This window comes from Mustela erminea, chromosome 2, assembly GCF_009829155.1.
Source record: "Mustela erminea isolate mMusErm1 chromosome 2, mMusErm1.Pri, whole genome shotgun sequence".
In the NCBI taxonomy this organism is placed as follows: Eukaryota; Metazoa; Chordata; class Mammalia; order Carnivora; family Mustelidae; genus Mustela; species Mustela erminea.
The window spans coordinates 25,462,298-25,534,386 of NC_045615.1; the positions used below are offsets into that span (position 1 = coordinate 25,462,298).

At 44.0% G+C, this 72,089-nt stretch overlaps 1 long non-coding RNA gene across 1 annotated transcript; it reads left to right on the top strand.

The window, feature by feature from the left end:
• Nucleotides 1-31,328: 31,328 nt before the first annotated feature.
• Nucleotides 31,329-47,280, top strand: LOC116584338. The gene is made up of 6 exons (XR_004283166.1): nucleotides 31,329-31,347; nucleotides 32,387-32,499; nucleotides 35,868-36,052; nucleotides 39,454-39,508; nucleotides 46,046-46,093; nucleotides 47,041-47,280. It is a non-coding gene; the product is annotated as an uncharacterized LOC116584338 (long non-coding RNA).
• The last annotated feature ends 24,809 nt before the right edge of the window (nucleotides 47,281-72,089 follow it).

The following is a 72,089-nucleotide window of genomic DNA, read 5'->3' on the forward strand; positions in this document are numbered from 1 at the left end:
GTTGTATGTGTTCGCATAATGCCCAGAGCCTATCCCCACTCTTACGGGTTGAATTCTGTGCCCCAAATTGATAGCTGAAGTCCTAAGTCCCCAGGTCCTCAGAATGGGATCTTATTTTTAAATAAGGTCTTTACAGATGTATTTAGTTAAGATGAGGTTATACTAGAGCAGGGGAGGGCCCTAATCCAATATCACTACTGTACCTATAAAAAAGAAATTTGGACAAAGACACACACAGGGAGAATACTATGTGACAATGAACATAGAGATTGGGATGATGCTTCTCAAGCCAAAGATTGGCAGCAAACCATCAGAAACGAAAGGAGAGGCCTGCAACAGATTGTCCCTCACAAGCCTCAGAAGGAACCACCCCCTGCTGACACCCTGATCTCACACTTAAGTCCCCAGAACAGTGAGACAATACATTAAGTTGTTTAAGCCACCCACTCTGTGGTGCTTTGTTACAGCAAGTTACAGCAGCCCCAGGAAACAAACACAGCCACTGTTGCACTATCATATTGTATTGTCATTACTTGCCTGTGTCCCTCACTCCCCACTGTAAACTTCTTAAGGGAAGGAAATGTGTCTTTTCATCCTTATATCCTCAATGCCCCCAAACAGTGTCTTACAACATAAAAAGACTCCAGTATTTGATAAATGAGCTAATGAAAGTACAACATTCCCAAAAGGTCAGATGAGCTGCACACTAAGAAGCTTAACTGATTCGTCTCATTTCAGTTCCTTTATATTTCTTTTATTCCCAGTGGATTCTTGTTGAATGTCCATGTCTTCCTGTTCTTCACGGTTGAATATGCTGGTGATTCTCTGGTTGGCCTTCTGAGGAGTGTTGGGCCCTTTACTGCCCATTGCATGCCTGCCAGGCAGCCCTCTGTCCAGATTCCAGCTCTCAGGGGTTCTGACCATTCTGCTCTGTCCCCTCATCCCTTAAGGCCTAGAGAGAGTTAGGACATCTCACTGTTGCTAGTCCCAGGAACTTCATTTCTTGTTGTCCCCTTAATGCCGACTACTCCCCTGGAAAGAGTTTCTCCATCCAGCTCTGGTGAGCCATCTGCTTCTTGCTGGGACCCTGAGGAATACCATCAGTAGGCAGGCACGTGAGGACTAAGGTGACAAACATGGTACAAAAATAATTGCTTGGTTTTTTAAAAAAGTAACTCTTTTTAATCCCATTGCTTAACTCCCTTCCAGTCTGTTTTCAAAGCACCACATACCTAGCATTTTTACATAAAGCCTGCTATTTGACCTTATCTATGCATTTGACTAAATATAGCAACTGTGTTTAGTTTAATTTGACATTTTATTGAATACCTGCAATTTTCTAGGCACAGTGATGGGTGTTAGAAATCCAAAGTGGAAAAAGTCCTGTTTCTACTCAAGAAGACCCAGAGATTAGTGGGGAAGACAGACGTGTCATTGACAGAGCATGGGGCTATGGGACCACCAAGGAGGACACTGTGCCTGGCATTGGGGCAAGTTCCCACATCTGCATTAACACTGAAATATGGATTATCTCCTTCTAATTGAGGCATCTTAGAGTAAACTGGTCTTTTGACCTCAGTCACAGCTCATAAAATCATATTCAAATATTTTTCATCAGAGAGATGCCTTCACATGGCCAAGTACACACAAGATGGTCATTTAACATTTTGGGGAACCAAACTTCTACCTTAAATTTTCTCTTTTCCTAACATTATAGGTCCCATGTATTGGAAAGAGCTTTAAATGATCACCTGGACCAGCAATTCCCAATTCAGGATGACCATGAGAATGGCTCTTTAAAAACAGAAGCTCCTGAGCGTCATAGACGTGTGCTGAAACAAAACCTCAAGGGAGGGGAGGGAGACAGGGGGAGAGGGACACCTGGAGACCAGGATTTTTTCTCTTTGAAACGCTTGTAATGATTCTGATGTTCAAACTCATTGGGAACCATTGTTTTGGATTAGCTCTTATTTATAGCAACTGTAATTTAGACCAAGGTTTTTCCAAATGTGATTTCTTGCCATCTGAGTGTGTGGCACAGGCATACAAATAGACATAGATATCAAAGAGATATAATTGAGAGCCCAAAAATAAGCTTTTACATTTATCATTGGTTGCTTTTCTACAAGGATGTCAAGACCATCTAATGGGGAAAAGAATAGCCTTTTTAACAAATGATGCTGGGACAACTGGATGTCCACCTATAAAAGAATGAGGTTGGACCCTTACCTCATACCACATATGAAAGTTAACTCAAACTGATTAATTATTTAAATGTAAGAGCTAATAAAACCCTAAGAAGAAAACATAGGCACAAATCTTACTGACCTTGGACAGGCATAGTGTTCTTGGATTAGATATGACATTGAATGCTTAAGAAATACAAGAAAAATAGATAAATTGGACTTCATCAAATTAAAAACTCTTACACATCAAAAGACTATCAAGAGAATGAAAAGATGACACAGAATGAAAGAAAGTATTTGCAAATCATTTATCTGATAGGGATTAATATCCAGAATATATAAAGAACTATCACTCAACAACAAAAAAAATATCCAAACAACTAACTAAAAATGAGCAAAACACTCCAATAAACTTTTTTCCAAAGAAGATATTTACATGTTCAATAAGCACATGAAAATATGTTCAACAACACTAGTCATTAGGGAAATGAAAATCAAAACCACAAAAAGCTATCACTTCACATTCACTAAGATAGCTATAACAAAAAAGATGGAAAATAAAAAGTGTTGGTGCGATTATGGGGAAATTCGAACCCTCATACATTGCTGATGGGGAATGCAAAATGGCTAAACAGCTATGAAGAACAGTTTTGGTATTTACTCATGACCCATGAGAATTAGGAATATGTGTCCATATAACAAATTATACACAACCGTTCATATCAACATTATGCACAATAGCCAAAGAGTGCAAACAATCCAAATGACCATCAGCTGATGAATAGATAAACAAAATGTATATACATACAATGAAATGTTATTCAACCATAAAAAGGAAGGAAGTACAGATACATGCTACAATATAGATGAAACTTGAAAACATTATGCTAAGTGAAAGAAGCCAGTAATGAAAGACCATATATTGTCTGATCCTTTTTATATACAAAATATTCAGAGTAGGCAAATCTTCCATATTTGTAGGCAAAACTACCAGAAAGTAGTTTAGTGATTGCCAAGGGCTGGAGGCAGAGGTAAATGGGGGGTGATAGCTAATAAATATGGTTTTCTTTCTATGGTGATAAAAATGTTTTGGAATTACATAGTGGTGATGGTTGCACAACTTTGTGAATATACTACAGAATAGCTAAACTATACAGTTTTAAGGGATGAGTTTATACATATATATATGTTATTAAAGTCAATTAATTAATTAATTAAAAAAACTACCTGGGCATTTGGGGCCAGGAAATTTGCATTTGAAACAAGTCTTCAAGATGATTTTTAGGCACACTGAGATTTGAAAACCATAGTATCTCATTTGTATTGTTTTGTCCTCTGAATATTTGAAGGATTTAAAATTGTTAAAAACCAAAATAAACAAAAAGCAAAAACCAGACAACTCAGGGCATAGAAAGTAATCGTTTGTTGAACAAATATTTATTTATTTTTTTAAAAGATTTATTTATTTATTTATTTGACAGGCAGAGAGGCAGGCAGAGAGAGAAGTGTGGGGGGGAGCAGGCTCCCTGCGGAGCAGATAGCCCAATGCGGGGCTCCATCCCAGGACCGCTAGATCATGACCTGAGCCGAAGGCAGAGGCTTTAACCCACTGAGCCACCCAGGCATCCCTTGTTGAACAAATAGTTTAGTTGCTGCTTACTGTGCATGTAGCATATTGGGCCCAAGAAGTTAGTCATATAGGTGTTTAGAGTCCAGGAGGGCAGCAGATATGCAAACAGTTACAGTACAACAGGACAACTGGGATATCTGCTTTAATAGAGATTTGTGCAGAATATAGCAAGATTAATAAGGAGTCCCAGAGGTAGCTTGGAGTTGTCAAAAGATAAGACAGAATCTTAGTTTGGGCTCAAGCTCTGGGTGCCCAGAAAGGTGGGAGAGATTATGAAAGAGGGGGAGAAGGGCTTCCCAGGCAGAGGAATAGCATATACAAAGGCATAAAGGTTTGGGAGAGTTCGGTATTATAAAGCAACTGTTAACACAAAATGCCCAATAGAAGAGGCAGGAGAGAAAGCAAAGAGTTTATTGTACAGGGAGGAGCCAATGGATAATTTAGAAAAACAGGATACCAGTCCTAGTTGGGGAAGATCAATCTGATAGCAGGGTAGGAGATAGGACTGAAGGAAACAGGGGAGCTGGGAGGCAGGAGGGAGGAAGGCTTTGTCTAAAATGCTACAAGCCCAAATGAGAGCCGTAGAAGGGAGAGGCAAGAGATTAACTATACTTACTTAGGAAGGGGTACATATAGACCCTTGGGGATTGATGAAATGCCTTGAAGGATGTTTAGCAGCTCACTAGATGGTAGGAGTCCCTCCCCAGTTGTGAAAGACAAAAATATCTCCATAAATTGCCCGGAAGGTAAAATCTGAGGGACAAAATCTACTCCAGTTGAGAACCACTGGTCTAGGTTAACTGAATCCTGCAATAGGGTATAGTTGCATCTGCCTCAAGGTAAACGTTCCATGCAAGTGCCTAGATTATAGGAAACTATTCGAGTGTCCAGAGGGTAGGAAGCTGGTCCTCCACGGAGCTTACACACCTGGTCGCATGACCATTTTTGTGCTTGTTTGCTGATGTCTGTGTGGCAGAATCTGGTCTGAGACATGCTCTGATTGTGGAGTAGGTCGGGGGAAGAGACTTATAGCCCTATCATCCTCTCTCATTTGAGAGATGCCATTAGCTACTCAGTACAGAGTAATTGTAACCAACCAACCGGACTTCACTCCGTTTGCAACAGAGCTGTCAAAGATGGTTTTCTGTCTTTTGGTTGGTTGGGTGAATGCCATTCCCTGAAATAGAGAATCCCCAAGAGAGTGCTCATGGCTCAGGGCAAAAAAAAGGATGCAGCAGAGCTAGCTCCTGGACCAGAAACTTTTAGAATACACAGAATGGATTTCTTCTGGGTTTCTCAAGTGATAGGTTTGTAAGAATGCTAACCGCAAACTCATGGGCCTGTAATCATCACAGTGTGACCCAAGCCTGACCTTAGAGACGTCTCACCTGTCATCATTCACAACAGTTCTACACCCCATATCAGCTAGATCTGCATCTGTCCACACCTGTCTGCCTCTACCACCACCCTGGTGCATGTCATTGTCATCTTCTACCTCATATAAGCCTTGCTCCTCCATTGAACTTCAGTAATAGTGGGCTTTTTTTTTTTTTTTTTTTTTTTTGGTTTCATGGCCTTTTGGCCCTTATAGCTTTCCTATCTGAAGGCTTTAGACTTTGATGATCTTTTTTCCAGGTATGCCTTTCTCCAGGTCTTTCCATGGCTACCTCCTCATCCATCAGGTTCAGCCCAGACGATGCACTCCCAGAGAGGCCTCCTTCGCCTTTTCTATCTAGAGAGGTTCCTGGTATCTCCCTACCTCACTGTGTCACATCGTCTTCTTACTCCTTCATTACCACTTTCACTGTAGTAAATTACCTTGTTAATTGATTTCTTGCTCCTCCTTCTAAAATGCACGATCCTTGCAAGCAGGGGATTGTCCAGATCTTGGTCAGCATTTTATCTCACATGGCCTGACCTGTGCCAGGTGCTCAACAAATATTCAACTCATAGTTGGTGAATAGATGAGTGAACTTGATGGTCTGTGCCAGAGTAAATCCATTTAACTTGTTCGGTGCACATTGATGACCAAAACAAGATTTCTCTGTATCCTTATCTTCACTAGAAATTGAGAACTTTGTCTTTACTGACTGGGTGACGTCCTGCTTGTCAGTGTCTAATCATTTTAGAGCACCCCACCCATTCCCCCCACAGCACAAAAGAATGGAGATGTCCTTGTTTAAGGAAGTTCTTGGGACTTTCAGTTAGACTTCTCAAAATTGTTGCTCCTGTTACTGTGGTTCTTCTTCTTCTCACTCTCTCTCTCTCTCTCTCTCTCTCTCTCTCTGGCTTATTCCTGAAAAGTTCTGTGTTAATTGTATAGCTTAACATAGAATCCTTCTTCCTGTTAACTTCTAAAACAATTTCAGAAGCCTTGTGGTTCAGTTCTAAAGGCTCTGATTGGCCGCATTTGAGCTCTTGGCCTCTTTGTAAAGTGATTAATGATCTGTAAACAAACACTTACATAGGCTGGTTAAAGCACCCGCTATTTAGAGGCCCCTTGTGGTGAATCCTTTTTGTAAATGGAAGAACTATCAGCTTTATCTCCTCTGTAAATATGGATTTTCCTATTTTGGAAGCTGTGTTGGCTACACCTGCCCCATTTATATGAATCCCAAACACACTGCTTCTACCTCTCTCTCCTTTTTCCTGATCATTCCATCCCTTCAACATACTTCTATTGAGTACCTACTATGTGCCACAGAGATTTGCAAAAAGCCTCTGTTCTTCATGATGCACCGTCTGTCAGAGGAAATGGACAAGATAATGATTACAATATAGTCTGATATGAGGAAAGAGCACCAAGTTAAGCCCCAGGGGATCAGGGTGTACTTTCATGATAATCCTTGTTTGGGGGAAGATGAGTGACAGGTAGCTAAGTAGATGGAAGGTTAGGGGCAGGTAGGACAAAGAGACGTCATGGTCAAAAGCACAGAGGTGTGAGAGAGGAATTTTTCAGACTAGCTCAAGCTGACTGTGGGTATGGAACATTAAAGGGCTAAGGCTGGAAGAATAAGCAGTGCTGTGTACCCACTTAGAGGAGTTTGCTCTTAAGGTGATGGAGGACCATTAACAGGTGTACAGTGTACACATAAGACTCCATGGACAACCCGCACTGTTAAAAGATTATTTAAGCAGTTCTTGCAGAGAGTGGATCAAAAGAAGGGTAGAATTGGTGGCACAGAGACCTGTCAGAGGACATTGTTTCAGTCCAGTTGGGCTACTATAACAGAATGTCACAAGTGGGATGGCTTATACATAAACATTTATTTCTTGTAGGTCTGAAGGACAGGATGTCCAAGATCAAGGTGCCAGCAGATTCGGTGTCTGATGGAAGCTTGCTCCCAAGACGACCGTCTTCTCCATGTAACCTCACATGGAGGAAGAGGTGAGCTAGCTTTCCAGAATCTCCCTCATAAGTCTCTAAGCTCATTCATGTAGGCTCTGCTCTTATGACATAATCACCAACCCAAAGCTTACTTTATAACAGTCACATTGGAAGGTAGGATTTCAACATAAGCATTTTCTGTGGGGGGTGGAGCACAAACATTCAGAGCCTAGCAGACATCATAGTTATTCTGGTAAGAAATAAGGAATCTTTGAGCCAGAGATTTTTGTCTTTGGACATAGTGACACCCGGGGAGGGAGTCCACATGGGCTTTGGAAAATCTAGAGACACTTTTATGAAGAATATGGTGTTTCCATTTACATTTTCCTGAGAAGATGACCCATAGCTTTTACCAAATTTACAAAGGGATCCATGACATGACATGGCAGTGGGGATGGAGAAATCAAATGCAATAGGAGACTTAGGAAGTACGCTAGGAAACATGAACGATGGGATGTGGATGGAGAGAAGAGATAGAGGATGAGGCCAAAGACCAAGCTTCTGGCTTGGGCTATGATTGGGAAAATCACGTACTTTTTACCTAGAATCCTGGAGAAAACACAGTTTGGGGGCAGGGGGTAAGAGAAGGGGAGGAGATAAATTAGTCATTCATGCATAAATTATATATTGAGGGTTTTTTTTTTTTTGTCTCAAGTACTGTTCTAGGTGTGGGGGTTCAACTAAATAAACTTATATGTTAGTGAATGTGGTAAACAGACAATAAACATTTTCGTGTATATGGGGATAACTGCTCTGAAACAAAATAGAGCAGGGTAAGGGGATAGAGAGTGATAAGGATGTTATTTTGACAGGCTGGTAGGAGAGGCTTCTGTGAGCAGCTGGTATTTCAATAGAAACCCAAGTGAGGTGAGGAAGAGAGTTTTGTGGTTATCCAATCTGGGACAATAGCATTTCAGTCAGAGGGAGAAACCAGGACACATGCTCTGTGATAAGTGTATCCTTGGGTTATTGGAGGAACTTCAAGTTTGGCTTGAGCAGGGTGAGTTATGAGAAAAGTCTAGATGATGGGGTAGACAAAGGAGCTAGAGGTTATGAGAACATTTAGACCTGGTAATAATTATGGCCATGTTAATAATTAGGCTAATTGTTAGGCCATGGTAATAATTATGGATTTTTTATTCTAAGTACTATGGGAAACCACTGAAGAACACCAACTAGGGAGAAAGCTCCAACTTCGGTTTGGGACCCGTTGAGTTTGAAAGGCTCTATAAGACATCCAGGTGAAGGGATGCAGTAGGAATTGGATATAAAGCTGCAAAGGGCTGAGGATTTAAGATATATTCATGAGAATCATCATCATACAGATGGAAGTGGAAACCATGGGTGTGAAGGACTTTGCCCTGGAATGTTGTAGAATGTGACAAAAGAGGTAGGAACTTGAAGACATCAGCAGTGAAGGGGTAGAGAGAAGAGAAAGAATTTATGAAGAACCTTAAAAAGGAGTGGCAAGAAAGGATGCAAAAAACTAGGGAAGTGGGAGCCATCAAATTAATGGGGAGAGATTTTGAAGGCTGATAGTCTCAGATGCTGCAGAGAAAGTAAAAATAAGTGCCAAAGAGTATGCTTTGCATTTCTCAGTCTTTTTAACAATGCAGAGGGACTAGAAGTGGGAGGATTACAGCAGACTGAAGAATAAATAAGCAGTCATGATTCAGTGTAGACATCAATCCCAGACACTTGGCCCAGACACTTTAATGTTGTCCCATGGCCCAGGCCCATGTCTCTGGGCTGATGACTGAGCTGCAGGGTTGGTTACCAGGAGGACAGAATCAAAATATCTCATGCCAAGTGGTGGACTGGTAGACAGATCAGGAGGTTGTAGTCATGGAATCTGTGCTATCTGGGGAAGATGCAAGACCAGAAAGAGTCTGATAAATAGTCAGTGGAAAGTCAGGGTCTATAACTCCTGATTAAGCTTGAAGTGTGGGTAAAGTGGGGAAAACAAGATAAGGGGCTAGAAGAACAGGGGGGCTAAGGTCCAAGGAGATACAGGAGTTACAGATTTGAAAGGTGACAATGGGAAAAGCTGAGGGTGTGGTTTTAGGAGAATATGGAAAAAGTAGAGCAGAGATGAAGTTCATGTCTACGGAAGACGGTCTGTCTAAACAATTTAGTGGTCCCAAGGAGCATTTTTTGAATGGATTGAAAGAGAATTGAACATAAATTACCATTCTTAATAAAACAAGAATGTTTAAAGAAACTTATGTTTTAAGTGTGTGTGTGTGTGTGTGTGTGTGTGTGTGTGTGTGTGTGTTTACTGGGTCAAAATATAAAATGTATTTATTATTGTGGGTCATGATAAAAAAAAATTTGAAGCTGATATGAGCTCCAAAACAGAGTTTTTGCAGGAAGGTATAAGGGTGTGGAAGATGAGATGGGAAGTCTCAGCCTGAGCTCCCTGTGGCCTGAGCAAGAGCCACATGGAGTCCAGGAGAATGGGCAGCGATCCAGAGGTAGATTTACATGAGTAGTGGGTATTTGTTTTAGACATAACAATAAAGGAAGCCATCTTTCTAAAGTCTGGATGCTCTAAGAACTGAACTCTCCAGAACTAGGTGTGGTCATTACTGATGGTATTATTTGAGTTACAATATCCAGGAATCATAAGCAATCAATCAAATGCTCTCATTTTGTGAAAGACTCAAGTTCTAGCTTAAATTTAACTCTGTCAAAACACAGCAAAATCTGCTGATGCAGCTCTGTGAACACTGCCTTGGTTTCTTAGAAGCTCCCCCTTAGAGTCTTGTATAAGCAGACAGGGTGAATGTTGATTTTTCCCTCTTAGTGTAAATTTTACTTGACTTTTCCCTTTTAGAGTCTTTATTATCTGCCACTCCTCGTTTTATTCTCCAATTTTGTCCCTGTGCTATGTGAAATTTGCCTGTAGTACTATGAACCTGGGACTAAAGGACTGAATACTTGGGTGGAGTTGTAAGAATGAAAACAAGAAAGAATGAGCTTTAGATTTCCCAAACATGGAATCCTGGGTGTTTGCAGGCACTCTGTGTAGCAGGAACTGATTGCTATTCTGAAAACCCATGTCCAGTTCCTGCTGAACAGATTGTTTTCCCATTCTCCTTTTCCATTAGGTATGACCACGTGACTAAATTTTAGCCAATGGAGTGTGGAGGCAGAGCTGAGAGGTGTGCCTTCCTGCTTCCGCCTTCTGTAGGCTGGATGTCAATGCCACGGCCAATTTGGGAGCCTCTTGTTGAAGATGGTAGAGGCTCAGCCAGCATGAGTCCTGGAGGAACCCCTTTCACATCCCTCCCAACCCCAGTTTGTTGGACTTCACAGGAATAAGAAAGACACATCTTTTTCAGGGGGTTATCTGTTATAGCAGCTTGTATTACCAGAACTACTCCACCTGGTTCTGGAACATACTTAGATGATCAACCCTGGTCAATACCGGATATCCTTGTTCATTTATAGTTTGCCTTTGGAGCTAAAACACATTGGTCAGTTCATTTTCTGTCCCCACAGAGGCTTAGCCTAGTGCTTTGAAAATAAGTTTTCTTAGTTCAGTTATCAGTTTAATTTGAGTTTTTATTTTCTGTCATGGAAAAAGAAAGCAATATTCCCTTCTTCCCCAAGCCCACTGAAGTCCAGAGCAGATCCCCAGTAAATGTTGCTCAGCTGATGGTTGAATTTTGCTTTAAGACATGATTTTTCCTCATTTCCGGAAACCCTCAACATAATTTACCACTGAGACAAGCCAAGGGTTAGTGGAAATCTCCAGTGACTATAAATAATAATGGCAGTTACCACACATTGGGCAATGCAAGATGGCAGACGCTGTGCTGGACATTTTGCACCTATTATCGTGAATCTCCGAACACTGCAAGGTTGGTATTAGTACATTGTTTAGTGATTTTAAAACAGAGCCTGAGAATAGCTATAGGACATACCAACATCACACAGCCTGTGATTGTTTGGAGCCAAGATTCTGAATCAGATAGGACTTCAAAGCCCATTCTTGATGCTTTTGCTTTCCAAGTATGTGCTTTTCAGTGGCTCACCTTAAATGTCTGCTCATGCCTTTCTTCACCTTTCTTTGGATACCGATTTTCCCGGCTCTGCTCATTAACTGATTAACACAGTGTACCCTGAATTCAGCCAGGGCTACTTAATTTTAACAGAGGAAATAGAACTCAGGCCATTCATTGAAGGGAGCTTCAGGTCTGCTTTGGTAGCTATTAGGATATATAAATGTTTGTGTGATTCCTCTGGCAAACAGGAGCATCGCCTCTCGGGCTCCTCCTCTTCTGTCTGGTAAAGCAAGACTGCTGGTGTACTTGAAAGTTCTTGAAGTCACATACCACACTGGAGAAGAACTTTGCACCCTCTCCTCACCTCCTGCCTTGCAAAGGCCTGAAACCTGCCATGTGTTTGTTGACTGAATATTGAATGAGTCGTCGAGCTTACATCTGATCATGGTTTCTATTAAAAATGGGGACCATGCTGAAAACCCATGTCCAGGCCGAGGTGACCTGGAGACATACTTCGACCTGGGAGGAAGGAGGGACTCATTGGTTGCTTTTCTCAGGTGGTCATTTCAAGACTTACTGGATTGCTACAAAATGGCTTTGGCCATGTTTCAGGACCATGGACATCTGGCTTACAGGCGAATTCCCCTTCTTACCTCAGGCAAGTGGTCTTAACTCTCCAGGAATAACATTCTGCCTGTGGTTGAGTTGGTGCTGTGAGTCCCCTCCAGTGCTAAGACGCAGGAGGGGAGAGGACTAGCTCTGAAGTCCTACCATCCAGGTTAACGCCCTGGCCCAGTTGTCTTCTGGCTATACATTTGGGGCATGAGACTCAGTCTTCTAAAGCCTCCTCTTCTTCAGCATAGACATAATTGATACTACTACCTGTACCATAGGCTTACTTTAGGAAAGGAATTGCCCTTGTAAAGCCTTTAGCATAGTGCTTGGCACCTAGGAAACACTCAGGGAATTGAGCTGCTGCTCGTGTCCATGTTTATTAAACTGGGCTTTTCATCCTGTGCTCTCACTGAAGCTTTATCTCGTCCACTGAAGGAAGGGTTCCACTCTGGCTGCTGGGATTGGCACAAAAACAAAAGGGCCGTGCTTTGAGGGCTCGGAGTTGATCTTCAGGATTTAAATAGGAAGACCCACAAGACCTTGAGCAAGTGACTTGACCTCTTCATTCCCGAGCTTCCACATGTGTACGGAAAAAGTGGACAGAAAGGAATCTTCTACTCCAGTGTGTCCATGAGCCTTGATGTTGGCTGGAGCTCTGTCACAGACTGAGGAAAGAAGGATTAGTCACCACCCTGGTAAACATAGGAAGGTTATCATCTTGTTTTATTAATAGACTTGGCTATGCAAGCCATAAAAATAGGGTAGCGTCAGATCTGAAGTTATTCGAATTTTAGTTTTTGTTGCATCTGATGAAATGTGAAAAGAGAACTGTTATGTATGGACTTTGTATAATGATCCTCTATCTCACGCTGCAAATCAATTACTTATTAGCTTTTATGGTCAAGGAAAGAAAAATATATGACTATTCATTTTAGCCTTTTCCGTATCGATTCTGAGAGCATACTACTAGTTCTTTAAGAAAAATTGTTATATTCATTCGTCTATTACAAAAGACTTCTCCACATTACATAAAATTAAAATGAGTAAAAAGCAGAAAGAAGCTTATCATACTATTCAGCTACTGTTAGTATTTAAACATTCTACTGCCATTTTTCTTCTGCATATTTTTACACCGAGTATTACAGTTTTCACGAAACACCGTATAATGAGTATTTACCATTTTACTACATAAAGTTCATAATGATTTTTAATTGTGAAATAATATCCCAGGAGCTATGTCTCAGTTTATTTCACTATTTCCCTATTCTTGTAAGAAGACAGTAAAGAAGGAATATGAGATTTAGAGCCAGGGCTGGGTTGAGGTGTGGCTCTGAGACTTCCTGACGATGTGACCTTGGTCAAGACACTTAATCTCTCTGGGCCTCAATGTCCTATGAAAATACAGTCTGGGCTAGTACCAGTCTCAGTGGGTTGTTGCGTGGATGGGATGACGTCAATTTGCAGCAGGTTCACTGGGATCTGGAACGCAGTAGGGCCCACGGATGTCAGTGGTTACTGCGACTTTCCCCTGCATTCCAACCTGGTGAATGGTTTCACTTTGTAAACATCCCACAAGAAAATGCACATCAAGTATCAGGCCATGTTACTTCCTCTCTGGGCCTGGCTCCTCATTTGCAGAGGGAAGTGGTGAGGGTATAAAGCATGACCTCGGGGGCCCCTTCCACAAGGAACACCCCATGGGGCTTCGTCTTTACTAGAGGTGGTTGTAACCATGGCAGAGAAATGACCTGTGGAAATCTTCAGTTTTGCTCAACAAGAAAGAAGCCTGCAAGGGCCTGAGGGCTTGCACACATCAATTTCTCTCTTTGTCCAGATAAACATTTGACATTTGTTCCATGGCCTTCCTTCTAAAGGCTCCTTCTAGTTCAGTTTGTGTGCTCCTTAGATCTCCATTTTTCAAGTGGGTTCAGCAGCCAGAGTGCTCGCCAACATTTTATTTATCCATTTCACATTTCTAATGTCGCTTCGCTGCTGTGATCATTTTCCTATGTGGTCATTTAAGGAAGATAAATTGGACTACAAATCTCAGTAGAGCAGGCATTGCTCTTAGTCCCCAAGGGACAAAGAAGATCCCCCCCTTCACACCACCTGCTGTGCTCTCCCCATAAAATCTCCCAAGAAGAGATTTTAATTAAAAAAAAAAAAAATTCTGACACCAGAGTAGTTGGATGGGCTCCTGCCCTGGTGTATGTACGATGAGCCCTAAAATTCAGATGGCTCTGATTTCCAAAACCAAAGGCCAGAGGGAGTGGAACTCACTTCACATGCATATCAGACCTGCCACTGTAAGGAAAGAGATGTCATTTGCGTAGAGCTGCTCCCTGCCACCTCTGACATCTGGGGCCCCAGTTCTTCTGGCCATCCTGCCCACTTCCCTGCCATGCTCCCTGGGCAGGCATAAAATTGCATCAGAAAGGAATCATGGGATGGAGAAGACACCTGTCCCACATGGACACCTACTGGGAGATAGAGCATGGCACAAGGTCAAGAATGCAGGCTCTGGATCCTGACTGCCTGTGTTTGAATTTCTGTACTGTCCTTACTGTGTGACCTGAGGTAGGTTATTTAACCTCTCTGGGCCTCAATTTCCAAAATAATAATAGAAGAGCTTCTCATAAGGTGTGAGAGAATTAAGAGTTCATGCATGTAAAAAATGTGGAATGTGCCAGCAATTTAAACCATGGGCAACGACAGATTCTGTACCTACATGAACCTGATTATCATTTTAAGAGACAGTCAGCAACAGTGGGAAGTGAAAAGAGTAGGCGAAAGGGTTTTAGAGGCAGACTTGAGATTGAATTCCACTTTCAGCTTGTATTTAACTTGCAGCAGATTGCTGGACTTCTGGTATTCTTAGTGTTTCCATTGGTTAAATGGGAATGCTTTATCTTGCAGGCTGACCATACGGCCTAAATGGAAGAATGTATGTTAAGTGCTTAACCCAGTGCCTGGCATGTAATCATGATACTGTGAGCTCCTGATGTGGCCCAGCCAGATGGAAGCTAGACTCCCACCAAGGTTTTTAGAGGCAAGCACATTGTCAGTTGTTCGTGGAATTGGTTTTGCTCTTGCCAGCCTAGTCTTGGCATTCCTGGAGCGTGGGTCATCAAAGCTGTTTTGAAAGTCTCTGTTTTCCTGCAGCATCTCCCTCCTGTTGGGGGAATGCCTGGCATACACAACAGCGGCCTATGAGATTCTAGGTGGCACTGTAGTTGTCTAGTGCTTGGGCTGCTTTGTCCTTTTACAGACCAACCATGATGAGCCCTTCTGGGTAAGTCCTCATGCCTTCCTTCCTGCAGGTGCAACCTAATATCCCTCTGCCACTGAGAGACACAATGTGTCTTGAAAACCAACAGGGTCCTGGTTTCTAACCTCCCCTGCCTCAACTCTGTAGAGGGCTGGGACTGTGGAACACTCATTCCTTCCTGAGAATATCTTCCAGTAGCTTCTCTGCCTATTGCTATTTTGTTGCCTCCTCTTTTTTCTGTACCTGGCCATCACCCCCACCCTCCGTGCCCTCACTGCAACCTCATAGCCCATTCCCACCTCCTCAGGTGAGACTTCAGGGCCCAGCTAAACCTATCTTTCTCATAGAGACTTCCAGACCTCTCCAGGTGCCAGGGAGTTCTCCTCTCAACTTCCAAAAGAATCACCCTGCTCAGTGAGTCCTTGGGAGAATGGATGTTGCATGCTTCCTTATGAGTGGTGCTTCTCTAGTCCTCTGGTTTGCAAGATCCTTGAGGGCAGACCCAGTACATTCCACAAGAGTGGGGTTCCATCAATATTGGTGTTAGTTGATACACTATGAATTGTACCTATTTGTTAGTGTGACGCATGTAGGTACATGCATATGTATGTATGTATACATGTATGTATGTATGTATCTATTAATCCAGCATCTCTCTATCTCTTTATCTCTATCTATCGTCTATCTTATTTGGTCATCCAGTATCCCCTGGAGTGGCTATGACTATGTTGTTCGTTTTACACTTGAAGAAATTGATGTCAAGAGAGGAAAAAAGAACTTGACCAAGGCCAAACAGCCAGAAAGGAAAGGAGCTAAGGATCAGAACTCAAGCAACTTTCCCAAGTATATACATTAAATAAGTAGTCTCTAAACTTTCTCTATTGGGTATATGTGTTTCTTTGTCATTTATAAATTTTCTCTCTCTACCACAGTATTAATATATTATGTAAATTAGAATTTTAATAAAAGGATAATCTAACCCTAAGTAAAAATTTTTAAAAGATTTTATTTATTTATTTGACAAAGATCAGAAGTAGGCAGAGAGGCAGGCAGAGAGGGGGAAGCAGGCTCCCCACTGATCAGGTAACCTGATGTGGGGCTCAATCCCAGGACCCCCAGATCATGACCTGAGCTGAAGGCAAAGGCTTAACCCACTGAGCCACCCAGGTGCCCCATGATTGTGGTCTTTAAATACCATTTCTCACTAAAAGGAACCAGCTCCTTGGAGAAGTCTGGGAAGTACACTTGGAACAACTTATCATACCAGAAAGCAAGGAAGCTATCAATTATTATTGGGGTCATGTCAGAAGGGCTCAGGAGCCAACTTGAATAGGTTTCCATTGGCCAAAAACAAAGGCACTTTGACCAACCACAGTGGGTTAAACCACATTATATATGTACAAATTCGTATGTTTATGACTACTTTAAAAATATCTGGTAATGACTTTTTTTTTTTTAAAGATTTTATTTATTTATTTGACAGAGAGAGATCATGAGTAGGCAGAGAGGCAGGCAGAGAGAGAGAGAGGAGGAAGCAGGCTCCCTGCTGAGCAGAGAGCCTGATGCGGGACTCGATCCCAGGACCCTGGGATCATGACCTGAGCCGAAGGCAGTGGCTTAACCCACTGAGCCACCCAGGCGCCCCTGGTAATGACTTTTGAAGAATGCTAGGTGATGAACTTATTATTTTGAAAACTGGTAAAGGAAAAAAAACATTTTTCCTGTCTTTCTTATAAGAACTGTGCCTTGAGGTTACCAGAAAGCTAATAAGAAGATTCTCCTTACAGAAGTATTCCAGGTAATAAATGAGAACAGATAGAACACCACATTTTGTAATCTTTAGTGAGTTACGGGATTCAGCAATGATCATCACAGATTGCTGATATCACACACACGAAAAAGAGACAATCAAATATTATGTTCTCCCTATAGATATCCATACCACCATCAACAAAGTGTCAAGATGCCAGCAATATTTAATTTGAACCTAAGGGAGTCTCTTGATTTTTCATTTACAGGAAATACAAGGGATAAAAGCACATGATAAATGACACCATGGGAATATAATCAGTAAAATCCAACCTGTAGAAGATGAATCAGGAAAAATAATCCAAGCTCTTCAACAAAATTTTGCAAAAGTAGGGTAAGAGGTTGAGAGAGGGGCCAATAGATTAAAAGGGATTTGAGGGGCATATTTACCCATCAAAATGTATGGACTTTGTTTGGATATCAATTCAAGCTATAAAAAGAATAGGACAATTGAGGAAATGCAAGCACTAATTAGGCATTCAATTATATAGAAGGATTATTATGGATTCAAAATATAATGATAGTATAGTAACTATGTTTTTAAAGAGGAAGGACTTGTTGTTTAGATTGATATGATGAAATATTTATTGCCATAATCATAGAGTGTACAGCAAAGCACAGAGCACCACTTATCAATTCCAGGGAGCAGAATACTGTGTATTGGTTACCAATCCAGGGTTGGACTGCAAAATCTTCTGCCTTTTTATTGTGGCATTGGAATCACCAAGGAAAATACAAGGTAGGACATTTTATCATAGAGAAGAAACAAAGTAATACCAGCTTCAGTGGTAGGCATTGGTCTCTCATGGCCATTGGTTCTCTCCCAGCAGCCGACAAAGAGCAATAACCTACATTCAGTGGAAGGACCCTAACATCTCTCCCATGAGGTCTGAAATACTGAAGACTGGGGGCCTGAAAGCCATTGATATGCATGTCTAGCAGAGCAAAGCCACGTCTACTGAACCTAAAATAGAATAAAACCCAGCCCGGGGAGTGTGGGCCCTTTATCTCTTGGTAAGAAAGTGTTCTGGGAGATGGTGAGGGTGTCCAGAGGCTGCATGAATACTGCCTTGCCCAACCTATAGAGAGTCATATGTTTCAAATAATGTGGGAGGAGAAAGGGGCAGAGCAAGCATGTGGATGAACAATGGAAAACAGACCTGCCACAAATCCATGATTCTTGAAGTCAGATGACAGTTAGTTACATGGATACATGGGAAATTCATTATTTTATCCTGTTCATTATATATGTTTAAACTTTGAATAGCAAAGAATGATTTGTGTTGATAACATAAAAATAAAGATAAAAAATTCAATACTTTCTTCACTTCGAATGGATTTCTTGGGGAGAGTACCCTCCAGGTGTGACACCCTACCTTGGAGACCACTGTTCTAGTCTGCTCTGTGGTATCATTTCTCAACCCAGAGTCGAACAGGGGCATGATCCTCAAAGGATCTCTTCGCCCCCAGAACCAAAGTCTGAATTCCACATAAATGAAAGGCTCACTGACATCCACCTTGTCAAAAGTGATACTTAAAACTTTGTCATTAGGAATTCCTTCATTCTGCACAACCTGAGACACTTTTATAACAATGGAAGGAATCTGCTCTTCAAGATCCCCTCAGAAGGAAAGATTTGCATTGTTTCAAGGTGGGTAGGGGAAATCTGATGTTTAAGAAAAAAGAAAAGACAAAGCTCTCCTTCAAGGAGTAACAACCTGCCCACTTACTCTGGGTGTGAAATAATGCCATTGACAATGAGATTGGGGTGTTCTGTCACAGTCTCAATAAATTTTCTCTCCCCTGGGTAGTATTTTAGAGATACTGCTTCTATACCCCATTGGCACAGGCATAATTTATTATTTGTTTACGCGCTTCATATGCTCTGCTAAGGTGGAAGCTTAGCAATTCATTTTTACAGAGAGTATCAGTGTGTGCATTTGCGCATGTGCGGATAGATTCAAGATCAAACAAGATTTGAAAGTGGGGAATCATTTACTTTTCATAACACGAGTGGCCTCCCGAGGTTTAGACGGGCCTCCCTGGGCTTTTGGCTTAGATCAGATATATACTATGTCCCCTTGTCCTTTCTTGTTCTCTGAGAAGGAGCAAGAGAATCCCACGAAAATGCAGGCTCACTGTGACTGTCCAAGGTCACTCCTCCCTCTGACTTAACTTTCCTCTATGAAATGAGATTTCCTCCCACTTCTGGGCAGAGTGTGAGTTTTCATGGCACTTTCCTGGAAACAACTGTGTGAACGAAAGAAACCAGGTATTAGGATCTGTCCTGTGTCTCCCTGCAAGACCCAGCAAGGTAAAGGGTGTGTGGGAGTTCAAACAGCCGGAAAGGACTCCAGCCCACGCAAGCTCTGGTGGGACAGGACTGACCATGCTTGTCACTTAACGGCTCTCTGACCTAGGGCAGGTTGCCAGCACTCGGGTTCTTCCATGTTAAAAGATGGAAATGATAGTACCTCTTGCCACAGGATTGTTCTAAAATGCTAGATTATTTTAAATGTTCAGCAGGATGACTGGTATGCCATAAACGTGCAATAGATGTTATCAACACTCGTGATCTTTGCAAAGCATTGTTGACTGTAAAAACTCTGGGATCTGTAATAGTAACAACAACAGTAATAGGTAACTCATGGAATAATAATAATAATTACAAGAAGAAAAAGGGGAAGAGGAGGAGGAGGTGTTTTAGTATATACCAGGCACCCTTTGAAGCCATTTAAATGAATTCACCCATTAATTCATCTCCACAGACCTATCTGATGGGTATTATTATTGCTCCCATGTTACAGAGGAGGAATACACAGGGCTGTTAGGTTTCAGTAACTGGGATAATATCCTTGCCTTTCCAAAGTGTTTCCGTGCTCTGGCAACTTTTTCTGTCATCCTTCAATGTGTGTGGACCTTTGCCTGCCATGGCAGTCTCCGAACTCCTTCTGGGCACCTGCTGAGAACTCTCTCCCCTCTGCGGTGTCCACTTCCCAGCTTCCACACTGTAGTGATAGAAACAGTTTCAGAGGTCAAGGGTTCTTTGGGTGAGAAAACCAAAGCTCAGAGGTGAGCGGTGACTTGCCCAAACCCAATCCATGATCTCAGGGTCAAAGCAGCATTCTTAGCCTCCGTCCATGTTCCTGCCAAGCCATAAGAGAGCAGAGGGTCCAGCTGCCAGCAGCCCCCAGGCCTTCCTTCAGCAGCCCAAGACTGCGGCGCTGAGGGACAGAAACGTTCAGTAGGGGGCGCCTGAGAGCACAGATGGCCCCTGAGCCAGGAGGAAAGCGGCTGGCTCTCCTCCTTCGGGGAGCCCAGCCCACAGGGAAGGGCTTGGAATTTAATCTGCTGCATTCCATCCAGGGTTCCTGTGACATAATAAAACCCAAGGAGTGATCTCGAGTGACTTGTCAGCAGAACCCCCAGAGGGATTTTCTATAGATAGCCTGGGTGTGTCTTGAGCTCCGGTCTCTCTCTGCGGGAGGAAAGTTCTTTTATGCTTGGGCTGGGCAGTGCCCTGTGCGGCAGGTGGGTGGGGCAGGAGACCAGCCAGGCACTGGGCCTGGAGGACTTTGTAAGGCTAAGAGATGCCCATAGCCAGGGGAGTGGGGGTGGGGGTAGGGGCAGCCAAGAGGGCGGGAACCCAGGCCAGGAGAGGGAATTCCAGCTATGGCACTCTGGAGAAAACTATTCAGTTATTTGCCCTCGCTGACCTCACCCTACGTTGGGACCTGGGCTACGATGAGATGTCCCAAATACCAGGCCTCACACAGCCTTTGATGCTGGCTCTGAAAAGATTCCATGGCATGAGCCAGGCTCTCTCTGGGGAGAGAGGCGTGTTTGGAATGTTGGTGTGCCGGTGCTATGATTGGAGGTTTGGGGTTTCAGAGTTCCTTGATTTGCATGGCTATGCTGCAGTGTTATTACTTTCCACAATAGAGGGCTGGAATCTGAAACTCTGTTTACCTTCCAGATTCCAAACAAGCAACATTCCTATCAATAATGGCACATAAATACCAGCATGATAGCATAGAATCCTATCATTGCTAATATTTTTTTCATCTTGTCTGCTGGTGGAGAGGAGTTCTCAGAAGCCATGCATATATTTTACATGAAATAATAGCCAAGCTGCCAAGGACTTTAACGATATAATTTCATCATGGGATTCTGGGCTCTTTGGTTTATGCTGCCATCAGAACCCCAAGACAGAATTAATTCATGTAACTGGGACAAACCCAAGCACTGTTTTTCCATTTCCCTCATAAGTGAACTCAAACTATCTTAATTGCGCAAGCATTTGGTGGGTAGGGTATGAGATGGAGAAGATCCTATCTGATATATCCGTTAATTTCACCATAAATTTATTGGCAGCAATATGTTGTTGTTAAAATTATAAACATTCAGGTCAAACAGCCTGGGTTTGAATCTCAGCTTGGTCTTAAAGCGGTGAAGCTTGAGCAAGTTCTTGGGGGCCCCTGGGTGGCCTCAACAGTTAAGCATCTGCCTTCAACTCCGGTCATGATCCCAGGGTCTGGGGATTGAGCTCCGCATCGGACTCCCTGCTTCTCCCTCTCTCATGCCCCCTGCTTGTGCTCTTTCTCTCTCTGTCAAATAGATAAATAAAATCTTGAAAAAAAAAATACAAAAAAACCTTAATCAAGTTCTTGATGATCTCCAAGCCTCTGTTTTCCATCTGTTATATATGCTGGCTGATATCTACCTCTTGAGCTCGTTGAGGGGATTAAATGTTGTCGTGATGAATGGAATGGGTGCATATAGTACTTATAAAAAGTCCTTCGTATGGTGCATGGAACACAGTAATGGTCAAAACATGACTGCTCTATTATTAGCGCCACAGCAAAAGCAAAACAGCCCTTGAAACTCTTTCCCGACACCACGAAGGTCCAGGAATCTCGCCACTTCCAGCCAGGAGCTTCTCTTTTTAGCCCCTAAATTCCCCAGATGCTCCACATTTGTGAATTGTATTATTCCCAGCCAGAGAGAGCAGGGGGCAGCCCCCGCCTCGTCTGGAATCCCAGAGCACCTCCGAGATTCTGACCAAGCACAGCTGCCTATTGCAAATAATTTAGGAAACATGAAATAGAACATATTGTAGTTTCACAGAGAGGTCTGAAGAGTGAACTTTCTGTGTCTGTCGCAGACTTGCTTTTTTCTGCAGAGGAACCAAAACAGGCCTCTGCCTTCTTGGCCTACAAGGCAGGAAGCAGAAACTCATCAAGGACAAAAGATGGGGTTCATGATGCCCCTGTTTCTCCCTATGTTCTGTTACAATGTGACTGTGCCCACAGTGTCTGGAGGGCTTCTTGGTAGATATAAACACACTTCCGACCTGTAAGCAAACCTTAGCTTGGTGTTAAAAAACGATGGCTTCCAACCTTGCCTCCACTATGTACTAGCTATGTGACCTTGGGCAAGGAATGCAATGTTTCCAAACTTCTTTATTCTTAATGTCTGCAAGAGTAAGAGAATGTTAAGAGAATGTTAAGCCCCTCACTGAGTGGTTCGGTAGAGTAAGTGGCTTATTACTTGGAAAATGCCCAGCACAGCTCCTGTCACATAGCCACTCTCCCATGGACTTTGTTTCCCTTCCAAATAGCCAAGACCAAAAGAGAGAGGCCCACCCGTGTCCTGTTCTTCATCTCAGCTGTGCCAGGCTGTCTTGGCATCTCCTATCTTTGTGGGATGGATATATGTGTATATGTAATTATATTTATTTTTCTGGGGCATCTGGGTGGCTAAGTTGGTTAAGACCTGACTCTTAGTTTCAGCTCATGTTATGATCTCAGGGTCATGAGATCAAGCCCCAAGTTGGGCTCCACACTCAGGGCAGAATCTGCTTGAGATTCTTTCCTCTGCTCTCTCCCTCTGCCCCTGCCCCTACCCTGGCTTGTGGTTTCTCTCTCAAATAAATAAAATCTTTTAAAACATGAATTCATTTTTCTCTTATTAATCTTTTTATTATAGGGAGTCTCAGCCAAGGATAAAGAATGGTAGAGGAAACATTATTTTTGAAATTATTTTTCCTCCCCTAAAATGTCACTTGCCAGTTTTGTTAGGTGGTGGGGACATGAAAGGTAGCTGAGACATGCTATCTTGCAGCCTGAACCCGAGCAAGCTACAGAACCCTTGCCTTCCCAAGTAGCCTAGTCATCTCTGTCCTGAGACCTTCTCTGGTACAGCAACCTAAATGAGCTGAGGAAAAATATTTTAGAAATCTAGATACTGCTATTAATTGTCAAAATGAAAGGATATTTTATCTGAAAAAAAAATTTTTTTTTTAAAGATTTTATGTATTTGACAGATAGAGATCACAAGTAGGGAGAGAGCAGGCAGAGAGAGAGAGGAAGAGAAGCAGGTTTCCTGCTGAGCAGAGAGCCCGATGCGGGGCTCAATCCCAGGATGCTGGGATCATGACCCGAGCTGAAGACAGAGGCTTTAATCCACTGAGCCACCCAGGTGCCCCCAAAATATGTTTTGATCACCCTGTTTCCTAACTGTGACCTCCAGTACTGGGAGTCCCAGTTCATTGGGAGTAGAGTTGAGAGTCTTTAATATTCCCAGCTACTTTCCTTGTCAAGCAATGACAGTAGGTAGCCATAAATGGAGAAGGGGAGTGATGTGCCCCATGGGGGCAGGGTCTCACATAGTACACATGTTGAGATTTTTCTTCATAACTGGAGGGACCCTACCTCCAAAAAGCCAAGAGTCTATGTTGGATTTATGCAATCTCAAGCTTTTTCTACTTGTTTTATGTAACTTTCTCTTATGTACCTCTGTTCTCTGAAAATATTTTCTTCTCACCTCTGTGAGTGAACTGGTCACAGTCATTTTTAGGAACTGTGACTGTAGTTGAATTTATTTGCAGGTCAATTCTGCAGCTGCTGAATACCCAAAATAGATCTTTGGAGGGAAAGAACCCTAGCTACAAAGGAAAATAAATGCAGACTTGCTTGTTTTCCCCTCTAAAGCAGGTACCATGCCTGGTAAGTCCTGTGTGTTTCCCTGAAGCACCTAGAATAGTTCTCACTAGAGGCTGGCATTCCATAAATAACACAGTCAAGTTTCAGGTTCAGGAGGGGACTCAGGGGCAAATGGAGTGGGGAGGGGGGTGACAGAAAACGGAGTCCCCTCCTTTTAGTGGCCCTTTTTTTGTCACTGACATCACTCTACATCCTGAGGGGCTAAGTATATGGTTTATAGTAAACCTTCTGAGAAAGCGTCAGCAGGAAAGATGCTGCATAAAATTTCCACTGGACACTCTTTTAGATTATAATCAGTAAAGAGGCTGAGCCTCTGCTTGGTGTGCTTTGAATCATGCCCAGCATCCCATTACTTACAAATAAGCTCAAAAATAAATGCTATTAGAAATTGGCAGTGATGCTGGACAGCTCACTGGGCTGGGATTGCCTCCTTATTTGCAATGAACCAACATGTCTCTTTGGTAATTCTCTTGGCTCTTCCTGGTCTTGGTTATAGTTGTACAATAACCAGATCATTTCTTCCTAAACTTTTTAATAATCAAACAAATAATTGTTTTGAACAGCCTCCCCCAGCACTGCCACCTCATTCATTTGCGTGACAAATATTTACTGAGCACTTACTATGTGCCAGGCATTCTGAGAAGAGTTAGGAATACAGTTTGTGAGAAAAACAGATGCATTCTTTGCCCTCATGAAGTGTATAATCTAGTGGGAGAGACTGACATAAAATCAATGGCCATGAAAAGAAAAAGACAATTAGAAATTGTGTTCAGTGCTTTAAAAGAAAGCATAGAGATCGGAGGGTGTTATGGAAACATAATTGGGAGCTTGCAGGAGTGCAGAAAAGGCCTGTGATTGTATTTTTAATGTCCTTTGTGAAACTACATAATGTAAAAAGTTACTGTCCATTGAATAATGCTTTAAAATTATTTGTGTTTAAAAATAAAATAAAACTCTTTGTATTTTACTAATCACAACAGCATATATATGCATGTGGGGAAAGGTAGTTTGTATGTCAAAGGTGGTTTGAATCCATGACTACTGTGCATGTGAATGTGTACATGGACACCTGGCCTCCTACAAACTCTGCAACCTCCCAGAGGACTGAGGGCCACTTAACCAGAATACCCCTTATACTTCCTCGACCATTGGATCTAGTGACCATATGCAAAGGTCCTCAAGAGAGATCCTAAAGAAAAATAGATGGTTTCCCCATCAGGATTCACATCAACAATCAATAAAGGCCAGGTCAGCTCCTTCCCACCCAGAGCCCCCAACACCCATCCACTGTTGACCAAAGTGTGACCATGTCCCCACTGCCTGGCAAAGCTTACTTATCTCCAGCCTGGTCTGATCTACATCAAACTCAACACTCAAAACCACACCAAGTCCTTTCAACATTCAACAAAGAGGCTCCCTTCCTCCAAATCCCAATGTTGTCAGTCTATATTTTATTTCTCAGGGCTCAACTAGGTGATTGTATGTTACCTCCTAGGAACTTGTATTTCTTCTCTAACAGCCTCATGGCTATGTAAATACATATTCGATTTATGTTTCTAGATTATAGTCTTTAGGGCTTTCTGTCAAGCTCCCCATTGGAAGTGGAAGGTCTCAATATTCTAATCTTTCTTGCTTAACCAAGAAGCAAGGAATGCAAATGAGAAGCTGGGTCTAGTGTGGGAACGATCCTTTTTTAATAAACACAGCCACCAAAGGAGGGATGAGGAATTCAAATGTGACATGTGACTGACCGTCTATCTTTTCCAGGAGGAGGAAGGAGACAAGAGGTTTGGTGTGTGTAAGGCTCAGGACTGAGCTTGGGGGCTTACCTGGAGAGATGTGTAGAAAAGGAAGGTCTTTGTAGGACTGGTAATACCTCACTTAGATCCTAAATCCCTGGATAGCAGAGGTGGCACCTTGGTCTTATACACCCAGTGGCGGCTAGCCTAGTGGTCACTTTTGGTCAAATTCCAGCTCTCCTGTTTATCAGCCATGGGCCAATGTGAAACAGGCTAAATCACCTAACCTGTCCAAGTTTCTTTGCCTTTCCCCACTTTACTGTGACTATTTCCTTTAGTTTGTAATCCATTTTTATATTTTTATGATGTGGCAGTGAAACGCGTCTCCAGGACTTAAAGTCAAATTTTATCAGAGTGCTTTATGCACATGATTAAAATATCAAATGGTCCAAAAGGTTTTGTAATGTGAAGAAACAGTACCATGACCCACGTCTCCTCACCCACATTCCACTTCTCAGAGACGACAGCCTTTAACCAGTTTCTGTTTTTAGTTCTGCTTGTGGTTTCTTCTGCGTCTTCAAATAATATGTTTACACTGCTCTGTCTTGATCAACAACCTCAGTAGACATTATCTATCCACTTCCTTTTAGGGAAGATAAGGTTCTAATTTGTGTTTCCCCACTCCCTGTTAAGTTTTAAAAGTTTTAGCTATTTTAGTTGCTCTGTTACTATTGTAACTATAGACGAGCCTCTAATTTTTTTCCATCAACAGTCAATGATACCTTTGACTGCTCGCTCAGTAAGATGAAGATAAAAGCCAAATGTCTCTTTCTCCACCCCCCTACCCCCTTCTACCTCCCAAATTCTATCTATTCTATAACCACAATTAAGTTTCTCCTGCTTTGTTTATAGGTTTATTCTAAAAATTGGAAACCAGAAAACAGTGCTTACAACATGGCTATGTAAATATTGTTTCAGAACTAAGTAGAGCGCCATGACTGCATTTTTTTCCTCTGGTTCCAATGTCATGACCCCACTATCACTCAAAGAAAAACGTTTCAAGAACAAACAGAGTCTTCTTCAGTGCACTCATCCAATTCCTCAAAATAATGCTACATTTTAGTTTAGTTCTTATTTGTACAGTTTTTTGTATTTTTCTGGAGTTTCTGATTGTCCTTTTTTTCTTGTTGGTAGAAGAAACAGATGCCTTCTTTATCATAGTCAGCCTTTACTCACTCACCTGCTTTTTCTCTTTCTTGGGAGGTAGGGGGCAATTCTTCCTGTTCTTCTTGAAAACATTTCTCCTAGAGTGCATTGATACTCTTTTAATTTGGACTAATTGTGTGTGAGGTCACTGACAATTGGTACCCAGGAATTTTTTTTAATTAAATTCTATTATTTCTTCTATTTAAAAACTCACCATTTTGTGGGATTTTTGCTTTAGCTTGGCTGGAGTTGTCGCACTCAAGTAACCCCTCAGCAGGCATATATGAGAGTAAACTTCTTTCCTTCTTGGCCTTCCCTGACAGTTCAGGCCCTGAGCGTCTCCCAAATTCTAGGCAGATTGAGTCTATTCTCTACTGTGAACCGCATCAAAGTTTCTTGCATGTATTTTTTGGCTCAAGAAATTTGCTAAAATCACTCATCCACAGATAGTGCCCCCTCTCTATGTTCTTTTCTGTTATGCATTTGTGGGGTTTATTTCCTTTTGTGTGTGTGTGTGAGAGAGAGAGAGAGAGAGAGAGGTGTCAGGTAGAAGATGTGCTCAGTCCAACATCTTGAACAAGTAGATAGTTGTATTTTTTAATCCTTTATAATGAGGATAATAATGCCTTTCCCACTTATTTTTTTGGCAGATTTCAGGTTGAACCCCACAATCCATCCTCCTTTATTTGTAATAGAACCCCCATTTTTAACAGGCACATGGCAACCTGGCGCAATTCTAGCTTCCCTTGCAACTTGATGTGACTAAGTTCTAGTGAAATGGGGTATAGGTGAAGCGGCCTTATAGCAGCTTGCTGGAATTGTCCTTAAGAGATAGGAGGTGTCTTTGGCACTGTCTTGAGCCATGAGTTGATGCTACATAAAGAGCCTAGTTTCTGGCACCAAGAGCTCAGTACTAGTCCTGGGCTATTCATCTAGACTTTTATGGAACAGAGAAATTTTGTTTTGGTGAAGGCATTGCTATTTTTAAGTTTTTTTCCTCCAACTAATACAACCTTAAAAATTATCTGTGAAGTAGAAAAGAAAGAAAGATGATGATGAATGTGAAAGTGATCTGTAAATTGTAGAGGACTACTGCAATGTCAGATACTATTATCACATCTTACACTAGACTATATTTTAAACTCCTCCTCTGGACCAGTGACTTTTCAAGGGAACGCCTCCCCTTTGTCTTACTCATTTTTCTCATCAATAGCTGGCATCGAATAGAATTCATTATCTTTATTTATTAAATAAATTATCTCCATGGTTATTAGTTCTTTAAAATAGTTTCAAAACCATAAAAACACAAAAGTGTTAAAATGACTTCAGCTCATTAATCTTTCGAAAAAATAAAGGGTTTCTAAAAATAGAGAAGACCAAAAAACTCAATAGAAAAATGACAGTGAAGACAAAATGGAAATTGTTCTGCAATATAAGAAAAGATGGTCAACCTCACAGACAAGATAAATACACATGAAAAATTGTATAAAACTATCATTTCTCACCTATCAGATTAGCAAAAGTCTAAGTAAGACCCCATCCATCCTCTGTTGATGAGGCTGGAGGAAGCAGACATGTCACGCACTGTTGGTGGGAAGGCAGCATGGCACTACTCTGCGATGGGACATTTGTCTGTAGCTACCACCATGTAGAATTATTTATGCATTCACTCGGCAATCCTACTCCTAGAAATATCTTCTACAGGCATGACATATATGTAAGGTTATATATTACAACAATGAAATAATAAAATATTAGAAACAACCTGAATATTCATTGCTGGGGAGCTGTTCAAATAAATTATGTTCCATTATACAATGGAATACTGTGCAGCAATAAAAAATGAAGACAATCTCTATGTTTTGATATGGGAAGAATCCTGGCATGTTTTCTGAAGTGAGAAAAGCAAACAAGGAACGAATATATATAAAATGTTACCTTTTATGTAAGAAAAAGGCAATTCAAAATATTAATTGGTAACATAAAGAAACATTTTAAGGATAGGTAAGACACTAATAAAAAGTTACCTAACTGAATAGAGAGAAATAGGGATAGGAGTGAGACTTTTAAAAAATTCTAGTAAAGTTAACATATAGCATTATATTAGTTACAGGTGTACAATATAGTGATTCAGTAATTCTATATGTTACTCAGTGCTCATCATGGTAAGAAGTGAGTCTTCCTGGTTTTGTTTCATTTTGTTTTTTTTTTAAGGTGTATTTATTTGAGAGACAGAGAGAGAGCACGTGTTGGGGAGAGCAGAGAGAGAGCATGGGCTGGGGAGGGCAGAGAGAGAGAGAGAGAGAGAGAATCTCAAGCAGAACACAGAGCCTGATGCTGGGCTTGATCTCACTACCACAAGATCATGACCTGAGCTGAAATCAAGAGCTGGATGCTTATCCCACTGAGCTACCAAGGTGCCCCTTGGTTTTGTTTTTGATTCATGTAACTCAAATGTATATTTGGAAAAAAAACCACACAATTAAAAAATAAGTATGAAATCTTTAAAAAGTTATAATTTCTTAAAATACAGCCAGTGTTGGAAAGGACTATGGGCCCCCCTAGAATTCATAGACATACAAACACATTTATTATACTGCTTGATTGTGAGTTTCAGACTTATACAAAGACTATTAAAATTGGTAAGGACTTAGAAGTCTGCTTTTTCCAATCCTCTCCTTTTGCAGATGAATAAAAAGAGTCCTAGAAAAGCCTAGTGACTTGACCAATGTCACACAATTATTATAGCAGAGCCAGATTTTACTACAATTGACTAACTTCCAGCCAAGTGTTCCTTCCACTACTCTGCGCTCTCTAGAATATGTAAAGGATGAGTTAACTGACACATAATCTCATACCATATTGCTTAAACCTGACCCTCATAAAACTAATCGACTTGTTCCAATATTTATCATAACCCTCTTATGCCCTAGAGCTTATGTGAGGGGCTGGAGCTACAGTCAAGTCGACAAGTCAAGGAGGTCCTGCTTCTTCTGTTATCCACACTCTAGCTTCCACAGAACCTGATCCTCAAATAAGATGAGGCCAGTTAGTTGCTATGTGCTCCTGTCTGAGCTACCTCTTTTAAGTCCTAGGAGATGTTAAGACCTGCCTGGCCTCCAGATCCCTCAGCTTATGGCCTTGGCCATGGTCAGCCATCCAGAGAGCAAATGCCGGAAGTCTCACAATGGGTGTGCTGGGTCAGCCAGAACAGCAAGGCCAAATTCCCCGGTTTTCTAAGCCTTGAGGCAGCAGGGTGAAGAGGAACTAGAATGTGGATTCAAAGTGAGAGGCAATCAAGAAAATGGGAAAAGCAAGAGAGTGGAGAATGGAATGGGAGTTGTTTGGAGCCATTGTGGAGACAGAATTGTATGAGTTAGGACAGGTCATGGTAACAAATGATTCTCCAAATTTCCACTGCTGTTAACAACAAAAGTTTATTTTTTGCTCATGAAAAATCTCTAAGTTCAAGTGACTGTCCAAAGTAGCTCTCCTCTCTTCAGTGACTCAGGGATCTAGGCTTTTCCATTATATCTCTAAGATTGAGGTTTTGGGTTTACGTGGTTACAGGGATTGGGGGAAAGAGAGTTGGAGAAGGGGGTAACTAGCAGCCATGAAATTCTCCAGCTCAGAGTAACAGATAGCACTTCTGCTCCTAGCCCATTGGCTGAAACTAGTCATAAACCTCACCGGCCCTACAAGGTGGGCTGATAAGTGTGGGAGAGCTTACAGGATATTTGGGTGAGCAATACCGTTGGCCACAGGAATTACCACTGTCACAGTTTTGAATTGTCCCCACTGTCAGTGGGTTGCGTTATTTAAAAGTTGAGGCGCAAGACAAAAATAGGGCTGCAAGTGATTCCTCCTTTCTTTTCTAAGTACCCACACATCATTAACATCCATTTTTTAAATTTAGTTTTTATTTAGAGTTAAGCCAGGACAAATTTTGGTCCTTTAAAAATAACAAAGCAGTAAAAATTTCAGGACACCAAGAGATTTAGATCAGTGAGGAATTATTCTCTTGTCCTTTAGTCTCCAGTCCCAAACTATCTATCTATAGATATATATTTCTATATATATGTATATACACACACACACACACACACACACACACACACACATATGTGTGTGTATATATGTATGTAAGGTGTGTGTGTGAGTAATATATATATATGAATCAGATGTTACCTCCACAGTTTGGGGCTTCTCCTGGTGAGATTTTTTTTGGGGGGGGGGAGGCAGACACAGAGTTTTGCCCCAAAAGGAGGATGTATGGACACCTTTATTATAACTTTTCTGGCCGCAACAATGAGAGGCTGTGGTAAAAAGTCAATTCCATGTTCTTTAGCAGCAACGTTCAATTGTTACTTCACGTAATTTGGATGCAGACTATCTCATCTCTCATACTCGTAAGTGCCGTGGAGCCAGAACACACAGATGCGCATGCGCATGCACACACGCACACACGTAACGACTGCATTCACCTCTCACGGTACTCACCCAGAGTAGGTGCTCAGCCAGCGAGGGTGCACGAATGAGGACCTCGCAAGTGCCCAGTGTGCAGGATGCACTTGTGGCCCCATGGGCGGGAGGCTGCTCTGCCTTAGTGTCTCGGCCTCTCTGGTCGCTGAAGGCCCGGGTGGCGCAGCCTGGCTACCGAGAGCAGCTCAGGGGGACCCATCTCTCCTCCAACTGCCGCTGCATTCATTGAAATGGCTTATGGCATTTCCACTGTTGTGTTCATGGTGTCATTGATCTGACGCCGTTTTTATTGCTTGTATAATACCCTATTTATTCAAACCTTTTTTGTAAAAATGAGACATTTTCATTGTTTTGAAAAGGTATGTACATTTGGCCCTTGAATAACATGGGAGTTGGGGGGCTGACCTTCCCAAACAATAGAAAATCTACCTATAACTTTTGAGTCCCCCAAAACTTAACTACTCATAACCTACTATTTACTGGAAGACTTACAGATAATATATGATTATAACATCAATAATAGTCAATTAACACATATTTTGTATGTTATATGTACTAAACATTGTATTCTTACAATACAGTAAGCTGGAGAAAAGAAAACATTATTTAGAAAATCTAAGAAAGGGAAAATACATTGGTGATACTGTGTACTGTGTTTTCTGGAAAAATTTCATAGATAAGCAGACCTGCATAGCTCAACCTCTGTTGACGGGGTCAACTGTATTTAGTTATTTTAACATGCATATATGAGGTAGTTATTATATATACCAGGTGCTATTTTAAGCACTCTACAAATATGAACTAAATTCTCATAACAACCCTATAATGTATTTAAAAAAAAAAACCCCACAATGAGAGCACTATTCCTATCACTGAGGCACAGAGATGTTAAGTAATTTACCCAAGGTCACACAGCTAGTGAACAGCAAAACTAAGATTTGAACCAAAGCAGTTATCCCCTAATCCCTAGTAAAATGCCTGCAGCAAAGGGTTTTGATATGTAATTGTCTTTTTTTTTATGATTCTTTCTCTTGGTTATTTCTAACCAGATAGTGACGTCAAGTCATCGAGGTGAATCACTATCCCAGAATAAACTGTGTATAACCGGAAGACATTATGACAACTGAGATTCCACTGCTATTTGTTTATGAGTTTCCCAGAGGTGAGCTCCCTGCAAAATGTACAAAAAGTAGGTTCTAACCATGCTCACCCCTGTGCCTGGGTGGTGGGATCCACAACCCCTTCAGGTTCCTGTTATCTTCCCAAACGTTTACTCACACCTCCTGCCCCATGTTTTTCAAGTGGAAGTTTGCTGAATGGAGAGATTGGACCAGGAAGCTCATGATGGCCTATTGTGGTTTTCAGTGGAGGTGATGCTGTCCCTTCGGGGCATTTGGAAAGCAGAGAGCAGTTTTCTGGTGGTCACAGTGACTGAGTGACTCTCCCAGCATTGAGCGGACCACAGTCCAGGACTGTTGTCATGGTGAAGAATTAAGGTTCTACATAACTTCGTCTGTCCTACTGGACAATGATGTAGGTGCAAAACCTGTTTTTAATCATGTGAACCTAGACACTTACCACAAAGTTTCAAAGTTTTGGGGTTTAGGAGGGGGTTGTTTTGTGTACAGTATAATGTAAATTCCAAAGAATGTGATTTCTGTGCAAATCAAGGAAAGACTGTTCTTTCTTTCATTTGGAACTTTATCAGCGGGGTATTGACTATTCCGGTAAACACATCCCTGACACCAGCCATAGTTACCAGTAGCAGATGTCCCATGTTCCCAGTCTGTATCTGTAAGCACGTGCCCGCGCATCCGTGAAGATTTCACCTGGTGCGGGCATGGTGCCTTCCCTGAGAACTAGTAGTACTCCTTTGAATGTTGAGATACACATCATTTCATTGTGAGTTACCTTCCTTATGTCGTCTGGCTTATTTTCTGAGTTTGGAGGAATGCTGGTGAAATTCTGCACCTCTGAGTTGACTTTCTAACACAGAGATATTCCTGGTCAAACACATCATCATCATTACCATTATCAAACAATTTTCCTGAAGGTTTGGATATTACCACTAGGCAAGATCCTGATTTATTTAAAGTTATGTGTGCATATGGGCTGGGTTATCTATGGACTTCACTTCCGGAAGAGAAGCAGACCTCATAAATGGTTTTTAAAAACATCATCAGGACTGATGGATCCGAGAATGGCCTCTCGAGCACCCGCAGAGAAGGAGGCAGGGCCCGTGCAGCAAGCCCACAGGACTGTAGTGAATGAGCTAAACGGGGACAAAGCCTGCCCCAATCACAGCCCGGCTTAATTACCACGTTGCAGATAATGATGAGGTTGCTGCCGTACCCTGCGAGCAGCTGCAGGAAATCAGTCTGGCTGAGGGCGCGCTTTACCCTGGGTTGCTGGAGTCAACTTGGCTTTGATTCACAAGAGCTGGCAATCTCACTGAGTATATGACTGATCAACAGAAGTCTTCCCACTTGCAAAGCACCTGGGAAAACCTCTTGATAGGCCCACTACACGATGGGCACTTAATGAATATGTAAGAGAGGCACGATTGGATTGAAGTGGGAGACTCTGGCCTCTTCTTCTGGGTTTCGGAGGAATGTTGATGGAATTCTGCACCTCTGGCTTGATTTTCTAACCATAGAGAGGCTCCTGGTCAAACACATCATTGTCATCATCATCATCATCATCATCATCAACTGCTGAGTGTCTGATTACTATTCATAGCCGCAGTGCCCAGGACTGCTCATCTGGCTGCTTCTGGGTACGATCATTATGATTTTTATTATCCAGCACACTCATTCGACGTTCAACAAATATCTACTAAGCACCTACTCTGTGCCAGGCAGTGCCAGATGTGAACGAAACGATGTAGTTCCTACTGTCAAAGGATTCAGGAGAAAAAAGGATATTAATAAATAATTATACATTTATAGCTGATTTAATTATGAAAGAAGAGAGACATTATTTGAATACCCCACAGACACCTGAACTCATCAATCTTGGCCTTTTGCGCCCAAGCTTGCTTCTCCCTGGAAGTCCTCACCTGTTTCTCTCCAATCAGTTCCCCCATGTCAGAAAATAGTCATCTTAGCAATTGCTTCTTTCTCACTTGGCACCCCTGATACCCAGTTAATCCCCAAGTACTGCTACTTTTACCCCACAAACGTTTTATTAATGTGTCCCTTCTTTACTGTCCCCACGACCCTGTTTCTCATTGGCCTGGACACTTTCAACAACACTATGACAAGTTTAGTCTCGTCCTGACACGAATCAGAATTCAGGTATAGCGAAAAGCATCCACTCCACCCAGTATGGGTAGAAGGTGATTGCTTCGAGGGCATGAAAAGGCTTACAGAATTGTTGGAAAGCTGAAGAGACAGGTTGAGCATCTTTTAAAAAGATTTTATTCGTTTATTTGACACAGAGAGAATGAGACCACAAGCAGGGGGAGCAGCAGGCAGAGGAAGAGGGAGAAGCAGGATCTCCGCTGACACCGAGCATGGAGCCCGACTTCGGGCTGGATCCCAGGACCCCGGGATCATGACCTGAGCCGAAGGCAGACACTTAACCAACTGAGCCACCCAGGCACCCCCGGGTTGAGCATTTTAAAAGTAGCTCTGACAGCCACATTGCAAACCTGGCTACCAAGGGGCCTACTGTCTCTTTCACAGTCAGGAAGCTGTGTGCCAACGACGGAAGCCTGTGTTTCAGCGCCAGCCCCGAGCCACACCTCCACTGTCACAATCAGCATTCCAGCACAGTCAGGAAGCCATGGCAATTAGGAAACAGCCACGGTTAGAAGCAGCCGTGATCGGGAAACCACTGCCGAAAACCCTGGCCCCTCGACGAGTGGGCTGGCTGGCCCAACCAGCAGGGGCCCAGCCTCTGCCTCATTTCCACCTTCCAAATCCTGGACAAATGCTTCTGTGTGATAAAACCTGAGTCAGACCCAGAATCCCAGCTGCAATGGAGTCCTACAAGGACAGTTGGAGCTTTCTAGCCAATGGAGAGGGGGAACATAGGAAGGCTCTCCAAGAGAAGTTTAGAATAAACGTGCTAAGTGCACTACATCGACCATACCTTCCTAATGGTCACCAGAGTGAAGTCTCGGAAATGTAAATCTGACCATATTGCTCTTCTGCTCTTCACTGTTCACCACAGCCTATAAAATGAAGCCCAAGTTCCTTAGCCTGACGTCTCTTCCATCATACCCCCCAGCCACTCACACTCGACTCTCTAATAGCACTCTGGGCTCTGGTAGGACCCCCTGTCTTTGTTCCTGCGGTCCCCTCTGTCTGGAATGTACTTCCCACTTTGCCTGGCTCACTTTAACTCATCCTTCCAGACTCAGTTCACGTATACCAGGAAGCCCTTCTTGAACCTTAGTGGCTATGCACTACCATGGCAGCTTTTCTGGGCATGCCTAGACCTTGAAATTATCTGCTCCTATTTCTGCTTCTGCCATTAGATATGTGTTCTTTTGGAGCAGGAATGAATGCATTTTTGTACTTTCAGTGCCTGGCACCGTACGTGGCCCTAAGTACACACTAAATAAAATTTGGTTGAACTAAAAGGAATGAGACTGAACTAAGCATGTCTTCAGTTGGATTCTCCAGGAATCGGACTCTGAGGCAGTGTTCACAGGCAGGTAGTTTGTTAATAGTATGTTGAAGAATCCACCGCTGCAGGGGAGCAGGAAGGTAAGTGAGAGAGTGAAGAAAGTGTGGTTGGGTAGAGGGAGGTGTTGAACTGTGGTATAGTGGTGATAGACCTCAGCCAGCGCCACAGTGAGTGCAAGAGCTGGAAAGATGCTTAGAGTTGTCCCACCTTGAAGCAAGAGAGCTGTGTCTTTATATCCCCCTGTTAACTAGTCATTGGATGTGGGAGAGAGGGTGTCACCTTGGTCTTAGCAACACCCTTCACCTGAGGGCAATTCCCAGAAGGTGGCTGCATCAATCGGAGTTTGATCAAGAAGGAGAACCCCTATGATAAATGGGTGAATGGAAGGATGGAGGGATGGATGATAGAGAGCTTTTGTAGTTGATTTAATTATGAAAAAAAATAAGATATATAATATGGTATTTACTCATTTATTGTAGGCATCTGGTTTATGCTATCCTGGGAGCTGGTTACACTGTTTCTGTGCGACTGCTCTTTCTGGATCTGGTGCTAGAGCCTGAAGTCTATAGGACAGATGGTCAGAATAGAAGATGGAAGTGAGGTAGGGTAGTAGGAAAAATTGGAACCTATGAGGTTAAGCTGGAACCCAAGAGAATGGGCTGGAATCCATGTCGGTCTCTTTATCCAAGCCACCATCTTTTAGCCAAAGGGTGTGGAGAGAAGCTAGTACCCTTCACAGAGAGCAGAGACCTTTCAGCTGCCAACATGGCCAGCTTCGGGAGAAATGAGTACCTCAGCACTGAAGCAGGGTCTTGGATAGAGAGCCACAGGAAAGCACTGTACAAAGAACACCATTCAGCAATATTTCTTCCCTCTTGGGCCTCTCTAACCAAAGGCCTCACAACCAAGGATGACCAAATCTGCCCTGGAAAACTAGTACATCACATCTAGTCAATGTATATCAAATGAAATAAAAATTAAACCGGTCAACAAATACCTACTATCACCTACTATGAAATTTGAGGTGAAAGAAAAGAAAATAAGATACTTCCAAGGGCCAGCGGGGTGAGATAGGGACAAGGAATCAAGTTTATAAACATGGGTGATATGATGTAGTTTTGATGAGGGAAGTGGAGGTTTGGAAGATGAAAGTCTTGGAAATATTAACAGAAAAGTAATATATTCTCCACTTACATTTCTGCCAGGAACTCCTAAGAAATCTTTTTATTCATCCTTCTTCCAGCCCTTCCCACTCCTGGGCCATCGTCTTGGTCAAGAATGACGCTGTGTCATTCTTTCCCACTCCTTGCCCATGGCAGAAATCGCTAATCAGTGAAGGCCTTCTTTCCTGATATGCCCAGATGAGGTTTCAGAATTCTTCTTAGCGCAGCTCTCTAGACAGCCCTACCACCTGACTGGATGGAGCTCAGCAGTCCTCTTAAAAAAAAAATGCCCATGTCTCACACCATCTTTACCCGCAATGGCAGAGCTAGAAACTTACAATTCTACTTTCTGCATCCCCGGCCTTAGTGTCAGAAGGCAGAGGGGAAAGACTGGAGATCTTTGATGCAGTTTTTCTAATTTCTCCCCCACACTGTGGTCCTCCTTCTCAGAGATGTGGATTTAGGATCAGTGGGAACAAAGGCAAATGTTGGGGATAAGCCCATCTGCTATTTTCTGAATAATTGTTCTGGAGAAGCAGAATGGGAAAGGAATTGGGGGAAAGGCAAAATAAGATAACTATATATGCAAACATAACAGGGGAACTTCGGTTTTCATTAGTAATGATTATGAAAAAGATAGATTTAGAGCTCTACCTTGCTTTTAGCAATGGATAGATGTGAATTAAATATTGAAAATCAACCTATTGGCTTGGATGATCATTTCAGAAAACTTAGTTCTGATTTATTAACTTAATATTTTAACAATGCATTCATAGTGCATTCCTCTGGCCTTATTCCCCAATTTTCTGTACGCAAGCATTTAAATGTTAAAGAATGTTAAGGAATCTCTTTGTAAGGCAAATGATTCCTTTGTAGTGTAAATAACTCCCTCAGTTTATCTAATATTGATACTACCTGCTGCTATTATAGAAATTTATAGTTTTCAAAGCATTACTATGCTTGAATGTATTTGATCATCCAAATGACTGTAGGGTTAAGTGTGGGGCTGCTGTTACTCCTGTTCTCTGAAGAAGAAACAGGAAGTGTATTTTAGAAGTGTTTTGCCGAACTAAGTTTACATGATTTAACTTGTTAGTAGCAGTTAAGACTTGGTTCCATGTCATCTGACTTGTGGCCAAAATTGACTGTGTTTTTCATTGCAGTGTATTATGTCAAGTTACAAGTTTGCTTGTTTGCTTGTTTGTTTGTTTGTTAAGTAGGCTCCCTGCGGGGCTTGAACTCAGGACCCTGGGATCAAGACCTTAGCTGAGATCAAGAGTTGGATGCTTAACCGAGCTATCCAGATGTCCCATCTGCTTTTCTTTGAAATTTTTAAAGTTTTATTTTATTTTATTTATTTATTTGACAGAGGGAGAGAGATCACAAGTAGGCAGAGAGGCAGGCAGAGAGAGAAGGGGAAGCAGGCTCCCCGCTGAGCAGAGAACCCGATGTGAAGCTCGATCCCAGGACCCTGAGATCATGACCTGAGCTGAAGGCAGAGGCTTAACCCACTGAGTCACCCAGGCGCCACTGCTTGTTTATTTTTTAAGGTGACATCAGCTATATCAAGTACTCTGGATTCAAGTATATTCCAAAATGATCACCCTGCAGAAGAACTGAACTATGTTCTTATTCAGTGGTTGCAATCTTTGGTCTAGAATTCCAAGCTGGATTCCCCAGAATTTTACCTTGCTTTGATTTATCTCAGATGCTTCTTAAAAATGTAGATCCTGGGGCGCCTGGGTGGCTCAGTCAGTTAAGCATCTGCCTTTGGCTCAGGTCATGATCCCAGGGTCTGGGATCAAGCCAGGCATTGGGCTCCCTGCTCAATGGGGAATCTGTTTCTGTCTTTGCCTCTGCCCACTCCCTCTCCAAATTGTACTCTTGTGTTCCATCTCCCTCTCTCTCTCAACTAAGTAAATAAAATCTTTTAAAAGAAATGGAGGTTCTGGGTCCCACCTAAGACCCATAAAATTTGAATCTCTGGGGTGGCGGAGGGAAAACATCTGCATTTTAACAGGGTTTTTTCAACTGATCCTAAAAGACAGTAACGTTTGAGAATCACTGGTTGAATGTACCTGTCCTCAGATGGCACCCACGCCCATCATAATCTTTGATAACGCAGTAGCCAGACTCAGAAAGCTAACGTGTAGCCATCAGCTATAGATCATACTAAATGTACCATTACACTCAGAATGTGCAGATTGATGTGGGTCTTTGTCTATAGAAATATGGTGATCAGACGGACCGAATGGATTTTTATTACAGCATTGTTTGCCACGAGAAAACCATTAAATAGCTTTTCTATCTTTTCTTAGATACATACCAAGGAAAATGATGAATCCCCTGGGACTGTCTTGAGACCTTCACTTGGTAGGTTTTATTAGCTTTTGAGGAAGGTTGTGGGGATCAACTTTTGGGGAACCCAGAAGTTTAATGTGGCAGGAACAACACTTAGGGGCTCAGCAAGCCCGTTTCTCATTTTCCTGGCAGCACCAGAATGCTAAAGTCCAGTCTCTTTGCGAGTAGATGGGTCCATGGGACTAGTTCCCACTCTGGAATATGACAGGGCATGTGGTGTAGTCTGGTGGTGAGAGCTAGGATGTCTTATTCACGAGACTGCTCTTTCTTCATGCTGGAGTGAAGAGCCCCTAGCCTTGGAGGTAATGCCAGAGACACAAGGTGGAGGAGCCTGGGTCCCTAATGACCAGGTGGCAGAGAGCCTGCCACCTTCCCCTCACCCCCAGCTTCCAACTCATGTTGGACTATGATGTCTGTGATGCTAAAGAAAAATAACATTTGGGCCTAAGCCACCACCAAGCTTTGGGTGTTGGTTATGGCAGACCACTGGCTCTGACCAACATGGATAGCTCCTCCAGTGTTCCATCCTTCTCCCTCTTTTCAGCTTCCCAGGGGGCAGTCTCGAGACCTAAGGCATCCATGCTGACTGTCTTCCGCCCACTCTCTGTGCCTTCCCTCTTAACACTTAGAAACCAATCCCTTCCTCATCCCCGTGCTGCTCCCCAGAACCTATGCTCATTTTCTGGTCTGCAGTGAAATTTTGCATGGAAAATGTGGACCGCGATGAACCATCAATGCAAAGCCTATTTATTTTCCATCTGTCTGCTGACATTTAAATTCAATATTTAACCAAAAGGGAAGAAAGTGGGGACAGATCCCTCCAACACAAATTTTCAAGATCTGGTTCCCCAAGATGTCGAAATGTAGAAACTGAATAAAAGGCTGCCCGTTGAAGGTGACCTGTTTGATAATTGTGTCCCAGAGTTGACCTGTCCTTCCCAAACCCAGCTTCAGTTCCTAGGTGGCATGTAAGGGGTCTCCACGGGCCAAATATCTATCTTAATATTATGGTGACAGAAATTGCATTTGGGAAGTTTTTCCAATGTTAACTCCAAACATTACCTTCCCTGGAGCTCTTGGGTGTGCAGCAGCATCTTTCTGGCATGGAAGGGAATGAGCTTGGTGAACAGAGGGGGCAGGGAGAAATGCCCCAGACCTCTATGTGACCTTGAGTGAGTTCATTAATCTTTCTGGGCCTTAGTTGTTGCACCTGCAAAACAGGGATGGCATCAGGCCTTACCTGAGAAGTCTATTGTATGAGACCAGGACTACAAAGTCTTAGTGTCTGACATCTAGGAAGTGTTGAGAAGGGCCAGTGGTTGTGGCGGTAATCCTGCTTGTGTTGTTCTGATCACATCTGGATTTCTTCTGCTCCTGTTTGTGGTGGCTGTCCAGCTGCTCCACCAGAAGACCTTGTCCCTAGCTACAGGTAAACTACAACTTTCTAGGTTTTTAAAGATGGAAGGGACCTTTGTGAAGTCCCTCATTGTACAGGTGAGGGACCTGCGGCCCAGAGAGGTGAAGGGGGACACCTCAGGGACTTGATGATGTCAGCAGTAGAATGTGCTCTCAGCCACCCAACACCTCCATAGGGCTTCCCCTGCAGCCCTCAGGTTCTGAAAGTAGGCTTCCTCGATTCGAATGCTGCTTGGTCTGTTATTAACAGTAGAGTCACAGGAAGGACGCTTCGCCTCAACGTGCCCCAACGTGTCCTTGTCTACAAAGTGTGTAGAATAATTGGTGGTATGTCACACAGTTTTGAAGAGAATTGACTGGAACAGTCTCTGGTTCATAGAAAACCCTCCATAAGGTTTAACTTTAACTGTGCTTAGCAGTCCAAGCCCGGGAGGCACAGGCAGAGCCTGCCTTCACATCTAGAACCAGAGAACGTGAACATCCCCTAGACCACAGCTCCACGAACATCTGAGACTCCATGGGCTGAGGCTGATCTATGACCCTAACAGTCTTTAGCATTTCTAGTGAGTTTCCCCTAGCAGCTCTGCTGAGTGACACAGCCTAATCCTTCCTGCCAGCTTTACAAAATCAATCTAAAACGACTTCATGAGGATGACAGGCCAGGATTAGCAGTCATTTCTGATGGACAGGAAAATGGAGACCCAGAGAGAGTGAACCCCGTGTCTTTCCTTGTGCAAGCTGAGTCAGTGACAAAGACACAGTCAGGGCTGAGCCCTCCTGGGCCATGCTTAGGAGCCCAGGGGCTTCCTATGAGCCCCACTCCCCCCCCCCACACACACATCTGCCCTCCCACTTTCAACCTTGGACACCCTGACATGTGTGGGTCTAGAATGCCAAGCTGGACTCCCCAGGACCTCCCCTTGCTTTGAACTTGTCACAGACAAAACGTGCTACAGTCAAAAAACGGCAGCAGAGTCCATAGAACTCAGTCTGCAGAGAATCCTCCATCTGCCAGAAGCGGGGTCAATGGAGGAGAGGGAAAATGCTGCCACAAACACTCTTAAGCCCTGGTTGATAATGAGAAGACGAAAGGCACGAGAGGTCTTTCCCTGGGACCTGAACTTGATACTTGCGAAAACAGATCGGGTAGCCTTAGACTACTTGCCCCAATCATAAAAGCGATCACAGTGGTCACAGAGCTGGATTTTTCTAAAGTGGAAATCGCAGGCCTCCCTTCTCACTGCTCTTGCCTCCGCCCTCTTTCCCAGGCTCCTCCTCTCCCAGCAGTGAACGCTTGGCCAAGTCTCCACTTGTAACTTGCGTGATCCCTTTAGGGAAGTCAGGGGCATGGGGACAGGGGCGGCGGTTTCTAACCAGAGCCACCTAATTTCAAGCACTTCTGCTGTTCCGGGTTCTCCACACACACACCCCCCCCCCCCATCTCTCAGTTTCAGCTTTTGCAACAGGATGGGTCCCCTCTTTCTGTAACTACCTGAGAATGGTCTCTTCCTGGCCCAAGACCCACAGTCTGCTCTCGGTGAGCAGTCAAGCACAGCCTGAGGAGACAGCCTCATCATTTCACCTTCCTTACAGGGAATTTCAGCCTCACAGAAACAGCCTCAAACTCAGCCCTGGGTTTGCTGCCTCCTGCTCTCCCCCACTCTGAAAGTGGGACTTATTGTAGGCTGAGATTACAGGTGGCAATTTGGAGGCCCAAGGGTAGCCCTGTAATGACAACACGGGGTACTAGACCTGACCCTGGGGACCCCCCACATCCTGGCACTCCCTCATCTCCCCTCTTCTTATTCAGTGATCCGGGATGATGATCCTGGGGAGAAATGATGTGAAGCCACGTAGGCAGCATCTGGAAGCAGTCCCCAGGCTTCAGTGGCAAATAAAAAGCGGGCTCCGAGGAGGCCTTGTGACCTGCAGGACATGCTACTGCCCATCTCGCCCATCGCCCACACTGTGGACCATTTGTAAGAGACAAAGGAGAAAAGCCATGACAACGCCAGGATTGTCTCCGTTTTGTTAGCAAAGACGAGATAAGCAAAACATTCCCTCTATAAAATTCAATTAATTTTTTTGTTGGCTAATTCGTTTAGCCTTGTTTATCACAGAGGCTGAGATGTCAAATCGCGGGGGACGGCACTCCCCCCCACTGCCACGTGGTGCACAATGAAGAAACAAGCATCCCTGACCAAGGTCACCCATCCGTCACATGGCGCCATGGCCTGCCTCCGGAGCCGCTTCTGGGGGCTGTGAGCCGTTTGCTCAGACTCTTTCCAGGCTCCTGCCAGCTCACTTCCCAGGGAGTACCTCTCGCCCTGCACCAGGCTTTCTGCTCCCTGATCCCCCTCTTTCCTCCTGCCCTCCTGCCTAGGGAAAGACCTCCCCCACCCTCTTTTTTATTAAAGGAGTTTTGCAATTGAAAAGCTAGATTCTCTGTGCAGAGAATTTTCTGGAAATCTTGTAGCCTGGACCCTTTTGCCCAAGGCAGCTGAATGTTAAAGAGATTAGTTAATTAAGTCTCATAACACTGTCCTCGCTGTCTATTCCCTCTCCAGGCCAAGAAACAAAAGAATAGGTACATCCGGTTGAGGCCAAAGGACAAGACAGTGGGGAAAGAAATTCCTCCTGTCCTAGGATTGAATGTCTCAAGTCTTCTAAGGAAAGACTGGATTCCAGTTTTTTTAGGCATCTGAGAGCTGGGTTGTCTTGGGTGGAGGAGGCTGTATGCTGGACTCAATTTAGAAGGCCTGAAAACAAGCCTGGTTCTGCTCCTTCCAAGCTGTGTGACTTTGGGCAATACCCTCAGTCCTTTGAGCCTCGGTGTCTCCATGTAAAGAACCGAGCTTTAATATCTACCTCATAGGTTGCTGGAAGAATGATCTATAAGAAGGTATATGAAAGTGCTGTGGAAATGTTTGTACCCGTTGGGTCCCGTGGGCCTCGAAGAGGCAGGTAGTCGATTTGCTGAGGCTTCCCTCGGAGTCCCGGGGTCCAGCCAAGAAATAGCCCTAGAAGTCAAGTGAAAACTCCAGAGCTAGCCCAGAGCTGAAACCCTCACCTCAGAGGATGTGTGGCCATCTTTCGGTCCTTTCCTTTGGAAAATGACACAACTCTTTTTGTGTGTCTTAAAAAAATAACTTTTTAAAAGACATACTCAGGTAAATTTGTTCCTCAGATTTTAAAAGCCTAATTTCTGAAGCTGACCTCTCCATCTGAAGTAACCTGAATGTGCTCGAATGCCTCCTTTGTGCCGCTTTGACACACTTCTGTGGAGATGCCATCCACGGTTTGCATTAACAGTCGCCTTCGAGATTATGAGCCAGGGACAGAGTGGGCTTTCAAGGTACGCTAATTGAGAAAAGTGCAATTTAGGCAAAGCATTCACGTGCTTGAATGAAGGACAGGAACTGTCAAAGCTGCTGCCGCTGACAAGAAATTGATGTCCCCATTGCTATTTACCTAGCAGAAATTAGTCCTCAAAGATCAGCCTTAGCAAAAGGGATGGAGAGGCAGGTGGTTGGGGGAAGAAAATTAATTTCATGGAAGGAGTTTTCCCGTTTGTCATTTGCATCCCCCTCTGACGCTCTCCTTCTCATAGTTTGCTTCGTGGGTCTGTGCTGGTTACCTCAGGAAATCGGATCGAGCCTCAACGCAGAGCATAAAATACCAGAAGCATTCCCAAAGAGGGCAAGGGACACCCAGCAGAGACCCAGATCCCTCATGAGAAACTGAAATCTGAGAACAGCATGAATGTACCTTGAGCAGAAGGGCTTAGTGGTGACTGTTGGCAGGGCAGATCCCCTCTGCTTGCTTTAGGGCATCTGTCCCAGCCACTCTTGGCAGAGAAAGAAGCGAAATCACTAGGATTGGAGGAAAGCCCTTGGCGTAGTCCAGCAACCCCCTGCTTCTCAGAGCCCCCATCCTGGGATGTAGGAAGACCCAACAACTCAGCGAGACTGTGGGGTCCCTCTTGAGACTGATTGACAGGTCCAAACACATCTGAGATAAGGCAGGGCTGGAGGGCTCCTGGTCGACCCCTCAGTCTCTCCTCAGGGAAACAGGGAAACAGACATGCTTTGCTGTGATCACTGGGCTTAAAAGGCTATACCTCTCCTCTCTGTTTCAACAACAAAAGAATGTTGAGCCTTCAATCCTGGCCTCTTGGTTTCACTAGACTCTAGATCCCTCTGCAACTACACTCTTTTTTGATGGTGACCATTTTTACATCAGTCCCTTACATGCCAGAAATTAGCACCCCAGCATAAGCAGATGTTTGTGACAGAAAGTGTCCCCAGTAAATTCCATATCATTGTTCAGTCATCGCAACTGCTGGGTGTGAGTTCATTCAACAGGTCTTGGCTTTTGGTGGCCGAGCCCGTGTTGGGTGGGGGTGTTGTTCATAAGCCCCTTTGGGAATCTGATGAAAGCTAAAGATTCCAGTTACAGAAAAATGAACACACATGCTAAAATTTGTGTATAATATCATGGGGTTCACACATTCTTTGGACTTCTGATTAAGAATTCTAACTTCAGTTGTTTTTAAACTTGGGGTGGCACCTAGATCTCTGTCACCTGTCCTTGGACCAGGAGGACATCTGCAGAGCATTTTGGTAAAGTCAATGATTATCTACCCACTCAACCCCCTCAGCTTGGGCAGGGCGAATGCCCTTGTCGATGCGTTTCTCTTTGCTCTTTAGGGAAACAGTGCTTTTACTGGTAACAGGACCCTCAGCTATAAATGAATGGATACAGACCATGGAGTGTGTGTATGTAGGGAGACATCGAGAAAAAAAAAAAAATCATTCCTCTCACCCACTAGATAACAATGAAATCTGATGGAAATTGGTTTTTGGGTGTAGGGCTTTAAAAATAAAAATATATACGGTATTTTCATGAACAACTTCTTAAAATTTCTCCAAATGGTTTTCTACCATGATTCAGCATCATCCACAAACACCCAAACTGTCAAATACCTACTCTAAGACTGTGCCTTTTCCTTGAAGGTTAGTTCCCAAGGGAGCTGTAGAAAAACATTCATGAAATACTTGAAGGGGTTGGGATTTCTAGTCCAGAGAAAAGATTGTCCAGTGATTTCTGACCTGTCCCTATGCTCATTTATAGGGATTTAGAAACTCCAGTTACTTGGCTGTGGAGTCAGAACTCATAGAGGTAAGGGGACCCCTGGGATGATGGCACCATTCTAGGACAATTTCTTTGAACTGGGTGCTGAGGAAGAGTGAAAAGATTTGCAGAGAAAAACAGAGGCAAGTGCCAGGTGGACAGGGAGGAGAAAGAGTAGTCTCAGTGCCTGTGGCCAGCTAGGAAGAGTCCCCCCATCTTGTTGTATATGCTGCTTTTCCCAACATGAGGTGGGGTCTGTCTGCTCTCCCCTTGATGTCCAGTGTGCCTTCTGACTGGCTTTGACCAGTAAAAAAGTGTCAAGAACGATGCTGTATGACTTCCAGAAAAGGTCTTTAGAGGACTTAAAGTTTCTGTTTCAAACTCTTGGAACCCCATCACCATGGGAAGACGTTTGGACTAGGTTACTGCATGATCAAAGCCCACGAACCAGCGAGAATTTATGTGAAGAAGAACAGAGAGACCCCAGCCCAAGCCCACAGGAAGGCCCAGACCCATGAGTAAGGCTGTCTTCAATCCTCCAGCTCTGGTCCAGCCACCTCAGCTGATACCCTGAGAAGGGAGGGAGCCAGCCACCCTAGCCAGCCCACGTCTGAGCCATCCCAGCTGAAGCCCCAGACATTGTAGAACAGAGACAAACCATCCATCCTGAGCCTTGACCCACAAAGTCACAAGGAAACAAAGTGGTGTTGTTTTAAGTCACTGGGTTTGGGGTAGTTTGCTCCTCACCAAACTGCTACTCAATATCCCGTCCTCTCTCATCTTTACCAACAGGAATCAGATTGTGCTCCAGGTAGCAGTATGTCTACTTAAAAACAAAACAAAACAAAACCACAAACAAAAACCAAAACCAAAACAAAACAAAACAAAAAAAGAAAGAAAGAAAAAAAAAACCAAACCAAAACAAAACAAAACATAAAAAACAAAATCCTTTTTGCTCTTTCTTTCAGCTGACCTTTCTTTCACCTTTCTTCCAGGTGACCACCACTGGGTAGAAACTCTGGGAGAACTTTCCAAAAGGTTTCTTGTTACTAGAAGCCTTTTGCCCCTCTGCCCCTCCCTCTTCTTCTGGACTAGGACACAGATGCTGTGCTTGGATGGGCAGCAGCCATCTTGCAGCAACGAGGATAAATGTCCCACCTCTGGACTCCTAAGGACAGGAATGACTGCCTACTACAAAACTGTTCCATGAGAGAAATAAACCTTTTGATCGTTTAAGCCAACATTATGGTTTTACTTTGAGTTATTGTTTTGTTGGGTTTATTTTTAAGATTTTATTTATTTATTTGACAGAGAGAGATCACAAGTAGGCAGAGAAGCAGGCAAAGAAAGAGGGGAAAGCAGGCTCCCCAACAAGTAGAGAGCCTGATGTGAGGCTCAATCCTAGAACCCTGAGATCATGACCTGAGCCAAAGGCAGAGGCTTAACCCACTGAGTCACCCAGGCGTCCGAATTTTGTTTTGTTGGGTTTTTGCTCTTTGTTTGTTTTGGTCATTTACAAGTTACAAATTCCTTTCCCTCATGAGACCCCACTGCTTTTCTACCATTGGATTCTGTGAGATACCCCTGTATCTTCAAGTTTTTTATTTCCTATCTTCCCATAGCTTGTGCAGGTTTCTGTTGCCAGCAATCAAGCAATCCCTTGACAGGACAAGGATGTTTGAATCAAGGTTAAGAAGAAAGAGTTTGCAAAGACTGTGTTCTCTTTCACTGATGGCAAAACCAAGAAAACCATTTGTCAATAGTGGAAGAGTTGAGGGCTATGAATGGCGTAGGTCATGAACCACTGGAAAGGTGCTTGGGGGTCTTTCACCAACCTCCTTTCTCAGAAATCATTTGAGCAAGATGGGCAGCTGCCTTTAGGGGCTGGGTTGGTTAGGTATGGCCATCCCTGTAGACAACGGCATCAGAGCTCAAACTGGATATGTGACATGGGATGTCTTTGTGAAATCAACAGTTGGGTCAAGCAAAGAGTTACAGACATCTCCTGGCCCTCTGTCTGCATTTTGTTGAGGTCTCAAAGGAGAAATCATGAAGCTGAAGGAACCCTGGACATGGCCCCTCTATTGGTTTTCTATGTCCGTGGGCTCCAGTGTTTTGCTTGATGACATAGGATGGAGTTGGCCCATTAACATTCATTAGTTCTGGTTTCTTGGAAGTATTTTCTCCACCAAATCCTCCAATTGTGGGTTTCCTCTTTTCTGCCTTATTGAAGAAGTGGGGTAAGATTTTTAGATTTGACGCTTGCCACCTGTAGGGGAGACTGATCCTGGGTAAGGTTTTGTCAACACTGCTGCAGAACGTGTAGACTCTGAGGGTTCTGGGTCAGTTTTGATGTGGTTTCTAGGTAATACTAGTTCAGCCCTCCTGCTATGGGCAGGGATGGACTTCCTAAAATCCAGGGCTAAGCCCCATCCTGAGAGGCTGGTAGATCCCAAGTGTGCTGCTTCCTGTGAGGAAAGGACACTGTTCTTTGCGCTCCTCCTTTCCAGTTTGGAAAAGGCCTCCAAGCAAAACAAGCATGCATTTCCTTCATGGGACTGCTGAAAGCTCCCCTCCTCCCGTTTTTCACACAACCACGAACTTCCTTCCAAAGGATCTATCAGTATTTAAATGTCATCTCAATGGTAGCAGAAATTTTTAACTTGTTCCTTATTTGAGGGGAGGATGGGGAAAGAGGAGTAGAAAATTTGATAGTTCTTTTTTAAAAATGCCTTACGTTAAAGCATTTTCTGAAAGATGTTGGTTTGTTACTATCCAGCATTCGACCCCAAGAGAAAATTGCATCCTGATGGAAAACTGGAAATTCATTTCCAAGCACTAAATTGTAGACATTTATCTGAAAAGATGCTCAGCGTGTGCTTTTAACTGAAAAAATGTGGGTTACAAAACTGTGCATAGAATGATATTAATTTTGCCTAAAGAGAAGAAAAGGAAGGAAGGAAGAGAGAAAGAAAGAAAGGCAGGCAGACAAGCAGGGAAGTAAGATAGAGAAAGAGGGATAGGAGGAAGGAAAAAGGGGAAGAAATAATTTTAAAGATGTATTTATCTATTTCCAAAGAACACTGGACATTTTAAATAGTAAAAATCACTATGGTACTTACTGAGGATGGAACTATTTGTGATTTTTTTTCTTTTACTTACTTTCCCTATTTTTTTTTAAAGATTTTTTATTTCTTTATTTAACAGAAAGATCACAAGTAGGCAGAGAGGCGGGCAGAGAAAGAGGGGGAAACAAGCTCTCTGCTGAGCAGAGAGCCCGATGTGGGGCTCCATCCCAGGACCCTGAGATCATGACCTGAGCCGAAGGCAGAGGCTTAACCCACTGAGCCACCCAGGTACCCCTACTTTCTCTATTCTTCAGACTTTCTATAATGAACAAGTTCTTTCTTTAATGTTACTATAAGTATTACTTTATTGGACATTAACTAATCTGTTATACAATTTCTTAAAAACCTTATATCATTGGTTTCTTAGAGTAACAGTGTATACATGGATTGTCAGTTTATTTTCCAACTAGAGCTAGTTTTGTTTTTGCTATTATGTGGGACAAAGAATGGAACAGATCAAATCAAGCACATCAAGAATTCAAAATATTATCTTAGAATCCTGACCTCCATCCTCCAAGATTATTTGCTTCTATCACTAGTTGTGGCCCTTCATTGTCCCAACAAATATTTTTTGAGCCTAGGGTGAAGTAGAGCAAAACTGTTTGTAGGAAACACACAGTCTCTTTGGGGTTTCCTCAGGGGAGATGATAAGTTCCATCCTGAAAACCAGCTTCGTCTTCTGGTCAAAGAACATTTCCGTGTGGAGGAAGTGTTCTGGGATGAAGTGTGAACTCGGGGGAAGAGGATTATCCGTGATCCACTCTTAGGATCTGCTGCGACTGTAGGTAGGAAAAATGGGATCAAGTGCACTGAAGATTGACTGTTCCTGGTTGGTGTTCAGATCACAGAAACCAAAAAAACAGTGAAAGAACAAAAGAAAAACAGCAAACAATCTGCTTAACCGATGTAAGATTCCACCTTTGCCTAAGACAGAGCCAGCCTTTGCCCTGTCCCCACTCCCACCCCTAGTGCTGCTGGGTTTCCAGTTTGCTTTTCCTGTACACTGAAAGCTGAGAGCCACATCTGGCTAAAGTATTTGTGAGCCTTCCCCCTTCTCTTCCGTATCCCCATCCAACGGGAACCCCTTCAAAGGCAACAGTACTGCTAGGACCGGAGTCCATTTCATTCCCCTTAAGATCCGATCTGCACCTCAGATGGCATGGATGCCCACTAAAGTCTGATTTCTTTTCCATACAGAAAGCAAAGATCAAGGTCAAGCACTCCAGTTTGACAAAAATAAAATAAATCTGAAAATGCTGGAGATGTGTGGTTTGTTGGTTCCCTCCTCGACAGCCACAACCATTTACAAATCTTTCTAATGTGTTTTCAGGTTCTGGATCCCATGCCTCACTGTCATGCAGAGTGGCCCATAATGGTGATTTATGTGCTTGGTGAGCTTATGTCCCCCATTCCGCTAGGGTCATTTATTTCCATGGGAGGGTGATCCAGACAAGATTGGCTTCCACAAGGTGCCGCATGGACACGTTTGTCCTGCAAGAGTCCTGGGGGTTTGGGGAGGCAGACCTAGTTCAAGGGTACCCAACTCAGGAACGGATCAGAGTTGAGCCGTAGGCACTTTATTCTCCTTCCTTCAGCCACGCAGTCTCCTCAAGCTGGTGTGTTGTCATCGTTGTTGTTGTCATGGTCTTTTTTTGGACCCTTCTCAGCATTGCTTTTGTTTTGTGTTTTTAATTGTTCGCACTTTCCAGAGTGGGGTCCTGGGAGTGCCTGATTTAGAGAGGAGTTTGCCTCACCTCTGTGCTTCTTTCCCCTAGCCCTCTAACACTAGCATCAGAAGCGAGAGCAAATTTGCACCGGAAAGCCCATGAGGGAATCCGCTCAGGGACCTACAGAATTTCTGGGGAAAAGTGCAAAAGCCATACATCTCTGAAGAATTCAGACAGGGAAAACGTCTCTCCTGGTGTGGGGCTGCACCCCAGTTGAACGGATTCTACCTCAGGCAGCTTCTCTAAGAGCTGAGGGGCCTGAAGAAAAGGGAGCTACCTCTTCCACAGAGTAAATAAGTAGTGTAGGTTAATGTGTGATAGGTTGTGTGAAATCCCCAGAAGTCTCAGGGCATTCAACAGCACCCTGGATTAAATGACACCAATTACCATTATATTACCGTGAGAGAATGATTAAAGTGTAAGCCATCACAACGAATTGGAATGATCTACATGACTCAATCAGCAAAGCAACCACACCAGGAGAAGCTTTTGATGCTAATGGAGAAGCCCCCCTGCATGTCAAGTAGCAAAATGTCTAAGTTGCAATTCCTCCTGCTCCAGGAGCCACTCCACATAAGTATATATCAATTCCTAAAAATTAACGCTACGGTATTCTAATAACTTACGTTGGAATAGCTCTTTGCAGACACTCAATAGAGTAGTTTTCATTAAAAAGTTGACATATGCTATTGCAGAACATTTCTCCTCCAATGACAATTCATTATCCAGATAGAAAACCCACAACAAAGAAATATCATGATTATTAATAGGCATTTATTACATCCCCACAGCGTGCGACTGGCTGAAGAGGATAGAGACGTAGTGGGAACCTCTACCCCCACCTAAATTAAAGTCTAAATAAAGGAATATTAACAAAAATTTTGCCCAAGTCTGGTGGTATGGGTAAATGGGGCAAGCGCGGGCTATGAGAAATCCAGCGGGCTTTCTAGCAGGCGGAGGGAGAAGGAACCAGAATGTGTACCTTCCGTTGATAATGACGGTTAACAAGGGGACCTTACCCTGTTGTATTTTCTTCCCATCTTTGTCCTGTGAAAATAGAATTAGAAATGCAACAGCATATAGAATTTTCTTCCCATGTAGGCAGTTATTTCTAGGATGGTCTCTGTCGGCCGACCTGTCTTGGTGACATTTCATATGGAACTGTAAATGTCCCTGCCTCCGTAGAGATTCCTGATACTACCCAGGTGAACAGAAACACTGTGGCATCATCATATTCTTTCCATCTTACTTTAATTCCCTCAGTCAAACACAGCTCTTGATAAAGAACCACCTATCACTCTGTCCAACTCTCTGACCTACTTTGACCAAATGAAATACCATCCATATTTGAAGTGGTTTTTTTTTTTTTTTTTCCCCTCGACCAAGCAAATTCTCTTCACAGACGATGCTAGCCTGCACCATAGTCTTCCCATATTTTTCATGCTATAACCTGTGGTCATTCTTATAAATTAAGGATGATTTGGTCTAGGTGGGCATACCCTCTGGGAAATTTTGCCCCTTTCTGCCTGAAATTTTCCTCCACTGTTTTAGTGCTCCTTACAGGGGAGAAGGGCTTGTGCAGAGGATGTGAATTTTTGAAAGCCAGTTGCCTTGGGGTATGAGTTATATAAGTCGAGCTCTACCATACACCAGCTATGTGGCCTTGGGCAACTTACTTTACTTCTCTTGAGTCTAGTTCTCTTCCATGTAAAATAAACAAAATAATCTCTCAAAGGGTGGTAAGGATTACATGAGATAATACATGTCAAGTCTCGGACACAGAATTGATGACTGATTTCAATAACCAATGTGTTGCTTCTGTGGTAATTCTGGGGCTCAGGACCTGGGTGCCTCATGCTCCCTTGGCTTCATGACAATTAATCGTTGAGGTTGTCTTTTTTGTTTGTTTGTTTTTTGTGTGTGTGTGTGTGGCACTTAAATTAAGAATGCAACAGTTTAAAGAATATAAAGAATATAAATAACACAAAATGTGACCCTATCATTTTCTTTCTCCATTTTAAAATATTGATATACTCTGTTTAACTAGATATTAGAAAAAGTGAGTTCTAGAGTGGGCTGAGAATTTACTGACTACAACATTTCTTTTTTAACAGAAACTAATTTGGATACTGAGCCTGGGCTAAAAAAATGGTATCATCTAATACTACAAAGAAAAGACTGCTTTTGATGCTGTATATATCCCCAACAGGGGGTATTTGAATGATTTTTCACAGAGTTTGTCAAAGTTCAGCGTACATGGGCATTACACTGATATTCTCAGTGGGTGCTGAACAGCATCTTGCATTTTTGACAAGCTCGCCATGTGCTTCTGATGTAGGAGAACCACACTTTGATAAACACAAGCTCAAAAACCCGTGATTAGAAAAAGAGATCAGTAACATAAAACAGGTGCCAAAAAAATTTCTTGTCTCCATTTCATTTACCTCCTTCCTCCTCTTCATCTTCCTCCTAATTCTATCTGTCCCTGTCTCTCTCTCAATATGACTCAGCTATGAGGCAGGAGGAGAAATGAATATGTAATTCTTTCCTTCATGTAAACAGCTGAGGTGGGAGTAGAGCGTTAGGAAGAAGTATTAGCAGCACTGCTGAATGAGAAAACCTGTGGTAATCAAAAGATTCCTTTCCTGGAAAAAAATTAAAATCTGCAGCAGCAGAAAAGTTACAAAAGTTAACTACTTGGCGAAACTCCTAAAATTCCTTGAGTACCAGTCAAGTGTGGCAGGTGAGCATCTAAGAGGAAGAAAACATAAACCCCAGTCCAACCTAAAACCACAGAAAACAAGACTGGATTAAGCAATGTTTAAAAAGACTTCCAAGTTAGGAAGTGGCTCAGTGGGTTAAAGCCTCTGCCTTCAGCTCAGGTCATGGTCCCAGGGTCCTGGGACCGAGCCCTGCATCGGGCTCTCTGCTCAGCAGGGAGCCTGTTTCTTCCTCTCTCTGCCTGCCTCTCTGCCTACTTGTGATCTCTGTCAAATAAATAAAATTTTTTTAAAAAAGGGAAAAAAGACTTCCAAGTTAGTGAAGAGCTGTCTTACTCTGCAGCAGCATTTAGATATCTCCAAAATGGTGGTTTTCTCACTTTCAAAAACTATGTGTATCAGTCAAGGTAGGCTGGGTTAGTAACAAATCAATCCTGAAATGTTAGTGGCTTAAGACAAAAAATAGTTATTCTTAGCTCATGCTGAATATTTTGAACTGGCTGAAACCTCTTCTCTGTGTTATCCTCCTCATACTCATTCTGGGACCCATGCTGATTCAGTAGTAGCACTGCATTGCCAGTAACCATATGCCTCAGTCTGTGCGAGCTGCTGTAACAAAATACCACAAGCTGAGTGGCTTAAGCAACAAATCTCTATTCCTCACAGTTCTGGAGGCCAGAGAGTTCAAGATCACGATGCCGGGAGATCCACTGTCTGAGGAGAACTCTCTCTTCCTGGTTCATAGATGGTGTCTTCTTGCCATGCCCTCACATGGCCCTGAGCTGAGAGACGCTCTTTCCTGTCTCTTCTTATGAAAGCATCAGTCCCACCGTGAAGGTTCCACCCTCATGATCCAATTATCACCCATCCCAAACAGCATCACCTTGACGATTGGGGATTCAATAACTGAATTTTGGGAGGATGCAAACATGAAATCCATAATGGCAAAGGGAAAAGACAGAAGTGGGGTGGTCTGGAGGGACTTGCATTCGGAATTAAACGTTATGATACCACCACAGGCCAAAATTAGTCCCATAGCTCTACCCAATCATCAGAAAGTCAAGAACTACAACTCTACCAAGTGCCTGGGCTTGGGTGGGAAGGGGAAGGGAGAATCAGAATATTTGCTGGACAACAATGATGTCACCACACTATGGAAACTTTTTTATTGAAATAAAATATTATGTAGGACCCCACAACATGAGATTTGCAACTAGAGCTGCTCTGAACAAAACTAGGGGACTAGGGTCAAAGTTCAGTCCTCCCAGGCCCTTCCTCAGTGGCCCTGACATGCATCAGAGGACCCAGGATTCCTGGGGACAGTCAGAACTGCTGCACAAAAACATGCCCTACACTGTGTATCTTATTTAAATAGTGTTCTCTATTTATGGACGATTGTTTTAATAAACGATTTTATTTTAATGGAAAAAGTAAAATTAAATGGAAAAGTACCACTCTGTGGCCAGCCTCAACCATTTGAACAGGGTGGTCGTAAACAAAGCATTATTTTTACGCATCATAAATGCAGACAAAATGCTTATGAAAAGATAAGCATCTCTAAAAATAGTCCCCAGACTTTACCTCCAGCCTAATCAAGGGAAGTGGGCTCAAAAGTTAGTTTTAAAAACATACCCATGCTACCACACGAGTGGAACTTGAGGGAATTATGTTAAGTGAAATGAACAAGGCACAAAAAGACTCATGTTGTTACTATTCCTCATTCCACTCTATGAGGTATCTAGAGTGGTCGAGTTCACAGAAACTAAGAGTGGAATGGTGGTCATTGGGGCTGGGGGAGGGGAGAATGGAGAGCTGCTCGGATCCACAAGATGAGAAAGTTCTGGAGATTGGCTGCACAACAGTGTGTCTATACTTACCATTACTGAACTGTACACTTAAAAATGGCTAAGATGGTGAATTTTATGTTATGTGGCTTTTACCACAATTAAAAAAAAAAAAACCAAAAACTAAAAAAAAAGTGTACAGATAGTTCCAAATCCGTTCTTTAAAAAAAAAAAGTTTGTTTTGTTCTATCTGTTCACTAGCTAATATTTAAAGCACATTTCCTTCTCCTCTACATAGCTTATCAAAATTAAATTTAATATGCAACCTCTTCACCACAACAATGAGAAATTTGCTAACAGGTCAGGCTTTATTTGCTGAACTCCTCACCCTCTGTTCTGGGTCAAAACCAAAGATTTCCCTCATTATTGCCAGTTCTGCTTACCTAGGATCAGGCTACCCAAGAGGACAGTGAGCTTGCACCCGAGTCTTTGGAGAATTTGCATTTTTTTGAGCTTTTCTGGCCTGAATAGGAAAGAGATGCTGCCATTTCTGGAAGTTCTGCCTGACGATAGCTGGCATCTGTGGAATTTGCTGAACTTGCTTTCGTCGAGGCTGATACACTGGGGAAGTCCTCTGCTTGAACACATGAGTGGGCTGGGGAGCAGGTGCAAGGTGAGGGCTGGCGGGGCCCCTCCAGAGGGCACTGATGGGATGTTAGTCATTGTCACGGGAGGTTGCACGTGTTGAGCTGAAGCACATGAGCTTTGAAGGACCAGCCGCATGATCGCAGGCCAGTCGCTTAACCATACACTTCAGTTTCCCCACCCACAAAATGGGAGTTGACTACAGATCTCAGAAAGTTCATTCACTTATTCAAAAATACTTACTGAGTACCTTAAAATGTGCCAGGTACTGGGAAGATGCCAGTGAATGAAATAGACAAAATTCCCTGTTCTTGTAGAGCTTAGATTCGTCATTTGAGAAGACTGACAATAAATTAGTTCAATATAGGACCGATTAATGGTGTTAAGTCCTATGGAGATGACATATGTGTGTGTGTGTGTGTGTGTGCGTGATTTTAAATAGGGTGGCTGGGGAAGCCCTCACGGGAAAGCGATACTTAAATAAAGAGAGACTTGAAGGAGGCAAAGGAGCAAGCCACATGGACATCTGGCAGGGAGAAAACCAAGTGCAAAGGCCCTGAGGCCAGGGTGGCTGGCTCAGAATAAGGAGGGGTAAGTGGTAGGAGATGCGGTCAGGACAGTGACAGGGCACACATGGGGCACAGATCGCTTAGGGTATTTTAGGCCATTTGCCTTGGGCTCTGAGTCGGAAGAGAGCATGCTGGAGCCGTGGGCAAGGACATGACCTGACTCACGTTTGAATAGGCTCCTTCTGGCTGCTTGGCTGAGCACAGACCAAAGGGGACAAGGACAGAGGAAAGGACATGTGTTAGGGAGCATCTGCAGTGGTCCAGGTGAGAGGTAACGGTGGCTCAGAAGGAGGAGGTAGCTGCACAGGGGGTGAAATGAAATGCGGGTAACACAGGGAAAGCACTCACCACTGTTTCAGGCATGTGGGAAGAGCTCTGTGGATGGTCGTGTGTTTATTAACAAAGTATGTGAGGAAAAGTGTGAAATTGGGGGCAAAAAAGATACAACGTTCCATGTGCCAGTCTTATCTAGATAAGGAGAAGGCAGAGCCAGAAACCTGGGATAACGACACCGGGGCATCAGGGGTAATCACAGAGGTGCTATTTTGGGACCAGGAAAAAAGATTGTTTTAGGCTTCAAAGGCACCATGCGGGTACTACAGTGAGGGATCTGTCCCCGTGCCAAAGCCTCCAGAGAGGCAGAGAATTCAGAAAAGTCAAGGTCAGCTGGATTCGGGGACACAGAGAGACAATAGTGATAGCATTTAGTTTGTATATTTTTATGTACTGAAATATATAAAATAGAAACCTCCCCGGGAAGTTGGAGAATACAGAGCATCCCATTCCGTATTTGGACACTTCTCTGAACCAATATGAAAGGAGCAAATGTAAAGCCAACCCTTGGCCTTGCAGAAACCAAACGATCCTTCATCCTTTCCGTTTGGGGTGGATACCAGGACTTTTTACCAGGGCAATGCTGGAAGCGGGACTCCGCCTGGGACAGTAAACGCTTTCAGGGCAACATTTCTTGGAGGTATTGGAGATTGTCCCGTGGCCACTGACTGGGACACACGCCTGAATTCAGGTATACACACATTTGGAACAAAGGACTATCACCAATTGCCCCCTGGACTCATTGTTGTCTGTAGCTTTCTATAATCATTAAGAGAGGCTGGGGTGCCAAACAGGCAAGCCCTCACAAAAGGAGACCCAGGGAGGGGTCACCATTGACAGCCCCTGTCGCCAAGCTCCTCCTCTGAAAAGAACACTGTTTTAGAACTGTGAGAAATGGCAGGCATGCTGCAGTGCCTCTCATTGGCAACAACACCCCTTTAGGTAGAAGGTTCTAGAACAGCACTGTTGAACAACTCTTTCTGTGACGATGAATGTGTCAGACATCTGAGCTGCTCAGTGTGGCTAGTACTAGCCACATGTGGCTACTGAGCTTTTGAAGATGTGGCCAGTGAAACTGAGGAACTGGGGTTTTAACTTGATTTCATTTTATTAACTGGAATGTAAATTTAAAGGGGAACAGGAGGCAAATGATGACCGTATTTGGATTACACAGCTTTGGAAGGTAGAAAGTTCACAAACTTTTTTTTTTTTTTAAGATTGTATTTATTTATTTGAAGGAGAGAGCGAGAGAGAGCACAAACAGGGGGAGCAGCAGGCAGAAGGAGAAGCAGGCTCCCTGCTGAGCAGAGAGTCCAATGTGGGACTCAATCCCAGGACCCAGGGATTATGATCTGAGCCAAAGGCAGACGCTAAACCAACTGAACCACCCAGGCACCCCAAGGTTCACAAACTTTAACCCCAAATCTCCGCCTTTCAACTCAGTAAGGAATATAAATGTTTCTGGGCCTGGGGTCTCAGTTTTAGTAGGGAGCATGGGAAGAATGTGCCCCCTGGCTCCATGGGCATGGCAATAGGATCAGGCCAGGCCCTGAGGTCTCTTTGAACCTTCATTCTTCAGTTCCTCACCAGGAGCTGGGAGAATTGAACTACTCCAAAAACTAAAGGGTTTTTTTCGTTTTTTCTTTTCTGAAGAAATTAAACTGTTTAACTTTTTTTTTTTTTTTTCTCCAGGGCCTCTGCGCTTCCAAATAAATGGGAAGCTGTTTAATGATAAAGACATGTAGAGTAGTTGGTATTCTCCATTGGTTTCTAAATTCATCCCATCTTAGGCAAGAAGAAAAATAAGTAGCCTTTTTTGGCCATATTCCCTATATTTACAACGTGAAACCTCAAGGCCAGCCGTTAAGCCTAAGTGACAGGAGCACAGACAGTGCCAAGCTCTGAAAATAGCTACCAGAACAGCTAATCAAAGGACCCAAAGTAGAGTGTTGTGCTGTTGTTTACATGACTTACCCTCCCGAAGAAACACATAGGAACAGAGAATGATAACTTTATATGAGTTACATTAGCTTTAAATGGGGAGATAAATCATAACTATATGAATCTGTGTTGGGGTGCTTGGGTGGCTCAGGAGGTTAACTACCTGACTTGTGACTTCAGCTCAGGTCATGATCTCAGGGTCGTGGGATCAAGCCCTGCCTCGGGCTCTGCACTGGGCATGGAGCCTGCTTAAAATTCTCTCTCCCTCTACCCCTCCCATGTGCCTCTTAAAAGAAGATGAATCTCTGTTAAAGTGAAAATGTTGTTCCTATTACTGAAAAATGGCTGAGGCAGACCCTTAGTGGAGCTAATACAGCACCGTGGGCTTCATAAACAAGGCTGGACACTGAAGCAGGAAATATGCACGTGACTCATCTGTTACCAGGTAGACCCAGGAAGGGTCATCAATGTGTCTCTTGCATTTGATGCTTTCGCCAGCCCTATGGGGTAGCACTTATGAGATTGGTTAGGTAATAAGCCCAAGGTGACACCAATGGTGTCAAGTGGTAGAGCTGAAATTCTAACCAGGTTGCCTCCACCCCAGCACCTGGCGCTTGGCCCCCAACAAAAGAAGATGGCTCACAATAGCGCCAAAGTAGTTTCTGTTTGTTTCACTTAAGATCTGTACCCACTCACTGCCAAAGACTTGAGGCAGCTGAAAGATTGAAACAGCACAAGAGCAGGTATTTAAGGATAACTCTCCTGCTGAAGAAAGCAAAAGAAATAAAGAGATGCTTTCAGACATCTGAGTGGAGCAGATTCTAACACTTAGACTTTTAATTTGGTGCTAACGTTTCTGACAGCTAAGCCAAAGAGAGAAGCATATTAGGGTGCCTAGATTTTTGTCTTCTCGACAACATATACATCTACAAAGACAAAATGTGTTCCTGGAATTAAAGTTAGGTAGGAATTTATCATGTAGGTCCTTGGATAAAGGAGGCTGAATAATACAGAGAAACTGACTCTCCTCATTTGTAAAATGAAGGGGCTGTGTTAAAGTCACCTTCAAGTGTGGGGAGTGTACAAAATCGGGCTAACTCAAGTTCCACAGCACGGAAGCACTGTTCAGCAGAGTGCTACTTTTATTGAGCCTCCATAAAGACAGAAGACATAATATACTAAAACTAGCTTGTGAAGGAATTTCTGTAAGGAGCGGAGCAAATACGAGCTGGGATTTTTGCTTTATGGGACCCAGCAATGCGGGGAGAGGCCGGGAGAATGCCAATGATGAAGGGCTACCCTGTGAGCCATCCTATATATTACATGTGGTGGCTAATGGGCATATTATGTGGGTAATGCAGAAGGCAGATCACACTTTGGGCGGTAGGCATCTACATACTGGTTCAAGACAGAGTAAGTAAATGCATGTTAAACATATATGGTCATTCATTTAAAATAATTGAACAAAACTATGGTTCAAAACCATAAGAGAATAAAAGGAATAGGAACTTCTGCTTTCAGGACGCTTATAATCTAATGCAGGGTTTATCAATTTTGACAGCGTTGACGACTTGCGCTGGATGGTTCTTTGCTGTGGCAAGGGTTGGGGGAGACCCTGTGCATTGTGGGATGTCTATGGCAGCATCCCTGGCCTCTCCCCACCATGCCAGGGGCACCCCCACAGGGTGACAACCAAGCATGTCTCCAGACATTGCCAAATGTGTCCCAGAGTTGAGATGGGGAGTCACCTCCTGGTTGAGAACCACTGATTTATTATGTAAAATAAGGGGGGGGGAAATCATACGCAAAACAGAAAATTCTACTGATTCTAGTGCAATGAGTATGAATTGCTAGTGATCCAGATGCTTTTCTCCCAGAGAGAAAAGCAAAGATTGAAGGAAACTGAGGAGGCATTTAAGCACAGCTTTGGTGGATTTGATTAGATTCTGGTGGGGAAGAAGAAAGTCATCTCCGGAACAAGAGCAGCCTCAGAAAAGGCTTGGAGGAAAGAGGTCCTGGAGTGGGTTTACAGAATCATTTCCAATGAGCACACAATGTCCATGGAAGGGAGAGATGAAGATAAGGCTGAAATTGGAGGGCAGAAGGGGGAGGTTCTACAATATCAGGCAACAGTTTTGGGAGGGTGAGTAGTCCAGGGGGATCTTTGAAAGTTTTGAGTAGAGACAGAATCATCTACCCTGCCCGAAGCAAGTAACAGATGCTGTGTGAAGGCTAGGTGTTGGGAAGAGAGATGAACAACGGGAGACGTACAGAGCAGATAAGAGAGCACAAGGGGGGCGCCTGGGTGGCTCAGTGGGTTAAGCTGCTGCCTTTGGCTCAGGTCATGATCTCAGGGTCCTGGGATCGAGTCCCACATCGGGCTCTCTGCTCAGCAGGGAGCCTGCTTCCCTCTCTCTCTCTCTCTCTGCCTGCCTCTCTGTCCACTTGTGATCTCTCTCTGTCAAATAAATTAAAAAGAGAGAGAGAGAGAGAGAGAGAGAGAGCACAAGAGCGGGAAAAGCAACAAAACACAGCATCAGGGAAAAGCAAGGATAAGCAGGGACTCAAGATGTTGGGAGTGGGTGCGTGGAGTGCGGTCCATCAGATACACAAACACCCCCAAAGGACTTTAGAAAGATCCCTCAATTGCAGCCCTTAAAAGTGTGGGCTTTCCCGTGAGATCCTCTAAGCGAGGAGAGAAGAGCCATCCCTGGGGACACAGGACCTTCTGCATTTGAGATAAGCCACTCAAGAGGCAGGTTGGAGCTGCCAGGAGAGTATGGCTGTTGCCATGTGTCTGCAGCCCTGGGCTGTCTCTGTCCTCATTCACCAGATTGCCCCAGCCGCTCTGCTTCCCACGGGCTCCCAAGCTCTGCTGGGCGGAAGACTATTTTGCAGTGAGAGCACGGAGAAGCCCCTTTCCTCCAGCACGATTTCAAGCTTCAGTACAGAAGACATTTTATAGTCTCTCTGTTCCTTCCAGTCCACTGCTCTGGTGGGGTTGAATAAATATTGACTAGCATATAAAACATAAGGCCTTTTATTTATACGCCCTCTTGCTCTGAAGGTTGCGCCAGAGCCTAGCAGAGGACAACGCGGCATACGTGGCATGCTGGGGGCCACCCCTGCAGAGCAGACTGATGGCCACGCTTGTCAGAATGGGGGCTGCCTTTTCTGGGGTGCAGCCTGCAGCAGTCGGTGTGAGGGTTGAGCAGGCACCCATGGAGGAGACAGGGGTGCTGGGTTGATGTGGACTGGCTGTTTTCTATCAAATGGGAAGGCTTTTGGTCACAAACGGCAGAATGCCCAACTACTACTAGCAGCATCAAGCAATTCATTTATTCCCATAAGAGAAGCATAGGGTCGGGAGTCCAGACCGTGACGTGCTGTGCAGAATCCTGGCTCTTCTTTGCGTTGCTTCTTCTTCGCTAATTCTTTGCTTTGTTGCTCTTAGCTGTTCATGTCTCATCCCCAATAGTGCCGTCTCATGGTCCCAAGTTAGCTACCGAAAGTCCAGCTAGAAGGAAAGAGTAGGGTAGTACTTGTTGCTCGCCAACGGAACACCCCTGTGGATTTCTGCCGCATATCTTTCTATCTCATTGGTCAAGATCAAGTGATATGCCCGATCATGGGCAGAAGGGAGGGAGAGAAATATGGCTGGCTTAGACCAATTATGACTAATCCCTGGGCTTGGAGAAAGGGTCTACTTTGTCCCAAACCAAGAGACCTCTGGTCTGACCCAAATCCAGGTCCCATAGGCAGGAAAGAAGCAAGACGATGGCTGTAGGGCAGGCTCAGAATAGAGTGCCACCAGCTGCCCTCAGAAGGGGAATGGACAGGCAAAGGACTGGTCTCATTTTTTTTTTTTTTTTAGCCCCAAGTGCCCGCTCCCTGGAGAATAACCACCTGAGCACTGTCTTCCTTCTTTATCACAAAAGGTAAGGCAGATCTTCTTAGGGGTGCTCAGTGGTCAGGGCAAACCCTCCTCTCCCAGATAGAGACCTGCAGCCAGACAGATATCATGGGAGAGTCAGTGGATAGAACAAAGGTCTAGAATCAGCTAGGCCAGTTTCTCAGTGCCCCCGGTTATAAAGCAGGGTCCAGTAAGGAGAGAGGACCCACACCAGTTATATTGACTGGGATGATTTTATAAGAATTGTTAACTCTAAGTTAGGGCTGGAATTTGGAGCACATAGTAGCTTGGAGGAGGGGCACCTCGGTACTGGTGGTGTGCAAACGTTGGAGGAGGGGTGCTTGTTGTTTGGTGGGTGCTGGAGTCCCAGAAGGGGTGTGCTGAGGCTGGTTCCACAACTGCTGGCAGAATTGCAAACTGAACTCATCTGCCACTGCGAGGATGAAAGGTGGCAACAGCTCGACAGAAGCAGCCAGGAAACCCTCGGGAGCACCGGGGAGGGTGCAGTCCCTCTCGCCTCCCAGCCTCCCAGCCTCCCTTCAGTGCCCTCTATGGCAAGAATTTACCAGGCAGCAGGTGGCAACGACGAACTAAATATGGCAGACCTAGCACCGCTCCAGCATCACGAGGCGTGAACTGGAGGGGTGTGGGGGTGGGCCTTGAAGTCAGAGGCAACAACTTTACAACAGACACATTGTGGCAAGTACTTTGCCTGTCACAGCCTAAATTCTGTAACTCTCAGGGACCGCAGCTGCAGAATGGGGAAAACGTGTCCCTCTGAAGATCCTCAGGGGTGCCCGTCCTCCAAGCTTCAGTGTGTTCTTAATTCCAACTCTTCCTCACAGTTCACAATTCTTTTTATAAAATCATTCCAGTCAACATAACCTGTGCTGTTCCTTTCTCCTTGAAAAGGACACGCTTTGTCTGCTTGCTTACTTGCCACTATTTTTCTAGCTCCTAGAACGGTGCAGAACCCACAGTGGGCACTCCAGAGTAATGGTAGTAATGGTCATATTATTACTAACAAACAGATTTCAAAGCCTAGAAATTTAAAAAAAAATTTTTTTTAATTAAAAAAAACATTTTTTTTTTAATTTAAAAAAAAAATGGGAGGACTTGCCCAAGATGACTAAGGTCAGTAAGCGATTGCTGGGGCCAGGAATGGAGCCCAGGTCTGTCCTAAACCCTGATGAGGACATGATGTGCTGGTGATGTTTTTATTCTTTAGAATAGTGATGAGAATTTTATGAAAACAATTTAGCCGTGGCAGAGATGAGGCATTATGCGCTTTTCTGTGAGGATGTTTGCTCATCAATGGCTATTACTGGCATCAGGCACTGCGTGTACTTACGCCAATGATGTGTATCCTTGAGGTCCTCAGAGGCATTTCCCCCGATGCGTGGCCTCGGTGGTCCTGAGGAAAGGATTTGTCTTCTCTGGCAGTCTCCAGGACACTGATGTACTCAGTCCAGCTTAGCTCCTCATGCTCTGTGTCCTTCATGAACACTCCTGCCTACGGGCCAGCATCAACCTGCTTAGGGACCCAGGACCGGTCTCCTCACAGTGTGTAATGAACCGGCCCAGGCTGCGATGGATAGATCCGGACTGTCTGGAAGGCTGTTGGACATTTGCTGCGTTGACTACTTTCCTTTTTGCTTTGTCAAAGGGCTTCAGGGGAGATTAAAAAAAAAAAAAAAAGCCAGATAATTCCAGAACCCCTTCCTAGGGACCAAGCAGTGGACTTGGTTCCGGTAGCCTTCTAGAGGAGCTGAATGCCACATTGCAGCTACTGAAACAGCTAGTTCTGGCTCGGGCTGCCCTGGGAACTTTGTCTCCCTGATGAGGAAGGGGAGAGCAGAGGTCGGCTAAGCCTCTCTGTGGCTCTGGGGGAATCGCTGGGGTGGGAGTCTGACCCTCGCATACCTAGTCACATTTCCCTCCCGGTTTCAGGGGAAAGATACCCCAGCATTATCTCATTCCAACTCAGCGTGTTTCCATCCAGGCAAGAAGTCAGGACATCTGAAACTGGCAGACAGCCTTGTTTTCCTGTCTCTGTCAAAAATGCAGAGTAGAATGAAAAAAGATCAGTCAGATGTGGGAGCGATTGGGAGAAGAAACGGGGAGAGAACAAATAGGCAATGTCACCTTCTCTGACCCAGAAATGGCCTTCACCTCCTTGTGGTGATGGTACATTGAATGTTCCAGTGAATTCCAGTCCTGGAAATAGAGAGTTACTATAAGGGCACAGAAGAAAAGGAGCTGTCACCAGGGTCCTTGGCTTCCTGCACATTCTACTGGAATAAAGGTCTAGCCCCAGGGCTTGACCCAAGTAGTCTCTCTGCCTGGGACCACTCTTGACTTGGGGTTCTAGAGTCTCAAGTCATTCCTCTAACCCCAAATCTCACTGGAGATACTAAATCCCCTCGGGTCTTCTCTAGGTCCCTAAGATTTATCACTGATTTCAGAGACACAGGCCACTTCATTTCCCATGTCTTTTCTTTTTCCAGAGCAGAGTGTGGGGCTCCTCAACCCTGCTGAGTGGGCTCATGCATGTGTAATGCCAAGTCTTGACTTAAGGAGGCACTGTGAATGCCTTATTTGCAATGGAGCCTGGCCGTGAAAGTCAAGTTCTGATTCCAGAATCAGCTCCGTCCTAAGGTACTGCAAGGTCCCCCAGGGACTTCTCAAGTGGCGCAGTGGTGGGAATGGCCACAGGAGGAGCTCCTCCCATCTGTCTTCTCGCACCCCACCCCCACAATTAAAAAGAGGCAGTTTCACTCCCCCCCGCCCCGTGGTCAGTCTTCATTCATTTCCCCAGCACAGATAACATTTTATACATGTGTATATACCCTGGAGGTCATATTCCTCCTCAAACAACTCCCCCACATAGGCAGTATTGCAGTAGTCCATTAGGCAACCCTCGCCCCAGAGTAAACAAAAATGTGGGTAAAAAGGAGGCAGAGCAGGAGTTCTCAGACCAGTTGAGGGTTGTTCCCTAAGCCCATCTTTACCGCAAGACTGTCCCAGAAGGTACCCTTCCCTCTCCGGGCAACCGCTTAGACGTGGAGCACATAGATAAGTCTTTTTTTTTTTTTTTTTTTTCATGTTCATGGGCTCCCACAATATGTACTTTTCATTTGGCTGCTTTCATTCAACAAGCTGTTCTGTGTATGGGTAGCTCATTCCTTGTCTTGATGAGCGCTGTTTCAGTGTATCAATAGACTCTAGTTCTGTTTTGCATTTTCCTGACGATGGACATTCAGGGTGTTTCGAGTCTGCAGTAGTATGAATACGCTTGGCAAGAGCATTCTTCCACAAACGTTTTTTGGTAGGTAGATGTTTTTATTTATATTGGATAAATGTCTCTTGGAATGAAATTCCCAGGTCATATGGTAAATGTATGTTTAATTTTATAAGATACTACCAAACAACTTCCAAAATAGTTACATTGTTTTTTTATACTCTCTCCCCAATAGTGTATTCGAATTCCAGTTACTCCACATCCTGGCCAACATGTGTGTCATTAGCTTTTGGTTTCAGCATTTTAGTGGGTATAAAAAGTTACCTTATTGTGCTTTTAATTCAAAAATTTTTTGATAATTAATGATGATGGGCATCTTTTCATGTGCTTATTAACTTTTCATACTTCTTCTTTGTTAATTGCATATTCAAGTCTTTTGCCCATTTCTTTTTTTTTTTTTTTTAAAGACTTTATTTATTTGACAGAGAGAGAGATCACAAGTAGGCAGAGAGGCAGGCAGAGGGGGCGGGGGAAGTAGGCTCCATGCAGAACAGACAGCCCGATGTGGGGCTCGATCCCAGGACCCTGAGATCATGACCCGAGCCGAAGGCAGAGGCTTAACCCACTGAGCCACCCAGGCGCCCCCTTTTGCCCATTTCTACCCAAGTTATTTTTTACTATTGATTTGTTAGTTTTTTTTACACGGTATGGATACAAGTTCTTTATCACATACGTAAATTTTTAATTTTGATAAAGTCAATGTATCAGGTTTTACTTTTTATCAGTCCAATATATTAGCTTTTCTTTTAGTTGAAGTGTAGTTGACCTTTATGTTAGAGTGTCTCAACATTTATATACATTATGAAGGATCAGCGTGGTAAGTCTAGTTACCATCTGTCACAACACAAAATTATTATGATATTATTGACTACATTCCCCGTGCTAACTTTACATCCCCGTGACTTTCTTATTTTATAACTGGAAGTTGTAAAACACTTTCATTTCTGGTATATACTGGGGATATTCATTCAGCAGTTATTTATTGAATTCCTACTGTACGCCAGGCACCATGCAAGGCACCTGGGGTCGGATACAGAGGTGAAAAAGACAGACAATATCACTGCTGTCATTGAACTTTGGTCTTCATTGGGGAGACAGGACATAAGTAAACAATGAATTGTAGGTGGTGGCCCGCAGGAAGGAGACCCTGAGACAGAGATTTACAGGAGCGCTCTCAGGAACAACACCTGTGAGGGGTTGCACAGGGTTCTGCAGGCTGGGCAGAGGGAAAAAGTCAAGCTGTGAAGCACTGGGAGCAGAAGCCTCACCCAGTCCTACTGGAAGGTCTGGAGCTTGGCTAACAGAGTTGTCTCCATTGAGAGCAGCGGACTGAGCATTTGTACCCCTGTGGGACTAGCCATTGGATACAGGCTGCCTCCAGCGAATAGGTATAAACGTGGGTGAGGCTGCTTCTTAGGGCAAAGACTGATGCCTGGTAAGCATCTCAGGTGTGGACTGATGGCAACCAGCACTCTCAGCAGCTAGAGCCACGAGTGCTGCTCCGTCCTGAAGGGGGCGCCAGGGGGCACACCACAGCATCCCCTAAAAAATGCCCTGGGGGTGGAGGGAGCTAATCAAGGAGCTGGAAGGCAGAAATGAGTCAGGGCGGTTCTTTTAACAAGGTGGTAAGGGGAGGCCTCTCTGAGGTGTCCTTTGGACAAAGACTCGACTGGCGACTGGCGGGAGGAAGTGAGCCATTCAAAGTCAAGGGCACCAGCGGTTCTAAGCAGGCACAACAGGGAATGCAAAGCAGAGAACAAACTTGGCACAGTTGAAGAACAACAATAAGTCCAGTGTGTCTGGAGCCAAGAGAATGAGGGGGAGAGTGGTTTAATCACTGACATACCAGGAAACCAGATGGTGGAGGGCCTTGCCGACCACAGCCAAGAGTTTGATTTTTATTCTAAGTACGATGGGAAACGTTGGAGCACTTTGAACAGGGAGATATGATCTAATCCACATTTTTGAACATAGCCCTTCACTACATAGAGAAGAAATACACAGAAGCAGAAATGGAAGCAGGGAGACCTATTGTAAGGCTACTGCAGTGACCCAGGTGAGAGTGACCCAGGTGAGAGAGAGACCCTGGCAACATGCGTTCATGAATAGGGGGACTGGCCTGGAAGGGATGGGGTTCTAAATATATAATGTAGGGGGAAGCAAGAGTTTGGGAAGAGAAGACCTGAGAATGATTTTAGGTTTTTGGCCTGAAGGGGAGGAGCAGGTGTGGAGAAAGGCAGGTCATCAAGAATTCTATTTAGGGGGTACTGGGTGGCTCAGTCAGTTAAGTGTCTCTCTTCAGCTCAGGTCATCATCCCAGGGTCCTGAGATCCAGTCCTGCATCTGGGAGTCTGTTCGGTGGGGAGTCTGCTTCTCCCTCCCCCTCTGCCCTTCTTCTGCTCATGTGCTCTCTTTCTCTCTGTCTCTTGCTCCGCTCTCTCAAATAAGTGAATACAATCTTAAAGAAAAAAAAGAGAAGAATGTTCTCTGTACATCTCATATCTGATATGCCTACTACATACCCAAGAAGAGATGTCTGGCATATGGATATGCTTATCCGGAGCTTGAGGTCCTTTGTGAGATTCTGTTTGAAAATAAAATGTGTTAGTAAAAATTTGCTAAACACACACACACACACACACACACACACACCAGAGAGAGAGAGAGAAAACCACTGTATCATGCTGCTGTCTATAGTTGAATTTTTACAAGCTGTGGAAATTCCGCCAGAGATCCTGTGGAAAAATACTGAAGAAACACTTGGACCACTGATTCTAAGTTTGAAAGAGGAGCTGGCTGGCTACTTCTAAGAAGCATTTCCATGCAGCAAGTTTGGGTCTTTTTGTTTGGTTTTGTTTTGTTTTTTAATTGGGGCAGTTGACTTTGTCTGTAAGCCAAGAATGAATTTCTCTCACAGGGGGAAGTCACGTGATCTATGTGATCAGGCTCCCAAGAGACTGATAAAACAGAAAGTCTGTTTGTTTATTTTGAAAAATACAGTCTTGTTACAATCAGGTAAGCCTATCGTGCCCATTCTCTCCCTACAGGTAGAAACATGGGAAACCACATTCAAGTCAAAGGATTGCTTGGGGAGTTGGAATCAGAAAAAGAGAATGAATGATTCAAACGTGTAAGTTATTAGATATTAAAATAATTCTGGGCTGATGGAGAAACAGCTTCTGCCCTGAGCCTCTTCTATGTTCCTACTCACTGCTCTTCTCACACCAAGGACCCCACAGATGTCCCAGCCATTAGAAGATAAATGTGTAAATGTTGGGTATGATCGGACCCTAGGGCCCTGTTCCAGCTGTAGCTAAAGACCTTCCTGTTTGGTGGGCACCTCTGCCAAGTGGGTTGTTAGCCATGTGGACTCTCTTTCCAGTCCTGACAGCTTCTCGCTCCTCCCCATCTCTACCACACTGACGCAGGCAACAGAGGGTCCAGAGCCTTCTAATGTGTTGGCACCCTGCCCACTGCCTTGCCCTAGCCTCGTCTTGGCCAAATTTTGAATAAATCCCAGTGAGCTCCCAGCCTCCCTTTGCTCCATGTCCGTGGTGCTCCATCCCATTCTGACAGGCCATTCTGCCCCTGGGCACGTTCCCGTTGTCAGTCCAGACTTCTCTGGTCTGAGATCCATCCTGTCCATTTAAGGAGACTTTGAATATATCTCCTTTGATCTGGTGCCAGCTGGTTTTATAATTTTTCCCTTAGAGGGAAATTGCATTTTCCATTTCCAAGTTCTAGGGGGATGCCTCACAGTCCACCCCCACAGGCTCCCTACCCTGAGGAGTTTAATTTTCGTGGAATCCAACAGAGCTCGAGCTGAAAGAGACCTTAATAATCCTTTAATTCAACCTTCTTGTTTTATGGACAAGGTAACTGAGGACCAGAGAAAGAATGGCAGGTTGAATTATTGTTTATAATGAATATAATATTTATTACCAGTACAAATCACAAAGAAGACATTAATAAACTGATCCATACCAGAAAAGCTCACTCTGCTTTTTTTATAGCAGTACAAGCCTGGTGACCTTCCGGAACAAACAGAGGCCGACGCCTCCACTGGGGGAAACACCGGGGAACAGTCAAAGGCCAGGGAGGCACTGCGGGCAATAAAGAATCCAGGAGTGGAAGTCTCAACACCCACCTGACAAAGAAAGGGGAGGAACTCAAGAAAGAAGTGGTAGGGAGCTTTAGTCAATGTTTAATGAAGACAGACCTAGAGGTTGCCCAGGCCAACCCCCTTTTCTCAAGCAAGGAAATAAGTCATGGGACAGTGGCTTGTCATTGTTTTGGGCTTCCCAGCACCCATTTCCTCTTTTGACAGTTGCTGATTTTCTCTTATGGAATCACTCCCTCTGATGAGGGGTGGGCTGCAAAGCCGTGAACCCTGATGCCCGGCTCCCATCACTGAGGCCTAGGCTCTGGGTCCTTCCACCTCCTGCCCCACCCAGCAGGGAGCTGTCCCTTTTCACTCTTGAACTCACTCTTGTCAGCTCCTACACCCTGATCCAAGCATTTCCATCACAGTGCACTTTCCTGGGGCTTCTGCTTCCCATCCCCCACATTGTCAGCCAGAGTTTCTGTCTGGTTCCCAGCCTTCCCTTCGTGTCAGTGTGCACTCAGTAGCATCTTAATTCAATCCCATGTTGCTCAAGTGAGCCTGGAATGTTTCTGCCGCTGACAACCAAAACCTCCAGCTGACACACTCCCCAAAGTCACTTACCCAGAGGCTGAGTGAAACCTGAGACCCAAGTCCCCCAGTGAATTTCATACAAGGGCACTGTGATGGGCTGAATTGTGCCCCACCTCCAAATGAATATGCTGAAGTCTAACCCCCAGTATCTCAGAATGTGACTGTATTTGGAAACTGAGTCTTCACAGAGGTAATTAAGGTTAAAGGAGGTCACTGGGGTGGTTTTAATCCAATATGAGGACGCAATCAGGACGCAGTCATGCACAGGGGAAGACCACGTGAGGATACAGGGAGAAGGCAGCCACAAATAAAGAGAGAGTCCTCAGAAGGAGCCTACCCTGCCGACATCTTGATCTTAGACTTCCAGACTCAGGATCCGTGAGACAGCAAGTGTGTGGTGTTGAATTCACTGAGCCTGTGGCCCTCCGTTAGGGCACCTGAACAGACTCCCTCATGCCCTGACACTCCCTTCATCACGCTAGTCAGCTCTGCAGAAGCTCAAATGAGCAGGCTGCTTTTAGGACCAAATTTCCTGGACAGGCTTCAAAAACCATTCTCCCTGGTGAAAGAAGACCTCTAGAACCACCCAAAAGCCCATGGCTTACAGTGGATCTCTCCCTTTCTTCGTTCCTGCAGTAATGGATAGTGCCCAGGAAAACAGGATAGATGGGTCCTTGGAGAAGAGGGGATCATTTCTTAATAAATAAATGAGAATTCAGGGCCCAAACTGACAAGGAATTTTATCTTGTTCTCCCAGCATCTGCGTGGAGGAGGGGAAGCAAGACAGACTGGTCTGATATTGGCTGGATTGGAAGGGGGAGGGTGAAGACCTGCCAGAAAGACTCCCCTTCTCCCTCTTATACTCCCCTCCATGAACACATGCTGCCCAAAGCATCGTGAGTCCCCCAGCTGCGGGCAAACCATCGCAGAGGTCTCTTGGGGAGAGCAGGCCTGATGTTACCTCCCGGAGGGTCAGAAGGACGTGCGTGGGGCGGAAGGAATGGGAGAGGGTGGAGGCCAAAGGGCTGAATATTAACGGTGGCTATCATCACCAGCTCTTAACATAATGGAAAAGCCCTTTGCAGGGCAACGCCGGGGCTGGCCTCACACAGAAACGCAATCTCCTGGAACGCAGAGTGGGCAGTGACAAGCAGTTTATCTTCCATTACTCCGAGGCCTTAAATCATTATCAACTGAAGCCAGCAAAGGAACCACATCACTGACTCCGATTAGGATGGTCCCTTATCTTCCTAGCGAACGTAAATAGGCACACCATTAAGGTGCATT